The 72,089-nt window shown below is 35.2% G+C and overlaps 1 long non-coding RNA gene across 9 annotated transcripts; it reads right to left on the minus strand.

Annotated features, from left to right (window-relative positions):
* Window positions 1-17,985: 17,985 nt before the first annotated feature.
* On the minus strand, window positions 17,986-48,303 carry LOC147911813 (uncharacterized). 9 transcript variants are annotated; one of them, XR_015550589.1, is made up of 6 exons: window positions 48,162-48,303; window positions 46,461-46,560; window positions 25,577-25,640; window positions 21,151-21,227; window positions 19,335-19,393; window positions 17,986-18,562 (listed from the first exon to the last, which is right to left on the minus strand). It is a non-coding gene; the product is annotated as an uncharacterized LOC147911813 (long non-coding RNA). The 9 variants fall into 9 exon arrangements; XR_015550592.1 differs by lacking the exon at window positions 21,151-21,227 and adding an exon at window positions 40,742-40,790 and having other exon boundaries at window positions 25,596-25,640; XR_015550586.1 differs by lacking the exon at window positions 21,151-21,227 and adding an exon at window positions 40,742-40,790.
* Window positions 48,304-72,089: the final 23,786 nt, after the last annotated feature.

Genomic DNA, 72,089 nt, shown 5'->3' on the forward strand with positions numbered 1-72,089 from the left:
TTATAAGATTAGATGCTTTCCTATTTCTTAACTCTATGATTATTTTTCTTTGTGATTATTATGCAATGACCTTTTAAATTTTCATATTAATTTTACAGGACTTCCTAAAATGTTTTAAAGTTAGACACCAAATAAGTTTTACACCGATTCTTAAATAAATATGAATCAGCTGAAATATTTGGGAAGAAATAGCAGCTTCATTCTCTCTGTTTGACTATTCAGTCGTGACTTGGATTCCTTCATGAAATAATGAAGGGTAGGAGAGGAAGGGAGGAGATAACAGTAAGGAGAGATTAGTTTTGGTGGTACTTATGTTTTGCAATGCCAAAATTACCTAAATGAATTTCTATCCCCGCAATAAAGAGATACTTATTACACCAAGGAATTCAGTATATTTGCCAATTTTTGTCTGTACAGCTTTTCTAATGTCTAAGTATTCATTTAGGAAGAAGGTATTAAGTATGTATTAGTCTATTTATTGTATGTTACAAAGTTTTGATTGAAATCCTTCCTCTTGAGATAAAACTGTATGTAGAGAATTAAGCAAAGTAATTAGAAATTTTAACTTATGGAAACTATTTTAATAATTCAATATTTTTAGCTGTACTTTTGCTAGTAAATTAGAAAATTAGCTTAAAAATTGATAGACAAGGTGGCTGCCTATATCATGATATTAATGGTACATAGACACCAATTACCTTTCTGGAAGGCCATGAGTATTGTAATTCTTTCTATTAGAAATAGAATCATTTGTTATGGAATGCTCCTGTTAGAGACTGTATAGTATAGTGCAAACCCTTTTATTTTTTATTTTTTTTAGAGTTGGAAAATAGGGCCCTGACAATGAGAATTTTGTGTCCTCAATAAAAATTTTAAATTATATTTACTGCCTAGCTTACTCTTCTTACTGAAATTAACCTGCTCTCCTTAAGTAGATGCTCCCCAGATTGCTGCAAGACTTATTAACTTCCAGAGTTCTGAAAAAGTTATTTTTATTTTTGCCACTTTTTTTTGTGAAGAGAAATTTCAGAGGTCCTTATGCTACCATTTTCACTGATGTCACTCCCAACAATTTTCTTAATTGCAGAGCTTTAACCTAATAGGCAAGGGGCAGGGAACTCTCTCTGCCATGGCTAGGGAAGTGTGGAAGAAATAAAATTGGCTTCCTAGAGCATGAAATAATTCTGGGCCCAGGATCTTAATAATTTTTTATTTATTCATTTATTTTTTCCGCCAAAGCCCCAGTAGATAGTTGTATGTCAGTTGCACATCCTTCTAGTTGCTGTATGTGGGACGCAGCCTCAGCATGGCCGGAGAAGCGGTGCGTCGGTGTACGCCCGGGATCCAAACCCAGGCCGCCAGCAGCGGAGCACGCGCACTTAACCGCTAAGCCACGGGGCCAGCCCTGGGCCCAGGATCTTGTATCAATACCATTAGATGCCACCTACAGCTGGGTGAAGGGCAGGAGATTCTCTCCTGCATAAAATCCAACTCAAAAGGCAGAGTTTGGCTTCTTGCCGTGGAGATTAGAGGCAGGAAAGCTGAGAAAGCCCCCTCCTTGAGGCCCAGGCACACAGCACCTGATTGAGAATGAAGCTGAATCGGGACAACAGACATTCTCTCCTGTGGCTTCTACCATGAATTTAGCTCCTAATAACAAGCTACAGAAGTCTGTTGGTAAGGAGGGAAAAGAGTCAGAAGAGTGAGCAGCTCTGTGCATCAGGTGTGGAGACATGTTTGAAATCTTAGAGTTCATAACAGAAAAACATATCAACTGCCAAACCTGCCTCTAGCCTAAGCACAAATCAGTGGCAGCCTGGGTGCATCACAGAAAACAACAGCAGCAGCAAAACCCAAACACAGATAAGTTCCTGACTAGATTCTTTCAACCTCCTACACTAACAGCCTGAAAAAAGAAAAGACACACCCATTTCCAGGCAAAAATAACATTTACTTCAGTCCCTAATGTTCTATGCATGATATCAGGTATTAAATAAAAAATTTTGAAACACATAAAGAAGGCAAGAAAAACAATCATACTGATAAGAGAAAAATCAATTAAATAAACCAGATACAGAGAAAACATAAATATTGGAACTTTGAGACAGGAACATTAAATTAACTATAATGATCATATTAAAGGATCTAGTGGAAAAGGTAAACAATTGCATGAACAGATGGAGAATTTCAGCAGAGAGATAAAACTCTAAGAAAAATGTCAAAAGGAAATGTTAGAAATAAGAAAGACAATATCAGAGATAAAGAATGTCTTCAATGGGCTTATCAGTATGCTGAACACAGTTAAGGAAAGAATCTTTAAACTTGAAGATAGTTCAATGGAAATTACTCAAACTGAAACACAAATAAGAAAAGGAATGAACAAAAAAAATAGAACAGACCATCTAAGAGCCATGAAACAATACCAAATATTTTAACACAAAAGGAAGAGAGAAGGAACATTACAGAAACATATTGAAAGAGATAATGAGGAATAATTGCCCCCAAATAATAAATGACATCAAATCACAGATCCAAGAAGCTCAGAAAACTCCATGCAAGATAAAACAACAACAAAATCTCACATCTAAACATAGTATAGTTAAAAGTGTTGAAAAGTGAAGATAAAGAGAAAATCTTGAAGGCAGATGGAGGAAAAAAAGACATTTTGAATTAAAAAAATAAATATTATAGCAGACTTTTTGTCAGAAAATATGTATGCCAGAAAAAAATGGAGTGATCCTCAATGTGCTGAAAGAAAAAGAAGTAACTGTCAACCCAGAATTCTATACCCAGTGAAAATATCTTTCAAAAATGAAGGTAAAATAAATGAGTCTTTTAGAAATCAAAATCTGAGACAATTCACTGACTGTAGACCTGTACTACAAAAAATGCTAAATTCCGTTTTTCAGACAAAAAGAGTATGATACCAGACAGAAATGAAATGGAGAGCGGCAAAATGGTAAAAATGACAGTAAATGTAAAAGACATTTTTTTATTATTTTTAATCACTCTAAAAGATAATAGACATTCTAAAGCAAAAATAGTAGAAATAAATTGTGGGGTTATTTACAATGTAGAAAAGTAAAGTGCATACCAGTGATAGCACAAGAGAAGGGAGAGAAGAATCAGATCCTGTCCTAAGTTTCTTATACTATATATGAACTGGTATAACATTTGGAGGAGGACTGTGACATATTAAAGAAGTATACTATAAGCAATAAAGCAACCATAACAAATTAGAAAAGAGGTGTGAATAATAAGCTAATGGTGCAGATAAAAAGAATCACAAAAAGCTACTAAATTTTCCCATAAAAAGAGCAAAAAACAACAAATAATAGATAGTACATATAGCAAAGCGCCAGAAAAACAATAGATTTAAATCCAGCCATATTATTAAGTCTTAAAATAAATGGTTTTAAGTGCCCCAAAAGCTAGAGTTTCTGAGAGCAGATAAAAGGTTAGAACTAACCATATGCTGTCTATATGAAACTCACTTGGAATATGAAAACATAGATAGGCTAAAAGCAAAAGGATGGAAAATAACATACTATGCAAACATTAATCACAACAAGGCTGTAGTAGCTATATTAATATCAAAGTAGAAATCAGTACAATGAGACAAACAGGGATAATGAAGGATGTTATATAATAACCAAGGGATTGATTCCCCAGGAAGACGTTATAATCCTAAAAATGTACATTTCTAATGACAGAGCTTCAAAATACATAAAACCAATACTGATAGAACCAAAAGGACAAATAGATAAATCCACACTATAGTTGGAGAATTGAACATTCTCTTTCAATAATTGATAGAAGAATATAGAAGACTTAAAGAACCTATCAATCAACTTGACAGCATTGACATTTATGGAACACTTTACCCAACAAAAGCAGCATATGCAGTCTTTTAAAATACACTTGCAGCATTCACAAAAATAGACCATATTCTGGGCCATAATAGAGATCTCTCCATATTTAAAAGAATTGAGGCCATAAAAATATGTTCCCTGACTACAACAGAAATAAACTAGAAAGAAATCATGGAAAGTTATTTGAAAAGCCTGAAATATTTAGAAATTAAACAACACACTTTCAAGTAACTTATGAGTCAAATAGGGAGTCACAAAAATAATTAGAAATATTTTGAATTGAATGAAAATGCAACATATCAAAATTTGTGGGATGCAGCTAATGCAGTACTCAGAGGGAAACTTAGAACATTAAATGCTTATATTGGAAAGGAAAAAGTGTCTCACATAAATTCTCTGAGCTTCCAACTTAAGAAACTAAGAAAATAAGAGAAAAATAAACTAAATCAAGCAGAGTGAAGGGAATAATATAGATGACAGCAGATATCAATTACATTGAAAACAGACACAAGAGAGCAAATCAATTAAATCAAAGTCAGAGTCTTTGAAAAGGCCAATAAAATTGATATATCTCCATGCAGATCGACAAAAAAAAATCCAGAGAAGACACAAATTATAAATAGCAGAAGTAAAAGAGAACATATCTCTGTAGATCCTGCAGTCATAAAAAGGATAATACAGAGATATTATAAACAACTTTATGCCAACAAGTTTGATAACTTAGATTAAATTGATCAATTCCCTAGAAGACACTAACTACCAAAACTCACTCAAAAATAAATAAAATCTCATATATAGTTTTAAATTTATTAAATAAATTGAAATTTTAATTTAAAAATTTACAATTTTGAAAACTCCAAGCAAAGATAGTGCTCCTGGTAATGTGCTGATAGTTATGGAAGAAATAATGTCAAGTATATGCAAAGTCATCTAGAAAATATGAGAGAATTGAATACATCTGACCTCATTATTTAAGGTCACTGAAGCATGAAACCAAATCAGACAAAACCATTGGAGGAAAAGTAATCCTCCAGAACATAGACACAAAATTCCTTCACAAAATAGTCGCTAATTGGATCCAGGAAAATATATACATTACACTTGATCATAATATAATATACACATTATACAATATACATTATGTTATGACCAAGTGTAGTTTTTCTCAGAATAAAAAGGTTGCTTTAACATGAGAAAATCAATTTTATACACACTGTCAATTAACTAATGAAAAAAAGAAATATGATTATCTTAACAGATGTAGACAAGTACTTGAGAAAATTAAATATCCATTCATGATAAAAACTCTGAGGAAGGCAATAGAAGATAATTTCCTCACCCAGACTTAGGGTATCTACAGCAAATATCTTACTTAGTAGTGAAAGACTGAAGGCTCTTTTCCCAAGATCAAAAATAATGAAAGAATATTTGCTCTCACTATTCCTATTCAACATCATAATGGAGGTCCTAGCCAGTCCAAAGACACAGTAGAAATTAATAAATTCATATAGATTGTAAAGCAAGAAATAGAAGTCTTTATTTGCAGATGACAATTGTCTTTGTAGAAAATCCCCTAAAGAATCTGCAAGAACTACTAGAGCTAATAAGTGTGTGTTTAGCAAGGTGGCAGGATATAAGACAAATAAGCAAAAATACAATTTTATTTCCATATATTAGAAATAAACAATAGGAAATTGGAAAATAAAAAAGTACCATTTACAATAGCACCAAAAAATGAACTTCAACTCATATCTCCCCCAAAATTAACTTAAATGGGTCATAGACATAATGTAAAACCAAAAACTAGAAAAATTCCAGAAACAGTATGTGATAAAACATTTGTGATCTTTGGTTATACAAAGATTCCTTTGATAGAAAACAAAAAGAACAAACCATTAGAAAATGATAAATTGCACTTTATCAAAATTAAAATCTCTTGCTCTTCAAAAGTCCCTGTTGAGCAAAATAAAGACAAGCCACTGACAGAGTTGGAGAAAATATTTGCAAAACAATCATCTGATAAAGAGTGATATTCATGATACACACACACACACAAACACACACATATATGTTTTAAAAAAATTTATAATTCAATCATAAAAATCAAATAATCCTATTTAAAAATGGGAAAATTTTTCTGACATTACAACATAAGGAGTTCCCCAGACTTGATCCCCAGGTAAACTGGTGAAAATTATTAACAACCATTTAAAGTTTCTGGAAATGGTCCTAACTAAGGTCACACAGCAAATGAAGAAACATGTATTAAGAAAATAAACTATGGTACAGCCATTTTAGAAAACAGTATGGTGGTTCCTCAAAAAATTAAAAATTGAACTACCATATGATCCAGCAATCCCACTCCTGGGTGTATATCCAAAGGAATTGAAATCAGTATCTTGAAGAGATATCTGCACCTCCATGTTTATCGCAGCATTATTCATGATAGCCAAGACACAGGAACAACCTAAGTGTCCATCAACGGATAAATGGATAAAGAAAATGTAGTATATATATATATATACAATGGAATATTATTCAGTCCTGAGAAAGAAGGAAATCCTGCCATTTGTGACAACATGGATGAACCTTGAGGGCATCATGATAAGTGAGATAAGTCAGACAGAGAAGGACAAATACCATATAATCTCACTTATATGTGCAATCTAAAATAGCTGAACTCATAAAAACAAAGAGTAGAATGGTGGTTACCAGGGTCTAGGGGTGGAGGAATTGGGGAGATATCCTTTAAGGTTATAAACTTGCAACTAGTAGATAAATAAGCTCTGGAGATATAATGCAGAGTATAGTGATTATAGTCGACAATACTGTATTACAAACTTCAAAGTTGCTAAGAAACTAGATCTTAAGTGTTCTCACCACAAAAAAGAGATGGTAATTATGAGATGTGATGCAGGTGACAGCTAATGCTGTGGTGGTAATCACATTGCAATATATCAATGATGTATCAAACCAAGATGTTATACACCTTAAACTTACAAAATGTTATATGTTAATTATATCTCAATAAAAAAATAAAATTAAAGAAAAGAAAATGAACTAAAACTCAGTAAGAACAGTGAGAATCTCAATAAGAACAAGAAAATCCTGGCAAATGAACCAGGATCCACTTCCTTTCTCCCCCCTCTCAGCTCAGAGTGACAGACACTACTTGGCCTCAGAATGACAAATGCTAGCCAGCTAGACGTTTATAGCCAAGAACACATGACTCCCAAACTCACTGCCCCAGCTTAAAGTCAGAGACTATAGCATCTCTCCAGGAGCAGCAGTACTTCAAACTTTCTCATCCTGCCCTGCTGCAATTTGTGGAGGCTAAGTGTTGCTGAGGAAAAAAAAGGGAGTAGGGGCTCCCTTTTTTTCATCCAGCCCCCAATCATAGGGTCTAGGGTCTCCTTGGGTATGGTGCAATGAGAATAGTGGGGCCCTGATTGGTCACTTTTACCCTGGCTCCTTTGTAAAGCAAAGTTCCCCGCTGGGAGAGGCCAATTGAGAATATCAGAAACTATAGCTGTCCCACATCCCTGGCTGAATGCTCATCAACTAAAGCAGAAGTTTCACTAAGAGACGAGTCTGCCACTGTCCCCAACCCGAGCTCCCGGGCCATGTTTATGAGATTTTACCTATGGATTGAGATAGGCTGAAGTTTTCCCAAAAGGAACTTATTTCATTTGCCACAGAATGTGGGAGAATTCCTAGCCTAAGGATGTTCTCAAAAACAAGGGAGGTCATGGTGAGAAACAATTAAATGGGAGACAGGTAGATTCATTAGAGATATAAACTCAACTATAGGCTGGCTAGTTTACCAAAGAGAACCAGGGAAGGATACAGCTAAGAAGAGCCTTCTTATGTTCAGAACAAGTCTCAACACCGACTTTAAAAATGATACTTGCAAAGAAGCCTAAATTTAATTGAGTTAGTCTGTGGAAAAGCTAGGCAAAGCTAGTTTTCAAAATTGAAGACGAAATAAAGGCGTTGTTAGATAAATAAAACTGACAGAATTTGTTGCTGGCAGACCTGCCTTACAAGAAATACTAAAGGAAGTTCTCCAGGCTGAAAGCGCATGTTCCCAGACACTAATTCAAATCCACATGAAAAAACAAAGAAAACTGTTAAGCAAAACTATGTAAATACAAAAGACACTATAAATAGAGTGGGACTTTAGCAAGATGGCAGACTAGAAAGCGCTAGGCCCTTGCTTCACCACAGAAACACTAAATAAACAACTAGAAACTGACTAAAATACACCTATAGTAGCTCTGGTAACCAGTCAGAGAGCTATAGCAACCAAGTGAAAGCCCAATCAAGGAAAAAGCCTAAACCTGGTAAGAATCTTTTTCTTTGGTTCTTTTATTTTCTATATTTCGGTCCCAAACATTAGAATTCTTAAGAAGGGATTAAAAATTCAATGAGTTTGAAGTTTCTCAAATAAAATATGTGGCTACATATTCTGGAAACCGTGAACCACCAGTAACAACTTGGAATGGTTTTCCTTGTAAAATCAGACCGATGTAGACAAAGTCAACCTATGGCAAGTTGTGTACAGGTGGCTTATCATCAGAGCTGCCTCACCTGCATTTTCCGTACAATCCTCAGCACAACGAGAGAAATGCTTCCTCTCCCTGCATTTCAGATTGTTAGTATCCTCATTCTTTGTTTCATCCTCTTCTTGCTTTCCCATTAAACTCCACAAAATTCCTAAACTAAAACTTCAGGTATTCCAGTGTTATGAGTTGTTAGTTTAGATCGGATTAATTATTTCTTAGAAATGAAGACCTAGTATTGCAAATGAAGAAATAATGATAAAAAGGAAGGAATGAAAGAAGGAAGGAAGGAGAGAGGAAAGGAAAAAGGGAAGGTAAGAAAAATAATCACGAATGTGTGGGGATTAGCCAACATACTTTTTATGTTTAATATAGTTGTGTGTGGTAAGAAAGGGGACAGGGCTCTCACTGCTATGAACTCAGAGAAGGGGAGGCTGGCTTCATCATTGGACAGAGCCATCAATGTCTGTGACTCATATTCATCCATCCATCCATCTATTCGAATACATTTTCTTTTTTTTTTTTTTTTTTTTTTTTTTTTAATTTTTTGTTTATTGCAGTAACATTGGTTTATAACATTGTAAAAATTTCAGGTGTACATCATTGTACTTCTATTTCTGCATGGACTACATCATGTTCACCACCAAAATACTAATTACAACCCATCACCACACACATGTACCGAATTATCCCTTTCACCCTCCTCCCTCCCCCCTTCCCCTCTGGTAACCACCAATCCAATCTCTGTCCCTATGTGTTTGTTTATTGTTGTTATTATCTACTACTTAATGAAGGAAATCATACGGTATTTGACCTTCTCCCTCTGACTTATTTCACTTTGCATTATACCCTCAATGTCCATCCATGTTGTCACAAATGGCTGGATTTAAATGCGTTTCTTATGGCTGAGTAGTATTCCATTGTGTATATATACCACAGCTTCTTTATCCATTCGTCCCTTGATGGGCACTTAGGTTGCTTCAAGTCTTGGCTATTGTGAATAAGGCTGCAATGAACACAGGGTGCATGTACCTTTGCAAATTGGTGTTTTCAAGTTCTTTGGATAAATACCCAACAGTGGAATAGCTGGATCATATGGTAGTTCTATCGTTGATTTTTGAGGAATCTCCATACTGTTTTCCATAGTGGCTGCACCAGTTTGCACTCCCACCAGCAGTGTATGAGAGTTCCCTTCTCTCCACAACCTCTCCAACACATGTTGTTTCCTGTCTTGTTAATTATAGCCATTCTGACAGGCGTGAGGTGATATCTCATTGTAGTTTTGATTTGCATTTCCCTGATAGTTAGTGATTTTGAACATCTTTTCATGTGTCTGTTGGCCATCTGTATATCTTCTTTGGAGAAATGTCTGTTCAGGTCTTTTGCCCATTTTTTAATTGGGTTGGTAGTTTTTTTGTTGTTGAGATGCATGAGTTCTTTATATATTTTGGAGATTAAGCCCTTATCAGATGTATGGTTTGCAAATATCTTCTCCCAATTGTTAGGTTGTCTTTTCGTTTTGTTGATGGTTTCCTTTCCTGTGCAGAAGCTTTTTAGTTTGATGTAGTCCCATTTGTTTATTTTTTCTATTGTTTCTCTTGCCTGGTCATATGTGGTGTTTGAAAAGATGTTGCTAAGACTGATGTGGAAGAGCGTACTGCCTATGTTTTCTTCTAGAACTTTCACAGTTTCAGGTCTTACATTCAAGTCTTTAATCCATTTGGAGTTAATTTTTGTGTATGGTGGAAGGTAAGGGTCTACTTTCATTTTTGCATGTGGCTATCCAGTTTCCCCAACACCATTTGTTGAAGAGACTTTCTTTTCCCCATTGTATGTTCTTGGCTCCTTTGTCGAAGATTAGCTGTCCATAGATGTGTGGGTTTATTTCTGGGCTTTCGATTCTATTCCATTGATCTGTGTGTCTGTTTTGTTGCCAGTAGCATGCTGTTTTGGTTACTATAGCTTTGTAGTATATTTTGAAATCAGGAGTGTGATACCTCCAGCTTTGTTCTTTTTTCTCAGGATTCCTTTAGCTATTCGGGGTCTTTTGTTGTTCCATATAAATTTTAGGATTCTTTGTTCTATTTCTGTGAAAAATGTTGTTGGAACTTTGATAGGGATTGCATTGAATCTATAGATGGCTTTAGGAAGTATGGACATCTTAACTATGTTAATTCTTCCAATCCAAGAGCACGGAATATCTTTCCATTTCTTTGTGTCCTCTTCAATTTCTTTCAGCAATGTTTTATAGTTTTCGGTGTACAGATCTTTCACCTCTTTGGTTAAGTTTATTCCTAGGTATTTTATTCTTTTTGTTGCAATTGTAAATGGGATGGTATTCTTAATTTCTCTTTCTGCTACTTCGTTGTTAGTGTACAGAAATGCAACTGATTTTTGTATGTTGATTTTGTATCCTGCAACTTTACCATATTCGTTTATTACTTCTAAAAGTTTTCTGGTGGATTCTTTAGGGTTTTCTATATATAAAATCATGTCATCTGCAAATAGTGACAGTTTCACTTCTTCCTTTCCAATTTGGATCCCTTTTATTTCTTTCTCTTGCCTGATTGCTCTGGCTAGGCTTTCCAATACTATGTTAAATAGGAGTGGTGACAGTGGGCATCCTTGTCTGGTTCCTGTTCTTAGAGGGATAGCTTTCAGTTTTTCACCATTGAGGATGATATTAGCTGTGGGTTTCTCATATATGGTCTTTATTATGTTGAGGTACTTTCCTTCTATACCCATTTTATTCAGAGTTTTTATCATAAATGGATGCTGTATCTTGTCAAATGCTTTCTCTGCATCTATTGAGATGATCATGTGATTTTTATTCTTCATTTTATTAATGTGGTGTATTACGTTGATTGATTTGCGAATGTTAAACCATCCCTGCATACCTGGAATAAATCCCACTTGATCATGGTGTATAATCTTTTTAACGTATTGTTGTATGCGATTTGCTAGTATTTTGTTGAGGATTTTTGCATCGATGTTCATCAGTGATATTGGCCTGTAATTTTCTTTTTGTGTTGTCCTTGTCTGGTTTTGGTATCAGGGTAATGTCAGCTTCGTAGAATGAGTTAGGAGCTTCCCCATCCTGAATTGTTTGGAAGAGTTTGAGAAGGATAGGTATTAACTCTTCTTTGAATGTTTGGTAGAATTCACCAGGGAAGCCATCTGGTCCTGGACTTTTATTTTTGGGGAGGTTTTTGATTACTGTTTCGATCTCCTTACTGGTGATTGGTCTATTCAAATTCTCTACTTCTTCTTGATCCAGTTTTGGAAGGTTGTATGATTCTAAGAATTTATCCATTTCTTCCAGATTGTCGAATTGGTTGGCATATAGTTTTTCATAGTATTCTCTTATAATCTTTTGTATTTCTGAGGTGTCTGTTGTAACCTCTCCTCTTTCATTTCTGATTTTACTTATTTGTGCCTTCTCTCTTTTTTTCTTGGTGAGTCTAGCTAAAGGTTTGTCAATTTTGTTTATCTTTTCAAAGAACCAGCTCTTGGTTTTATTAATTTTTCTATTGTTTTTTGGTCTCTATTTCATTTATTTCTGTTCTGATTTTTATTTTTTCCCTTCTTCTACTGATTTTGGGCTTTGTTTGTTCTTCTTTTTCCAGTTCCTTTAGGTGCATTGTTAGATTGTTTATTTGAGATTTTTCTTGTTTGTTGAGATAGGCCTGTATTGCTATAAACTTCCCTCTTAGAACTGCTTTTGCTGTATCCCATAAATTCTGGCATGTCGTATTTTCATTTTCATTTGTCTCCAGGTATTTTTGATTTCTTCTTTGATTTCTTCGTTAACCCAATCGTTGTTCAGTAGCATTTTGTTTAATCTCCATGTATTTGTGGCTTTTCTGATTTTCTTCCTATAGTTGATTTCTAGTTTCATACCGTTGTGGTCAGAAAAGATGGTTGGTATTATTTCAATCTTCTTAAATTTATGGAGACTTGTTTTGTGGCCTAATATGTGATCAATCCTGGAGAATGTTCCATGTGCATTTGAAAAGAACGTGTATTCTTCGGTTTTTGGATGGAATGCTCTGTATATATCTACTAGGTCCATCTGTTCTAGTGTGTCGTTTAAGGCCAATGTTTCCTTATTGATCTTCTGTTTGGATGATCTATCCGTTGGTGTAAGTGGAGTGTTAAAGTCCCCTACTATTATTGTGTTACTGTCTATTTCTGTTTTTATGTCTGTTAATAATTGCTTTATATATTTAGGTGCACCTACATTGGGTGCGTAGATATTTACAAGTGTTATATCCTCTTGTTGGATTGTTCCCTTGATCATTATGTAATGCCCTTCTTTGTCTCGTTTTACAGTTTTTGTTTTAAAGTCTATTTTGTCTGATATGAGTACTGCTACCCCTGCTTTCTTTTCATTGCCATTTGCGTGGAGTATCTTTTTCCATCCCTTCACTTTCAGTTTGTGAGTGTCTTTAGGTCTGAAGTGTGTCTCTTGTATGCAGCATATATATGGGTCTTGTTTTTTTATCCAGTCAGCCACCCTATGCCTTTTAATTGGAGCATTTAGTCCATTGTCCTTTAAAGTGGTTTTTGATAAGTATGTCCTTCCTGCCATGTTTTATCGTTTTTTTTTTTTTTCCCTCAGTGTTTTAGTAGTCCTTCTCTGTTCCTTACTTCTTCTATACAGAATTGATGGTCACTTTAGTTTGACCTCTGTCTGAAAGCTGTACTCTTTAACTACCCTCCTCCCTCCTTTTTGTTTTTGATATCATATCCAACTTCTTTTTGTGCATTTGTATCCATTACGTTCTAATCGTGGAAATAGATAATTTTTTCCTATTTGTGGTCTTCTCTTTTCCCCTTAAATCAGTCCCTTTAACATTTCTTGTAACACTGGTTTCTTTGTGACAAACTCCTTTAATTTTTGCTTGTCTGGGAAATTTTTGATCTCTCCTTCCATTTTGATCGATAACCTTGCTGGGTAGAGTATTCTTGGCTGTAAGTTTTTTCCTTTTAGCACTTTAAATATATCGTGCCATTCTCTTCCTAGCCTGTAAGGTTTCTGCTGAGAAGTCAGCTGATAGCCTTATGGGGTTTCCTTTGTATGTAACTTGACATTCTCTTGTGGCTTTTAGGATTCTCTCTTTATCTTTAATTCTGGACATTTTGATTATGATGTGTCTTGGTGTGGGCCTCTTTGGGTTTATCTTGTTTGGGGCTCTCTGTGCCTCCTGTACCTGGATGTCTGTTTCCTTCCTTAGGTTAGGGAAGTTTTCATCTATTATTTCTTGAAATAGATTCTCTGCCCCCTTGTCTCGCTCTTCTCCTTCCGGGACACCTATAACACGGATGTTAGTGCGCTTGATGTTGTCCCAGAGGTCCCTTAGACTGTCCTCACTCTTTTTAATTCTTTTCTCTTTTACCTGTTCACCTTGGGTAATTTCTTCTAGTCTTTCTTCCAGCTCACAGATCCGTTCTTCTGTATCCTCTACTCTGCTTTTGAGTCCCTCTAATGAATTTTTCATTTCCAGTATTGTATTCTTCATTTCTGATTGGTTCTTTTTTATATCTTCCATTTCTTTGTTGACATTCTCACTGAGTTCATCTATTCTTCTCCCCAGATCAGTTAGCATCCTTAACACTCTTAGTTTGAACTCTCTGTCGGGTAGGTTGCTCATTTCTGTTTCACTTAGTTCCTTTTCTGGGGTTTTGTCCTGTTCCCTTACTTGGAATGTATTCTTTTGCCTCCTCATTTTGCCTCTTTCCCTGTGCTTGTGTCTATGTATTAGGTAGGTCAGCTACGTCTCCTGCTCTTGGATAGGTGACCTTATGTAAGTGATGGCTTAGGAGGCTTCCAGTGTGCTTCCCTCAGTTCTCAATGTTCCAGGGGTGACCCCATGTGGGCTACGTGTGTGCTTCTATTGTGGCCTGTTAGCTCTCCCTATAGGCGCCCAGGGAGGCTGAGTTATGCTCCTGGCCAGCTGTTGTAATGCTCAGCTGCTTGTAGTTGTTGTGGGCCCTTCAGTCTCTTTATCAGGTGTGAGGAGCCCCAGCACAGTTGGCTGCAAGTTCTAATACCACATCTGTGTTGCAGTATTTCTTTTAAGTGAGTAGGCCCCCAGCGTGGCAGGTTGTTAGGCTCAGGGCCTTAGAATTGCTGTAAACCTCTAGCCTATTAGGTCTCTTGTCAGCTCTCTGAGGATTGCAGCTGGGTGGGGCTGGCCTCAGGCACAGGAGCACCCAATTGTTTCAGGCTTTGGAAGGTGGGGCAAACCTCCTATGTGGGTCTTTGAGAAGCACAAGTCTTCTGCAGCTGACAAGCCCTGCCGCCCACAGGTCCACACACACAGTCAACACAGTCCTGCCCGTGTGAGCGCCCCGACCTCCCCAAGCGGACCCAGTCTCTCCACGGCGGGAGCCCCACACTCCGCCACCACCCCACACTCTCCACCCGCTCCTTGTGCACACCCTGCCCCGCTCAAGTCAGCTCAGTTGCCAGGCTGCAGAAAATCCAGTCACCAATCTATGCAGGCCCACACGTTGCCTGAGGGTTTGTTGTTAGGTGGGGCCAGTCTCTAGGGTGGGCTGCCTGCCCTGGCTGAGCTGGATTAAATCGGTGCTCTAGCGGGTGGAGCAGACCCTGGGCTAGCAGGTCTCAGGGAAAACTCCAATGGCGTCTGTGTCAGCACGCTCACACCAGGCCACAACAATGGCCGCCGCCAATGTCCCAGTCCCTGGAGAGGTCTCACCCCTCACCGAGATGCACTCAGGGCCTATTAGGTGAGTCTCTTGTCACCAAAGCAGTGTGCACCTTTCTTTCTGGTGATTTTAGGATGCTTTCTGGAACGGGTGAGTTTGTGCGCGGGCCCTTTAAGAGCCAGTTTTAGTTTCTTTGTGAACCGGGTTTTCTGGGGGTGCTACCCAATGCTTTAGTAGCAGCAAAGTCAGATATTATGCCGCTGGTCTCGATTGTGCTGGGTCCACACAATGCCCACAGCGGGGGCGCTCCCGGCTCAGGGCCCCGCGCCTCCAGGCAGGGTGCGTACCTGTGAGCTGCTCCCGGCGGCCATGAAGCTGGCGGCTTGTGAAGGCGGCGTTTTTCCTCTCCGGAAGGGAGTCTCTGCCTCTTCCACCCCAGTTAGGATTGTCCGTTGTTGCAGGAGTTCCTCTTATCCAGTTTTCAGCTCTGTCTCAGGGGTAATTTTTCCACGAGTAGTTGTAAATTGGCTGTGTCCACGGGAGGAGGTGAGTTCAGAGTCTGCCTATGCCGCCATCTTGACTCCCTCCCCTCTCGAATACATTTTCTAAGTACCTATTATAGACCAAACATTGCAGTAGGTCCTAGGAACACAAAAATGAAGACAAAATTCTTGCCTACATGAATTCTTATGTTTTTGTATTAGAAAATCTAAGAGGAGAGGCATGAAAGGGACTAGAGAAGCATGTGATTGAAATGTCAGGGAAGAATTTAAGGCTATGGACATGCTTTCTTCAAAGCTATGAGCAAAGATTAAATTTTTCTAGGGACTTTCTAGTAAAAGGTCATAATATTCAATTTTAATTAAACCTTTCCAAAGTTTACTTTATGTTGAAAGAATATCCGAGCTCTGTCTTTATAGATTTACTTTTCTGGTCAACCCAAAGTGTCATACAACAACAAAAAAAACACAGATTATACTGAAATTTGAAAGAGAGGCACAATTTTAGTGACTTGATCTTTTTGCTTAGATTGTTAGGTACCAAGTGCAGCTTCCCATTTCATTTATATTTCTTCCAAGGAAGCTGTGTCTACTTCACTTATTGGACCAAAGGGATTGTTTAGAAAGCCATGGTTAGAATGATGGACTTTCAAACATTTGAAAAATCAAATGTATTTTATTTTTTTTGTTTGTGGTGTATAATTCTTTTTTTTATTCTTTTTTTATTTTATTGAGGTCATATTTGTTTATAACATTGTGTAATTTCAGGTGTACATTACTTATTATCAGTTTCTGAATAGACTATATCGTGCTCACCACCAAGTCTAGTTTTTATCCATCCATACATATGTGCCCCTTTAACCCTTTTGCCCACCCCCCCACCCCTTTCCCCTATGGTAACCACAAATCTGTTCTGTTTATCCATGTGTTTGTTTATCTTCCACATATGAGTGAAATCATACAGTGTTTATTATTCTCTGTCTGGCTTATTTCACTTAACATAATACCCTCAATGTCCATCCGTGTTGTTGCAAATGGGATGATTTTGTCTTTTTTTATGGCCCAGTAGTATTCCAGTGTGTGTGTGTGTGTGTGTGTGTGTGTGTGTGTGTGTGTGTGTATACCACATTTTCTTTATCCATTCATCCATTGATGGGCACTTGGGTTGCTTCCATGTCTTAGCTATTGTGAATAATACTTCAATGAACATAAGGGTGCATAGATCTCTTTGCATTGTTGATTTCATGTTCTTTGGATAAATACCCAGCAGTGGGATAGCTGTATTATATGGTATTTCTATTTTTAATTTTTTGAGAATTCTCCATACTGTTTTGCATAATGGCTGCACCAGTTTGCATTCCCACCAGCTGTATAAGGGTTCCCTTTTCTCCACATCCTCTCCAACACTTATTGTTTCTCATCTTGTTAATTATAGCCATTCTGATAGGCATGAGGTGATATCTCATTGTAGTTTTGATTTGCATTTCACTAATAATTAGTGACATTGAACATCTTTTCATGTGCCTATTGGCCCTCTGTATATCTTCGTTGGAAAAATGTCTGTTCATATCTTCTGCCCATTTTTCATAATCAAATTTATTTAATTTTTTTAATTTTTTAAATTTTATTTATTTATTTATTTTTCCCCCAAAGCCCCAGTAGATAGTTGTATGTCATAGCTGCACATCCTTCTAGTTGCTGTATGTGGGACGCGGCCTCAGCATGGCCGGAGAAGCGGTGCGTCGGTGCGTGCCCGGGATCCGAACCCGGGCCTCCAGCAGCGGAGAGCACGCACTTAACCACTAAGCCACAGGGTCAGCCCTCAAATTTATTTTAAATGTGAGGACTTTGTCTTCTGATATCTTTGTTCAAGCTTTGCATATGAAAAGATTTAAGCAACTTTAGCCAATACTTGGAAATAAGACAAAAAAAAAAGGAGCAGAATGTTCTTTCAATATCATATGGAGGCAATGTTTTTTAGGCTCACCCAAAGATTATTTGAGGTTACATACTTTGACTCACTGCTTACTATTGGTTCAGGGTCCTAGAATTGGTGAAGTTACATGTTATCATGTCAATTTTTTCTGACAGATATATAAGCAATTTTTCTTCAACAGAAAACAAACTCCCAAAGTTTATTTTTATTAATTTTGAAGGACACTGACTACTTCTTTTTTTAACCTAAAGATTGTATCCTAGGCTTCTTTTATTAACTTTATAAAGGAGGAAAATGCTCTTTCAACCTTCTTAGGGTCACTGTTTGGGTCTGAAAATTAAACTGACAAAGACAGATTAGCAGGAGACAAACGCACAAATTTATGTAATATAAGTTTTACATGACATGGAAGCCTTTATAAGGAAATGAAGACCCAGAGAAACAGACCTGAGTTTTATTTTTTTTTTGAAGTAACATTGGTTTACAACATTATATAAACTTCAGATGTACATCATCATATTGCAATTTCTTTGTGGACTACATCACGTTCACCACGCAAAGACTAATTACCATCCATCACAGTACACATGTGCCCTATCACCCCTTTCGCCCTCCTTCCTTCTTCCCCTTTGGTCACCACCAATCAAATCTCAGTGTCTGGGTGTTTGTTTGTTGTTTTTATCTTCTACTTTTGAGTGAAATTATATGGTATTTGACTTGCTCCGTCTGACTTATTTCGCCTAGCGTAATGCCCTCAAGGTCCTTCCATGTTGTTGCAAATGGCAAGATTTCATCTTTTTTATAGCTGCATAGTATTCCATTGTGTATTCCAAACATTTTCTTTATTCATTCATCCATTGATGGGCACTTCGGTTGTTTCCAAGTCTTGGTTACTGTTAATAATGCTGCAATGAACACAGAGCTTTACTTGCTCTAGAATGTGGCCACTGCCAAATCTGCATGTTCATGTCTGAAGAAGGAATGAAATTTAATTTCTCTCCTGGCCTGCATGATAATCTGCAAGTAAATAGATGTATTACACAGAAACACATCAGAAAAAAAACGATTCCTCTTTGCCATGCTGATGTCGAGAAAAGTGAATTATATTTGCCTTAGGTGAATGATATTATATCGAACTTTCCTATCTTATAGGTGTTAAGTTTAGAGAGAGAGTCACAATCGAATCTAAGTTCCAACTGTTACTGAACCAAAAGTGGGTTCACCTCCTGGCAAAGTTAAAATCAGACTCTCTACCAGAAGTAGTTGTCACAAAAAGTAGAACTTATTTGCAGCAAATAGGAGGCCACGTGGAATCATTTCCAAAGTTGTGGCTGTCCCCAAAGGGAAGTAGGGGGCTTTTATTTTGGATGAGCAATGAATATTCGAAAAGGAGAGGTGGGTATTCACTTGCGCAAGCTCAGCTGGAAAACATGCTTCCACATAATACTGCAGGTTATGGTAATAAGGCCTAAGCTCCTCCCAGAGAGGAGATCTTAGCATTAAAAATGAGGCAAAAGTCATAGGCCTTGCTTTTGTGGTGAGACTTGCTCTGGTTCAGGGTGGTTGGTGATTGCACCTCTTAAACAGTTAAATCCTTCCGAACCTACCCTGGAGTTCCTTGGGGCAATTAGTGACACAACCAGCGCTATTATAAAATAGCCCTATAGGAATTGAGTGTTTCAATTTTAATAAAAACACAAGCAATCAAATGCAAAGGTAAACACATTCTACATTATCATAAAATGAAACTCACAATAATAAGAAAAAAAATGTCTTAAAATACTGATACCTTATGAATGTTCTTAGATTTTTTTTCATGCCAGCATTTGTGAGACATCAACTTTGTTTCTATTATTAAAAAAGAAAAGAAGAGAAAAAATGCTATTGTCTAAAAATATATATAATAAATTGGGCTTAGAAAATACAAATTATCTAGCTAATGTTATAATTGCCATGTTTTTGTTCAAAATAATAGGGTGATATCAAGTCTGTTATACCAGAAGCTAGCAGGTTGATATTTAATATGCACCTTGAGCTATTCTATTTTTTGAGATGAACCACTTTTTTAATTAAAAACAGTTAACTGCCTGACTGAGGGATAAAAATCTGACATCAATACAAGTAACTCCTTCCAGTTAAATTTTAGCTATTTGGCAAGAGAAGTAGACACCTATATTTATAAAACAGGAAAGAAATTCAAACTGAAAAGGAAAATCACTGTGATTTACTTAGTATTCGTTAAGTTGAGGGTAAAATTTGGTATCACAATAGATGAATATGATACTATGTCTCTTCGAACTATATTATGCAAAAGTATAGCCATTACAATTTGCATAATAAGAATAAGTATGCCATCAAAGCAAGAAGTCCTATAACTAACTGATCATGATATCCACTGTCAACCTACAAAAATACAAACCAGTTTAAGAGGCAAAGAATTTATTTGGGATCAAAGAATTGCAATTCGAGAAGCACAGGTTCAGGTAGAAACCCAAATAGTGTCCCGATCACAGCAGAGAGGCTCAGAGTTTTTATAAGAAAAAGGGAGGAAGATGAAATAAGTTGTATCAAAAAAGAGTTCACTGGTGCTAGATGAGTTAAGATTAGGTTTGTACTTCATAGATTGGAGATTCGGTCATCAGGCAAAAGGCTAGACTTGTACCTCATTGATTGGTTAGCGATTTGGTTATCAGCAAAGTTTGATTTCATCAGTCCTTACAAACAGGATATTTTTATCCTTACTGACTTCTTGGAATGTTGGTGGCTTGGTCCAGTTTGGAAGATAAAGAAAATAAGATGTGCAAGGCAATTCCTCTAAAATGGCTGCTCCAGCTCTATTTTAATATGGCTCCGCTCACGTCACCTTTCACACCCTTTTGTAGCCTACAGTGTCTGTCATTAGAATGGGACTTGATGATAGTATGCTTTTTAAGATTGTAGCATTTAATTAAAACTACCAGTAAAATGACAGGAGACAGGAAAAGAGCAGCATTTCTCATATAACTGAAATGGTTGCTGTCATTTGTTTTGTCCCATTCTCTCATTTAAAAATAATCCGTGATAGTTTAGAAAATAGCCTATTTGCCTAAAAAGATGACAGCACTGGGATTTCTCCTTAAGGTAAGTACCCCTGGATAATACTTCCTTGCTTTAAAACATTTAGATTTTACCAACAGTATACATTTGTTCCCATGTACTCCACGCTCCTAGTAAGGGAATTTTCCTATATTTCCTGATTGATTAAATTCTACCACTTCATTTTGACTTTATTGCTTTTTAGCCTGGTGAGAAACCTACACTGATTCAGTAGCAAGATAATATTGAAGTCTCTTCCCTCCTACTTAACGTTTATATATTTTGAGTATGACGCTTTGAATTTACCTTTAAAGTTAAAGTTTTCACTCTTTCCCACCTCTCTCTTTTTAAAAGGTGTTATATCTCAAGTATCTTTTTTAAAACCACTAAGGAAAAATTCATTTTGCACACTTAATAAAAATGGAAATTTCCCAGCAGGGCTGTCTTAACTTATAATGTCACCTTTCATTACTGACACAACATTGGAGGAATTCAAGTTATAATTATAATTTGTTCCTCAAACCCCACACCAAGATTTTCTGCTTGCTTGAATAAAACTATTCCATGACCATTCACCCAGCTGTAGTTGTCATTGTAGATATGGTACCTATGAATAGAAAAACATTATTCATTCATTAAATCATTCCTTTTACTTCATTATCATCCCATACATATGCCATCAGACTGGATGGGATTTTTAAAGACATTCAAAATGCTAATGATAGCTTTTTCTAACAGCACTTTGAGTATGTTAAATAGCTTGCAGTTTGCAACCCATCAAAAGGGCAAAGCAACAAAAAGTACCACAATGAAAAAAATCTTTTTCAGTTCCATTATTAAAAATACCCAGTTAGTTCTAAGGTATACTGTGGGGTATCAGAATTTGCCACCCCAAAATGTGTCTCTTGGGCTTGATTAGTTTTAAGGAAAAAAGACTCTGAAAGAAACTTTGACCTTCCCCCTAACTACCTAAAAGAATGTAAGATAGAAGGCCTGTTCCAGGAAGGAGCTAATACCATAAGTTAATTATAGTATAATATGAACTAGGTGTCATAGACAGGGAGGAACCTAACAAGGGCTTTTTAATCAAAGTCCTCTCCATCTCTCATTGTCTTTGCAAGGCATAGTCAACATTTGTTTATTAAACATTTGCTTTTCCATCTCCACGTAAATTGCCTTCCTCCCCTTTGAAGTCCCAAACCACTGCCCCCAACATCCTCTTTTGTCTTTAGCTAATGTTGGTATTTAAGGGGGTGACTTCAGCCATTTTGGTGAGTTATTCAGTTTTCTGGGTTTCTGCCATGTATACATGTCATTAAACTTTGTTGATTTTCTCCTGTTATTCTGTCTCATATCAATTTAATTCTTAGAGCAGCCAGAAGGACCTAGAGGGTAGAGGAATAGTTCTTCCTCCTCTACAGTACAAGTGTCACAAAAGCCAGGAAGAGACAACTTGTCTGGCTTAGGAAAAATATTATTCATGATAAAACTTTAACTCTCCAAAAGTAAACTTTAAAAGACTTCCAAATATATACCCAGTGTATTCCCTTTCTTAAATCTCCCAGTTCTGAATAACAAACTTTGTTCTAATGTAATCTTAAAGCATCAGAGTACAGCTGATATTTCTTGATACATAAATGCATTAAATCTCAACATAGTTTTTTCTACTTGGATTCAAGAGCCTTATCCTGAATAAGTCTGTCTGCAATTCTTTGTCCCCACCACCAAAAGAAAAAAAAAAAAACCACATTAGATTTAAAAAAGATACAATGATACTTATCTTTAGGAATAATTTTTTTTATAGTATTTTAGGATGAAAAAGAATCTGATACTTACGATTTAAAGAACTTACTTTTTCTTTGACCTGCAGTGGGTGAGTATTTGAAAACTCACATTAACATTTTGTTTCTATTTCAGGTCCTTAAAGGAATTACTTAAAACAATATAAATGCTTCTTTTTTTAGAGTCTACAATCACAAATGCCACTTTTCAATCTCATATAATGTAAAAAATAACATGAAGAAAAAAATTTCTTTTAATATTGTCCAATATATTTATTTCTATTTACTGTTCCATCCCTTTGTTTGTTCTCTCCTTTAGAATAGTTGTTCAAAATTTACTTTTGTTATTGATAGTTAGAAATTTTCTTTAAGCTTCAAAAGTTATTTAATGTTTCATATTAAATTTAAATTCTTGTCAAATTTGGAAAAACTGTATAGTTTCTGTTCTATATGAGTTATAAGATAGAGGAGAATTTTCTGCATGCTAGCTTCTGTTGTGCTTCCATTATCTATATATTTCTGGTGCTGGGGGAAATAATCTCTATCTCTGCACCTTCATGGCATGATTGTTGGTTGACAGGATAAGCAGGAGAATTCATCAAAGCCTTCTTACACTGAGACAGCTAGCAATAACTTAACTATTCACCAGAATCATTATCAAATATACAACATATCCCACTAAAACCAAACTAAACGTGTTACATCTCCTTAGCTGGATCCTAAAATTACCTGGAGCCATTCCAGTATGAGGGAAAGTGTGACAAATAGGAATTCAACAGAACAGTGGTCTTAGACAGTTGGGGTTAAATTATCATCTTTGATGCTTTCATTTACTAACTTTTGATTTTTAAAAGCTAAGAGTTGCCAATGCCTTCTCTTGATTCCAAGTTAAGTTTTGTTTGACAAAGATATACCATTTTATGGTATATATCATATATATATATATATATATATCAGGCCACTGCTCCAGATTTGGATTTTGTTTGGTTGGATGGAAGATTTGTCAGAAACTGTTTTCAAGTTTGTGCTCGTCTGCTCATCTCCATCTTACATTTTCAGTACTGATGGGTGATTACTAGAGCAATATTCCCTAATTAGGCTTTACTTGGGTGTTGCTGTTCAAATCACACATTTGTTATCACATATCAAGCTATGGTACCTCACTTTGTACAAAAATTACCTTTTAACTTTGAGATAAACTGCCCAGTGGATGGGTCATATGGGAGCAGCCTTTTCTAGGTAAAGGGAAGCAAAGTACCATCAACAGTGTAAAGATATGAGCTTCGAATAATTGTATGATTGGATGACTTAGATATCATAGGGCTTGAAAAACTTATAATTTAACTTAAAGTTTTATTTTGCTTTATAATTGCTTACCAACAGTATCTAAGAGAGAGTGCCCACAGTGTTTTTTATCAATCACAAAGCGTAAGGGTCTGCTCCTATCTCACCCATAGGAGTACCATAGCTCCCAATCAAATTTAAAAATGAGTGCAATGACAAAGATTCTCTCCTTGACCAAACTCTACTAAGACTCCTCTGAGCTCTTTTTCAACTAGACTTCAACTTTTGGACTTCTATGTTTATCAGGGCATTGTCCAATTTTAGCAAGAATCCTACTAAGTCAGTTTAACCAAAATCTTCCATCCTCCATATTTGATCACCCTTGATATCTAATTTGGTTCCTCATCCTCCACCATCCCCTGGGTGATGTCTGATCACCCTGGACTGCCTTCAGCAAGAAACCTGTTAGGTCAGTTTAGCCAGAATCCTCCCTTACCCATGATGTTTCCTCCCAGTAATTTTCCATCTACTGACCACACCCTGCTCCTTGGCTATAAATTCACACTTTTCTTTGTTGTATTTGGAGTTGAGGCCAATCTCTTTCCCCCACTGTAAGATTCCATTGCAGGGGTCCCTACACCTATCACGATAGTCCTCTCTTGAATCAAGTCTTCCTTACTGTCTTTAACAAGTGTCATGAATAATTTTGTTTTTAACACAAGTACAATAGAAGAGCAATAACATTTTGTGGGCATTTGAAAGAAAAAAGAAAAAAAAAAAAAGAACACATATATAACGAGGGTTCTAAAAAATTTTTCCCAACCAAGGAAAATACTACTTCACTAATGCTTTTTGCTTCTATAATAAAGTGTTCATTCTCTATTCTGGACTTTTCTACACACACTGAAGGGATTCCCCAAATCACTGTTCTCTTTATAATGGCATTGGATGAGATAGGAACCAGCCTAACAGAGACAGGGTTATCAGCAAGTCCCCTGGCCTAACAAGATAAGGCCCATAACCAATCAGCAAGCTAGAAGAATCAAATAGAGACCACCAAGATCCACATTCCACAGCCTCAAGACTTCGCAGGGCTTATGCACGTGCCCTAGCACCCAGGAGTTGAGTGAAGGTGACTCTAGCCCCATTACCATAGTAAAAATCCCACCCAGGGGCTGAGAGCTAGTATGCTAATGATACATGCAATGCATGTGGCATGTCAAACAACAGTGCAAGTGCAAGCAAAACCCCGCCTCTGCATGCCATGACAAGGCACTCTTCCCCAGCCTTTGCCTAATAAAAAGCCCCACAATCCCGCTCCCTAACAAGCCGGTCACCTGCCCCTTTCCTTTCCTCCCCAGCTCCCTTGTGTTTCCCTTGTGCACAAGCTAATATACTTTTACTTTTCTACTCCCATTTGTTGTCTCTCTTGATTTCTATCCTGGGGGACAATAAGAACCCAATGCTCTGGTAACATGGAGACTAATCTTTAACCCCTAAATTTCTGCCAGGTTTGAGATAGCTTGAATCAAACATTGATTCAAGAGGCTTAATGTAAAGATGTTGAATCAGAGTTTCAGAACTGAAATCCAGATTCAACATTATAGAACTAGGAATATGTTTGATTGCATTTTCTAGCATATATATGTTAGGGTATATTTTAAGCATGAGTGTCCTCCTTATGATTATTAAATTTAAGAGTAAGTAATAAGCAAATTGCTGGCAGAAATGTTTCCTGTAAAACCTTTATGACATCTAATGTTGTGTATTTCAAAAACTACATTTGTTTCAAGATGCATCATTGAGGATTCCTGGTCCTGAATTTTTCTATGATGATCTGATTAGATTAACATAAAAACACAGCAAACAGTCAATGAATCATAATACTTACATAGAGTTATAGCAATTACCTTACTTCAAATCTTGTAACTTCCAGTGTATTATCTTACATTTGGCTATTAAAACAAACAGAAATGATATTTTCTGAAAAATTCTAGAGAAGACATTGCAGTTTAAAGCATTTTAAATGATCGTTTTGGTCTATTTTTTTCTGATTACAAAAGCGATATACACTAATTATGAAAATTTAACATAAAATAATGGAGTAATATAAGGAAAAAAAAGAAAGAGATCTGTAATTTCCACCCCAAATAACCACTTAAAATAGTATTTCAACCTCTGGCCAACAGAGGTAAGTGGATGGAGCTTACACAGGGAATTTTTAAAATTAAAACTTCCTTAGTGGGACTACCTTTAAAACAACTATAGCATGCGGAAACAAAGGCTTCTTGAACAACTAAAAGTTGAAATTTGTTTTTTAGTTAGCACATTAAAATATATTCTGTTATTTGAGGAATTTCTATCTTTGATTATGCTCCTTGAGTTCTGAATATATCAATATTGAGAAATTATTTGCCATAGCATTCTCTTTAACATTAAAATTTTGCATAAGACAACACCTAGAATACACTTGTTGTAGTATGATTTTTAAGATAATGTAGGGATTTTCTAAAGGAAATTTCAAGTATATATGACAGTAGAATGTAGCAAAACATCTAGATCTTGAGAATCATGGGGATCTATTCGTAGTTGTTTTGCAGCTACCTTCACCTTTCTCTGGCTCCATTTCTTCATTATCTAAATTATAAAATTACTATCTGCCACAGCCAAATTATAAGAGTGTTATAAGTAGCAAATAGTAATAGATACCAAAGTGTTTTGAAATGACTTTAAGAAAAAACCCCCTGAACAACCATAAGTCCTTCTTTTCATTTTAATTGCAATATTGGTGATGTTACTTTAGTTACTTGGAGCAATCATTCTAATTGCCAATCTCATTATGCAAATCGAAAAAGTTACAGCAAATGTCCTTAGAGTACAATTACCCAGTAGACAAGAACTAGTACTTCTTCTCAACGTGCAAACCACCATAAGATATAGAATAAACACAAGATCTCAAGGAATTAGCAGACTTCAAGTTGAGTTTATGCTCTGCCATTTAATAATTATATCACCTTGGGCAAGTCACGTTACCAATTGGGGTCTTGATTGCCTCATCTTAAAAAGTGGGGATAACAACCCCCTTCCAAACTACCTCAAAGAAGTACTAGAAGGTGTAAATGAAGTAATATATGTGAAAGCTCATTTGATCTCTAAAGAGCAATCTCAATATAAGGTATTATAAATTCATCGCTGTAACTTGACTAGAATATGAATCAGTACTGATGTCAAAGAAAGGGAGAAGGGGCATTCTGAAGAAAGGCAGACAATAAATTCACTCAGATGAGAATATCTTAATGGAAGAATCCTTTGCTTTGGCAGTTTAGTGGAAAAAGCAGAGACTTGCCTGAAAGAACAAATTGCTGCTGGCAATTACCAAATTCACCAATAATTATTGGAGACGCATGGACACTAAGAAGCTATCTGGATTTTTTTTTTTTCCAAATTTAAGGTGGAAAATGAATTTATGTTCAGATGTTGTGGTCCCTATGTTTCTGTTCATGTAGCAAACATGTAAATAGCAACTGCCTAGTGACATTTCTACTGGATGTCTCATAGACTTCTCTTAATTTAAGGTCTGAAACAGAACTCCTCATTTCCTTTTTTTTTTTTCAGTGCAAGTTCACTGTTCATTAATACCCATACAGATAGCTTATAAACCACCCAGAAAAGTCAAGTTTTCAAGCTACATAATATCCAAAATCACTACCTAAATATAGATTAGGAGATGCTGGCTTGCTGCATAGAGGGCTAAAAGAGTGTTATAAACCATAAGCTTCATTGATTCTGAAAGTGGGGAGTATCCTGTGTATGACTTATCCCACCCCACTCCCACCCCCCACCCCCAGTACATGATACTTCTCTTTATGGCCTATTTTTGAACACTTCAATTTCCCTTTTGAACACATTCCTTTCACTGTACCCCCCATCCCTTAAATACCTCTACCTCCATCCAGTTGCTCAGGCAAAATCCTCGGACTTCTTTCTTTTCTTCTTCCTTCAATAGCATCTCTTGTTTCTTTTTCTAAAAATGAATCCTGAATATGACCTCTCTGTGTCTACCTTCTATCAAAACCCTGGCCCAAGCCACATCTTTCATCTTGACTATTATGACATCTTCCATAGAAGCCTGCCCGTTTCTACTGTGGATCTCCTTCATTCCATTCCTCACATAGCAGGCAGAATTATATACATTTTAAAATTGTTTTTAGTAAATATTCAGCAGATAAAAAATAATAAATATATGTAAATTATAAAGAATCATGCTAAGATTATCACCTATGTGCCTACTACCCAGGTTAAGAAAAAGAACATTGCCTCTGCAGTTTCTTCTCTGATCCCATACTTTTTTTATTTTTATTTATTTTTTTTATTGTAAGGTATGGGCATCTTAAATCGTTTTGCATGTTTTTGTGCCAATATATACACCTACCAGTAGTGTTTGAGTTCCCATTGATCTATAACTTTGTCAGCACTTGGTATTAACAGATTTCTTAATTTTGCCAATCTGGATAGTATGAAATATTATTTCATTATATTTATATTTAGCAATCTTCTGATTACTATTGCGATTGAGTATATTTTCATATATTTATTGGTCATTTGGGTTTCTTCCACCATAAGATGCTTGTTAAACTCTCTTGTCCATTTTTTTTCTTCTAGGTTTGTCCTTTACTTGAGTCAACAGAGTTCTATGTATATATTTTAGACATTAATCTTTTGTTGGTTATATATGTTTTAAATATCTTGTTCCATTTTTTGCCTTGCCTATTTTCTCTCTTTATGTTGTATTTTGAACAGATGTCCTTAATTTTAATGTGGTTGAATTTATTAATTTTTTACCTAATGATTTACAAATTTTGCATCATGATCTAAAAATGCTTACTTCACACATGGTCATAAAAATATTCTTCTCTATTGTTTTCAAATGTTTTGTAGTTTAGAATTATGAATATTTTATAGTTTACAACTAGTTTTAGTATATAATGCAAGGGAGAGTCCAATTCATGTTTTCCAGATGGTTAGTCAATGGTCCCAACTACTTTTTGGTGAAATCTGATTTTCTTTCCCACTGATCTTAATGACAGGGTTGTCATAAAATATTTCCAACAATGGGGTGCTCTGTTTCTAGGATCTCTGATTATTTTGGTTAACTTATATATTCCTGCACTAAGACTAAAAAGCCTTATTGTATCTTTATGACAGTAATAGTTATATTGTTGTTCTTCAGCAATATCTTGGCTATTCTTAGCTCTTTGCTCATCCACATATCTTTAGAATTAACTTGTCAATTTCAGCACCCAACACAACAACAACAACAACAAAACTTCTGGGACATAGATTGGCATTGCATTGAATCTATAGATCAATTTGTGGAGAATTGACATCTTTAAAATATTGAGTCTTCTAGTCTAAGAACAAAGGATGTCTCCCCTTTGATTTGGGCCCTTATTAATGTTTTAAAATAAAGTTTTAAAATTTTCTCCTAAGATTTTGCATATCCTTTATAAGATTTATACCTTGCTACTTTATATTTTTGATATATTTACAATATTTTAATATATATATTCTGTTTGTTGCTACTGTATAGAAATTCAACTTTTTATATATTGATTTTTTTTAAATCCAGCAGACTTGCTCAACTTTTGTTAATTTTAATAAGTTTTAGTAGATGTTTTTTGTCTTTTAAAGTGATAATCACATCATATGAGAACAATGACAGTTTAATTTCTTCCTTTCCAATTCTCATATCTTTCATTGGGAAGCGGATTTATGTATCCTATACTAGCTAAGACCTCCTGCACAGTGTTAAATAGAAGTGGTAATATTGAAGACGCCCATCTTGTTCCTGATCTCAGAAGGAAATTTTCCAGTTGTAAACTATCAGATAATGTTTGCTGTGGGTTTTTGGTAGAAACCCTTCATCAAATAAACATTTTATCGGTATTATTAGTTTCAAAGAGTTGTTGTTGTTTTTGTTGTGTGTTATTTCTCTTACAAATAGATACTTAATTTAATGACAATTTTTTCCTCATCTATTGAGCTGATCATATGATTTTTGTCCTTTAATGTGTTAAGGTGGTGAGTCATACTAAATGAGGTGATTGATAGCATTGATGACCCCAATGAATGCTCTCCCTGTATCCCTATACTTTGCCCTCTATTTTTCTTGTCCCTAACCACTCTAATTCTGGACTGGCCTTGTGATTTGCTTTGTTCAATAGATATAGCAGAAGTGACAGTATGTCAGTTCTAAGTCCAAGACTCAATAGGCTTTGTTTCCTTCCACTTGTTCTCTTGCATTATTGGGCTTTCTCACTCTTGGACCTTAGCCTCAACCATGAGAACAAGCCCAAGCTAGTCTGCTGAAGAATGAGAGACCTCATGGAACAAAAACAAATAGTCCCAGCTGAGACCTACCTAGTGGACCTATAGACTTATGAGCAAAAAATAATAAATGTTTGTTGTTTTAAGCCACTAAGTTTTGGGGTGGATTTTTACACAGCAATAGGTAAATGGTATACTAGGTTAAACCCAACTTGGTCTTAGTGTATTAACTTTTTTACTCATAGATATCACCATTTGCTGATTTTTTTTAAGGTTTCAATGTCTATGTGAATTATATCAGCTAACATTTTTTTTCCCTAATGTCTTCTTAAGGTTTTGGCATAAGGTTATACTAGACACTTGAAATGAGTTGGGGACTATATAAGTTAGGGCAAGTCAGGCTATTCTGAAGCCCTTTGCTTATCCATATACATTTAGAATTAGTTTGTCAAACTCATTGGACTAACACAGTACAAGTTTATGGCTTCTTCATGTCACATTCCATTTGGGTATTTATCCAAAAACCTTCCATGTGTTGATTCAACAAGCAAGACTTTTCCAATGACATGGCTCTGGGATCTTCAAAACATGGTTAGGAGATGAGGAAAAGAGGTGCAGAGGGTGTGGAAAAGACAAATCCACTCCTAACTGATTTGGAACAAAGATGACACATAATTTCATCTTGCATTCCATTGGTAAGAACTATTCATATAGCCCCACCTAGATCCACACTCATGGGAAAAGGTAGGTTTCTACTGCTCAGAAAGAGGAAAAGATTTTGGTGAGTAACTGGGCCATTGTCTAGGAAAGTTTTGTGTAAGATGGTAGTTAAATGTTCTATGAACATTTGAACTTGCCAATCAAAACTTATAGGATTGCAACCTTTTAATAGGAATATTTTAAGTGATTGATTCAGTATGTTTCATTTTTATAATATTATTTCAGTTCTTTATTTCTTCTTCAGTTGGCATTTCCAATCTTTGTCCTTTTCTACTTATTGTGATTACTAGTATAATATTCCTATCACCTTCTTTGTGCTTACCATTTATCTCCTCTTTCTATATCTTTCTTCTCTTTCTTCTGCCTTACTTTGGATCAATTGTTTTTTCTCTGAATCCCAATATCAGAACATTTATTTGCATAAACTGTTTTTTTTTAATTGTGGTAACGTTGGTTTATAACATTATATAAATTTCAGGTGTACATCATCATATATCTATTTCTATGTAGATTACATCATGTTCACCACCCAAAGACTGGTTATAATCCATCACCACACACATGTGCCTAATCACCCCTTTTGCCCTCCTCCCTCCTCCCTTCCCCTCTGGGAACCACCAATCCAATCTCTGTCTCTATGTGTTTGTTTGTTGCTGTTTTTATCTTTTACTTATGAGCGAGATCATATGGTATTTGACTTTCTCCCTCTGACTTATTTTGCTTAGCATAATGCCCTCAAGGTCCATTCATTTTGCACAAATGTCCACATTTCATTGTTTCTTATGGCTGAGTAGTATTCTATGTGTATATATACCACATCTTCTTTATCCATTCATCACTTGATGGGCACTTATGTTGCTTCCAAGTCTTCACTATTGTGAATAACGCTGCAATGAACATAGGGTTGCATGTATCTTTATGCATTTGCGTTTTCATGTTCCTTGGATAAATACCCAGCATTTATCCAAGTGGATATAGCTGGATTGTATGGCAGTTCTATTCTTAATTTTTTGAGGAATCTCCATGTTGTTTTCCTTAGTGGCTGCACCAGTTTGCACTCCCACCAGCAGTGTATGAGAATTCTCTTTTCTCCACTTCCTCTCCAACACTTATTATATCCTGTCTTGTTTATTATAGACATTCTGACAGGAGTGAGGTGATATCTCATCGTAGTTTTGATTTACATTTCCCTGATAGTTAATGATGTTGAATATCTTTTCATGTGCCTATTGGCCATCTGTATATCTTCTTTGGAGAAATGTCTGTTCAGACCTTTTGCCCATTTTATTAATCGGGTTGTTAGTTGTTTTGTTGTTGAGATGTATGAGTTCTTTATATATTTTGGATATTAACCCCTTATCACATAGATGGTTTGCAAATATCTTCTCCCAATTGTTAGGTTGTCTTTTCATTTTGTTCATGGTTTCCTTTGCTGTGCAGAAGCTTTTTAGCTTGATGTAGTCCCATTTGTTTTTTTTTTTCTATCGTTTCCCTTGCCTGGTCAGACATGGTACTTGAAAATATGCTGCTAAGACTGATGTCAAAGAGCGTACTGCCTATGTATTCTCCTAAAAATTTCATGGTTTCGGGTCTTACATTCAAGTCTTTAATCCATCTTGAGTTAATTTTTGTGTATGGTGTAAGATAATGGTCTACTTTCATTCTTTTGCATGTGGCTGTCCAGTTTTCCAACACCTTTTATTGAAGAGACTTTCCTTTCTCCATTGTATGTTCTTTGCTCCCTTGTCAAAGATTAGCTGTCCATAGATGTGTGGGTTTATTTCTGGGCTCTTGATTCTGCTCCATTGTTCTGTGAGTCTGTTTTTGTGCCAGTACCATGCTGTTTTGGTTACTATAGCTTTGTAGTATATTTTGAAATCAGGGAGTGTGATACCTCCAGCTTTGTTCTTTTTTCTCAGGATTCCTTTGGTTATACTGGGTCTTTTGTTGTTCCATATAAACTTTAGGATTCTTCTATTTCTGTGAAAAATGTCATTGTGTCTTTTATAGGGATTGCACTGAATCTATAGATTGCTTTAGGAAGTATGGACATCTTAACCATGTTAATTCTTCCAATCCAAGAGTATGGAATGTCTTCCATTTCTTTGTGTCTTCTTCAAATTCATTCAACAATGTTTTATGGTTTTCAGTGTATAGATCTTTTACCCCTTTGGTTAAGTTTATTCCTAGGTATTTTAGTCTTTTTGTTGCAATTGTAAATGGGATTGTAGTCTTAATTTCTCTTTCTACTACTTTGTTGTTAGTGTATAGAAGCGCAACTGATTTTTGTATGTTTATTTTGTATCCTGCAACTTTACCATATTCATTTATTATTTCTAAAAGATTTTTGGTGGATTCTTTAAGGTTTTCTATATATAAAACCATGTAATCTGCAAATAGTGACAGTTTCACTTCTTTTCCAATTTGGAATTCTTTTATTTCTTTTTCTTGCCTGATTGCTCTGGCTAGGACTTCTAATACTATGCTAAATAAGAGTGGCTAGAGTAGGCATCCTTGTCTGGTTCCTGTTCTGAGGGGGATAGCTTTCAGTTTTTCTCCATTGAGAATGATATTAGCTGTGGGTTTGTCATATATGGCCTTTACTATGTTGAGGTGCTGTCCTTCTATACCCATTTTATTCAGAGCTGTTATCATAAATGGATGCTATATCTTGTCAAATGTTTTCTTTGCTCCTATTGAGATGATCATGTGATTTTTATTCTTCATTTTGTTGATGTGGTATAGCACATTGATTGATTTGTGGATGTTGAACCATCTTTGCATCCCTGGAATAAATCCCACTTGATCATGGTGTATGATCTTTTTAATGAATTGCTGTATTCCTTTTACTAATATTTTGTTGAGGATTTTTGCATCTATGTTCATCAGTGATATTGGCCTGTACTTTTCTTTTTTTATATTGTCCTTCTCTGGTTTAGGTATCCGGGTAATGTTGGCTTTCTAGAATGAGTTATGAAGCTTCCTCTACTCTTCAATTTTTTGGAAGAGTTTGAGAAGGATAGGTATTAAGTCTTCTTTGAATGTTGGGTAGAATTCACCAGGGAAGCCGTCTGGTCCTGGACTTTTATTTTTGGGAGGTTTTTGATTGCTGTTTCGATCTCCTTACTGGTGATTGGTCTATTCAAATTCTCTACTTCTTCTTGATTCAGTTTTGGAAGGTTATATGACTCTAATAATTTATCCATTTCTCCTAGATTATCCAATTTTTTGGTGCATATCTTTTCATAGTATTCTCTTAAAATCTTTTGTATTTCTGAGGTGTCCATTGTAATTTCTCCTTTCATTTCTGATTTTACTTATTTGAGACTTCTCTCTTTTTTTTTTTGCTGAGTCTTGCTAAAAGTTTGTTAATTTTGTTTGTCTTTTCAAAGAAACAGCTCTTGGTTTCATTGATTTTTTTCTGTTGTTTTTTCAGTCTCTATTTCATTTATTTTTGCTCTGATTTTTATTATTTCCATCCTTCTACTGATGTTAGGCTTTGTCTGTTCTTCTTTTTCCAGTTCCTTTAGGTGTACTGTTAGATTGTTTATTTGAGTTTTTCTTGTTTGTTGAGGTAGGCCTGTATTGCTGTAAACGTCCCTCTTAGAACCACTTTTGCTGTATCCCACAAATTTGGGCATGTCATATCTTCATTTTCATTTGTCTCCAGGCATTTTTGATTTCTCCTTTGATTTCTCCATTGACCCAATCGTTGTTCAGTAGCATTTTGTTTAATCTCCACATATTTGTGGCTTTTCTGATTTTCTTCCTGTAGTTTATTTCTAGTTTCATACCATTCTGGACAGAAAAGATGCTTGGTTTTATTTCAATCTTCTTAAATTTATTGAAAGTTGTTTTGTGGCCTAATATGTGATCAATCCTGGAAAATGTTCCATGTGCATTTGGAAAGAATGTGTATTCTCTGGTTTTAGGATGGAATGTTCTGAATATATCTACTAAATCCATCTGGTCTAGTGTGTTGTTTAAGGCCAATGTTTCCTTATTGATCTGTTTGAATCTTCTATCCATTGGTGTAAGTGGAGTGTTAAAGTCCCCTACTATATTGTGTTACTGTCTATTTCTCCTTTTATGTCTGTTAATAATTGCTTTATATATTTAAGTACTCCTATGTCATATCACTATATATATTTTTTTAATTCCAATTTTCCCGTGTCATATTTTGGGATATATTTACTCTGTTTCTTTTCCTTTAGTGGTCTCACTAAAAATTTTAACATATATATATAACTTATCTAGCTCTAAGTTTAATTGATGTTTTTATCCTTTTCTGAAATAACAAAAGTTTTAGAATATTTTAGAGGTCGCCAATCATCATTTCACCTTATATATATGCCTTTGTTATAGTATACTGTAGTTGTATCTTGTTTTTTAACCTCACAAGACATTATTTTTATTGTTCATTGCAGATTGTTTTCTTGCAATGTCTACCATCAAGACATAGTGTTTATTTACCCTCCCTTTAATAATGGGCTAGTTTTAGGGACTTGCTTGACTACTATGTGGTAGAATTAACATTCTGTGACAGATCAGCTTAGCTTAGAAAAAGTTTTGAACTTTTCCTTTGACCTCTTGGCACACTCCTTCTCCTGCTGTTTTCTCTTGGGACACTTCCTCTCAGAATCCAGTTGCCATGCTGTGAAAAATCCATGACACGTGGAGAAGCTACATGCATTCTCTTTGAAAGACAGTCCCAGATGAGCCCAACCTTTGAGTTGTACCAGTTCTGGCAACAGAAATGTGAGTGAAGAAGACTCCAGATAATTTCAGTTCCCAAATGTTTAAAGTTACCCTAGCTATTCAATTATTTTAAGTTGAGACTCCAGCTATTTCAGAAGAGAGATAAGCCATCCCTGCAGTACCTTGTCTGAATTCTTATCCTACAATATTCATAAGCATAATTAATTGTCACTACTTTATATTATCAGAAAAGGGTGATTTCTATGCACAGCTGATAATCAGAACATCTTTTTAGATTTATTCACATAGTCAATAATTTCTCCATTATTCTATCATTTTACTTCTCCCATCTGCCATTTTTTTACCAAAGTATATTTGGCAGAATTTTCTTTAGTTAGGTTTAGTCAGTAGCAAATGTTTTCAGTTTTTATTTTCTGAAAATACCTTTATTTTACCTTTCTTTATTAAAATATGATTTTGCCAGTTACAGAATCCTAGGTTACCATGTGTCTTCTTTTAGCACACTGAATTTACTATTATACTGTAATCTGGGTTCTTTTCTACTCTAGAGAAGTAAAAATTATATCTTCCTCTATATATCTTATTATCTATTACATTTTTGTGCTTCAAATCTGGATAATCTTTTGGGATCTATCTTCCAGTTTACTAATTTTCTTCTCAGCTGAGTCAGATCTGTCATTTATCCTGTCTATTGAATCATAATTTTATTTCAATATATTTACTTATAGAGATTCTATTTTTACTTTTTCCAACCTGCTTGACTAAATTTTGTAATCTTTTGCTCAATAATCACATTTTCAAAACCTTCAAAAGATTTTTTTCAATTTCAAATATAAACACTTATAATTTGAGCCTGAGGATTTCAACATCTGAAAACACTGCAAGTCTGATTTGTTGTCAGCTGTTTCTTCTCATAATCTCTTGTTCTTATTTTTAAAATTTTTATTGTTTTGTTTTGCATGTTTTGTGATATTACTGATTTTTTCTTAGAAATATATCCATTGTCACTTCTTGGGGCATGAATGATCATGGATTCCTCCCCAGAAAATTTTTACAGTTGCTTCTGATGGGATTATCTGTATCACTGCCAGTTCTAGAGAACTTTAATTCTAGGAATGAATTGTTTTTGGACAAGCTAGGTAATGCAAATTCTTGATGAAAACTCACATATGGAAAGCTCATGTTTACAAATTCTAAGAGAAGTTATTTCTTCTTTACTCACACTTTTCGTTAAAGATAACTGAGTAAACTGGTTTATTTATTTATTTTTTCAATCTTACTTCTTTCTCTCTCCTTTAAATTGGATTATTTTTACTTATCTATTAAATTTACTCACTCTTTTATGCCTTATCTTCAACTGGCTATTAAGCTTCTCTAGTGAAATTTCATTTCAGCTATTATATTTTTAGGTTTTAGATTTTCCATTTGATTCTTTTTAATAGTTTCTATTCTTGGTTGACGTTTCCTATATGTCATACATTATGAGTATGTTTTTATTTATGTCCTTGAGTACAATAGCTGTTTTAAAATCTTTCTGATAATCTACATTTCTGGTTGTCTTGGTATTCTTTGATTACCTTTTCTTTTGAATAAGGGTCACATTTTCCTGTTTCTTCATATGCCTTAGTAATTTTTTGTTGTATCCTGTACTTTATTGTTGTATATTATAGAGACTCTAGATTCTATTTTCTTTCCTATGAAAGGTACTTGACTATTGGTTATTTTGGCTGAATCAGTCACAAAAGAATCTTATAAACTTGGGGGCACAGAGATTTTCTACACCTTTTGGTATAAGAGCTGGACCTTGGACATCGGTGAAATTACCAAACTAAATATTGACCTAAAGACCCCAACTGGCCAGTAGTTCTCCCCATTCTTGTTGATTGTGTACATCCCCTTGTATTAAGCTTCCCAAAAGTTATTTTATCATGTCACTCACTTACTTAAGAACCTACTGTGTTCCTACCGCTTCATGTTTAGTCTAAACTCTATATTTTGGCATTCATTTCTATCTACAATCTTACTATTTCTCTATCCTAGTCTGTCTTCTACTATTTCCCAATACAAATATTCAAAACAATATCAATTATATCATTCTCTTGTCTTCTGTTTTTACACATCTCGTTCTGTTCTTCAGCTCATGTCATGCCTCATGGTAAGGATTCTATAAGGATGCTTTTCTGCCTTGATTCTTTCATTCTCAATTCTATCCATCTTTCATGGACTAGCATAGATCCTAAGTACAGATACAATATGGTGTAGTACTTAATAACATTTTCTCTGTCACTTGCCAGAAGTATATAACCTTGAACAAATTACTTAGATGTGTGTGCCTCCATTTCCTTATTTGTAAATTTGGAATAATAATAGTAACTTATAATGTCTTTGAGATGATTTCATGAGTTAATATATAAGTATAGAATGGGGCTTGGTATATAGTAAGACATAATAGTTTTTTAGCTATATTTAACTCCTCCATGAAACCTTCCAAATCCATTCATTTATTCTGTCTCCCAATATTTATGGTGAGCTTATTTTGTGCCAAACTCTTCACAAAGTGTTGCCTGCAAAGCAATGAATAAGATACTGACTCTTACCTCAAGGAACTTATAGAAGAATTCATTAAGAGATAAGCACAGGATGCTCTGGAGCATGGAGCAGGGACACCAAAGTCAACCCAGAGGAAAAGTTAAGAGTGAATTGTTAAGAAAAGACTTGTTAAAAAATTGTTTAAGGGGCCGGCCCGGTGGCGTAGTGGTTAAGTTTGTGCACTCCACTTTGGTGGCCCAGAGTTCACGAGTTCAGATCCCCGGCATGGACCTATGCATTGCTTGTCAAGCCATGCTGTGGTGGCGTCCCACATACAAAATAGAGGAAGATTGGCACAGGCATTAGCTCAGGGACAATCTTCCTTACACACACAAAAAAATTGTTTAAAAAGAGAACTACAAGTAGTTCTTTGTGACTGTGGCATATAGTGGGAAGAAGAGAGAGGTAAGAGGTAAACTGGAAGAGATTGGAATGTACATAAATGATCCTAAATGATCTCATAAACTTATCATGACAAGATCTTTGACCCATTAGTTCTACTTGTCATTTGGAGCATTTTGAGAGAAATCTGTTGGCAACTTATTGTTATCCAGTTGTTATGATGGAAGAAATGCCCTTGGCACTTGTACAGCATTCATCCTTTCATTTTTTCCTCAAATATTAGCTTCCTAATATATGCTCAGCCATGTAGTAGATGAGGGATAGAGCAATAAATAAGACCTGATCCTTGCTTTCAAGGAACTCACATTTTATTGAGGTTCATGGACAAGTATTCAGGCAGTTACTATATAGAGTAAGAAAAACTGAGTTACAGGCAAGTGCAAGATGCTGAGGGAGTACAGAATGGGCACATAACCCAGTTGTATAAGTGCACTGTTTTAGATGCTGGAAAGGGCATAGTTCAGAAAGGGCTTTTTGGATGCTCCAACAATGCAGAGATCTGGTATTAGCCAGGTGAGGGGAGCAAGGAGAGTGAGGGAAATCCAAGCTCTGAGAAAAATATATGTGGCCTGGTCCATCTTCATCTTTCTCTTCTCTAGATACTGATCTTGTTTATTATCTGAGTTACTCATTTTGGGAGTAGATCATAATGCATCTTATACAGCCTTATTTTGTTTAGAATGACTATGCTAATTTTGTCTTTCTAGTGAAAATGTAAACTCCTTGTAATCAGAGATAATGCCAAGTAGTTTTTCCTATCACAATAGCAAGCAGCACTGGATAGGAAATAAATATTTACTGCATTAGTTTACTGAATTAATTGGTCAACATTCTCCCTCTTTTATTTAGTCTGCCCTAGGTTATTTTTCTAAAGGAAGCATACACTTCCCCCCACCCATCCCTATACAGAAAAACTCCCTCTAAGAAAAAAGGTGCTTTAAGCTTTTCAGTCTCTTAGATTTCTTTAATCTTTTTTACTTGCACTCTTCTAAAAGAACTGTATTACATCTACATTCTTTTCCAAATATAGAATCCTAAACTAAATGTGGTTCCATGTTCCACAGTAAGGATGTACTCAATGCCAAGTACAGACAGAAGATTACTTACATATTGCTTACTTCTGTCATTATGTCCTCATTATATTCTTAAATAATAGGTAGTGCATTCCTTACTAAGTCATTTTCTTTTAAATTTTATTTTGTCTCTTTTTAATGCTTATATGTGAAAATTCTGATTAATACCTAGCACATAGTGTACAGTATATCATGTTAGCCATTATTATTTTTCTCATCATTATAATCTTCCTCTCAAGCCATTTTCTAATATAATTTTCACTTCCATTTATTTGTATTTGTGTCACAGTGTTTGTATGACCTTATTCTGTCCTTTAATAAACTTCTTGTATTTAATGAATCAGTTTAAAATGTTATCTTGAATCTGTAACTCATTTTCTGTAATAGATCCAGAGGGCTGGAAGAGAGCTTCAACTTTTACAGAAATGGAAATAAACTCAGAAAAGTTTATTAATTTTCTCAAAGTCACACAGCTTGATAGTAGTGTCAAAAATCCTTAAGCTAAAAAAATATAGTATTAAATATTAATAGCCTGTTTTGGAGGACAGCAAAATCTTCCCAGAGTCTGTGAAATAACACCATAGCTACCTACACTAAAGACTAGCCTTAGAGAAAAATATGGAAAAGATTAAGACTCAGTAATATGGAAACATTAAAACAATGTTTTCAGTCATATAGTGACTCTTTCCTCCCTTTCTATAAATGATATCAATTTGGTAGAGAGGGAAATAAAATGTGCCTAATGCTATTTGTTCTTTGTGAGGCCATGTTGCTCATTATTCAGCATTTTGCCCCGTAGGCACTTTCAAATTGATAGTGTAATGACTTTTTCCACTATAATCCCAGGTACAGAAGTTAAGCTAATAGATCTACAATTTTCCAGGATCTTTCTCTTAGTAAAATTGGGCATTGAACTCTTTTTCAGACTTCTGGCACTTTCCGTGTTCTGGGCAACTTCCTCAAAATAGCAGCAAAGAGCTTTGCAATAACATGCACCATTGCCTTTAGGATCCTTAGTGTCCTATCATTAGGACCTTCTGATCCAAATGTCATCCAGAGTTTTCAAGTTATCTCCAACAATTTCTGTTCTTAACTTATTTTATCTCAGTGTGGTGTTGCATAGGCAGTTAGCTGACTACTTTAGACATAAGAGAAAGAAAAAATGAAGAATAAACCTAAAAGCATTTCTAAGCAATTGATCAAAATTTAATTTTTTTGAAACCCACCGTAATTTCAGATGTCTTCCTTTTCTTGTATTTTTAAAATTCTTCATTCCTGTAAGGAGTTCTTTTTTTTATTAACTGTTGAAATTATTGCTCCAGATCCCAAAGAACAATGGATGTATATTCTGTTAAGAAGTCAGTGGTCTTCAGATAGGGTATCAGCTCTGTTCCTGTTCTGCTGGTTGGCATACGTAAATTGCTATATGACTCATCTAATTGGATGAATGCATATTTGGATTACAGAATATTGGTTTAAACAAAAACAAAACAAAATATTGCTTTCCAACTATGCAGAAAATCACTTTAGCTCCAAGGATATAAATGTTTCTTTAGCAGATGGGGGAATTTCATGATTGTATATTAACAATAGGTGGGCTTTCCCAGTGTTCTTTAAATCCAATTGTATCTTAAGTGATCAATTTTTTTTTTTTAATAATTTTATTTATTTATTTATTTTTCCCCCAAAGCCCCAGTAGATAGTTGTATGTCATAGCTGCACATCCTTCTAGTTGCTGTATGTGGGACGCGGCCTCAGCATGGCCAGAGAAGCGATGTGTCGGTGCGCGCCCGGGATCCGAACCCAGGCCGCCAGCAGCGGAGCGCGCACACTTAACCGCTAAGCCACGGGGCCGGCCCCTTAAGTGATCAATTTTAATTATATCTTTTCCAACTTTCAAAATGTTTCCATTATGATCATATAGGAAATGAAAGCATTCTCCATTTTATCATCAGATCAGACTATCTATGAAACTTCAAGGCATCTAAATAACACTCATTATCCTCACCACTAGAAAATAAAATTTCAATTGTAGTTCTAACTAGGGAATATTTGGACGAGATAATTAAATGTTGTAAAGTTAGTGATGAAATTGACAGTGAGGAATAAAATGGATTTTAAGAATTTCTAGCAAAAGGATTTAGTAAATGCCACAACATAAGCTAGTACATAACTCTGCAGGATTACTTAAGCTTTTTTTCTAATAATGTAAAAAGCTTGAAGATTAAAAGATAAGTTAAAGGGAAAAAATCTGCCTGAAGATTCATAAATACTTCTTCCAGTTAGAAATCTTTGGACTAAATCTTTGCATAGTAATCAGTGACATAATGTTAAAGTTTCTATAAAAGAAGGCATACTAAATTAAATCAGGAAAAGTTTACAATAAACAAAAAATTCTATCTTAATATGCTGACCTCTGAATCAATAAATTGGTAGATAACTGTAAAGGCAAGCTCTCTGCAAATTCAGGTTGACAAACTGAGCAAACTCTTCCTTGGAGTGGCCAATGGAAAGGAAGAAATGATCTAGAATTTGAAGATGGTACAACTTGGCCTTTTAATATGGCAAGTCACAGTTTACATCTTAGTTCAGGCTGCTATAATAAAGTACCATAGTCTAGGTGGCTTATAAACAACGGAAATTTATTTCTCACAGTTCTGGGTACTGGAAGTCTGAGATCAGGGTGCCAGCATGGTTGGGTTCTGGTAAAAATCCTCTTCCAGGTTACAAACTGCTGACTTCTTGTAGTATCCTCACAGGGTGGAAAGAGAGCTAGTTAGCTCTCTGGCATCTTCTTATAAGGGCACTAATCCCCATTAATGAGGGCTCCATTGTGATGAGTTAATTACCTCCCCAAAGCTCCAAATACCATCACTTTGAGATTAGAATTTCAACATATGAATTTTGAGGGGACATAACATTTAGTCCATTGAAATCCATATTTTAGGCTTTAGTTTTATAATCACAAAGTGCATTGTAATTATTTCTGGCCATTTTGACCATGAGAATTTTGCATGATGATCCAGAGGTGAAAGTAGTTCTTATTTGTCTTTATGACATGATCCTCCTTTTCTTCTACCATTTGAAATAAAATTTATTTTTATTAATAATCTTTATCTGAGTATAAACTATTGAAAGATAAATGAAAGGCAATTCAATTAATTTTATTTTTAGTATAAACAGCTTCAGGCTTCAACATATGTTTTAATATTTCATTCAAAAACTAAAATATGCCATTACATGTATGATATTTTAATTGAAATCAATACACTTTCTCTATTACTCATGATTTCTTTCTTTCTTTCTTTCTTTTTTTTTTTGTGAGGAAGATCCGCCCTGAGCTAACATCCATGCCAATCCTCCTCTTTTTGCTGAGGAAGACTGGCCCTGGGCTAACATCCATGCCCATCTTCCTCCACTTTATATGGGACGCCGCCATAGCATGGCCTGACAAGCAATGCCTCGGTGTGCGCCCGGGATCCGAACCCGGGTCGCCAGCAGCAGAGCGTGTGCACTTAACCACTACGCCATGGGGCCGGCCCACTCATGATTTTTTGATGAAGAACACTGTACCACCTCACCCACTCAATTATTAGCCAAAAAAAATTTAAAAATTCACTTCATTTAAATTATTTTGAATGTCCTGAAAATATAAATCATAAAATTATTAAATTATATCTCTGGAATTATGAATAATATTCTCTAGATAAATAAACCAAGGGAATTGCCTCACTTTGGTAATTTTATTAGAAATCTCTTGGGTTATATAGGGTGATAGTACCAATTATAGCTCGTGAAACAGTGAAAAAGTAAACCTCAAAATATTTCACGAGTAGTCAGAAGAACAGAGTGTAATGGCATTATATATATCAGTTCTATGAACGTGTAGAAGAGCTATAATAAAATTGATTTGTAAAAGAGGATAATAACATTCATTTGTGGTCACCTCACAAAAAATGATTAATGTGAAATGTCTTAACTTCCAGGTAAATTTCCTGTGGCTCAAATTTGTGTTTAGTACTTTTTCCTAAGAACTTTTTCTTAGGAAGTGTAGTCCATGAAATGCCCAGGGTTACATAGTCAAATAAATCGGAGAGATGCTGCATACTCTATTCTCCTTCTCGGTAATTCAGTGTGCATTAGAATGTCACAGCCTTCTATAAATGTCCCAGTAAAGACATATGGTTCACCTTGAGTAAAGAAATGTTTCCTAAACTCATTTGATCCTGATGCCTTGTTTCTGTAATTCCTAACAACAGGCAACAAACTAGAGTCCCACATAAACCAGTTTGGGAAATGCTGCTGTGAAGGAAATGGTAGACTTGATGTTAACGTTGAAAGAGACATCTGAGATCATTTAGACAACAGATATATTTTACAGAGAAGGAGAAACTAAGTCTCATGAGAGATAACATATATCTGCCTGGCACATTGGCACATAGGCACATAGTGGCTACTTAAATATTGTCAGATAAACGAATGGGTGAATGAACGATAAGGGTAGGATTAGAACTCAAGCTTCGTGTTGCTCAGTCCATTGAACTTTTCAAAGGACTTACCTACCTTATTTTCTCTTAAGGACAGTGTAATCAGATCACTAGGGTCTTTTATAAAGGGAATTATTAGCTGTGTAGCCTTGGGCATATATTCTCTTTGAGAATCGGGATAATACTTCTCTTACGGGTTATTTATCAGTATTAATTGAGATGTCACACATGAGGAAGTGCTTACTACACAATGCACATCAGGTATTCAGTAAATTAATTTATTTTCATTTCTCTGATAATATTATCTACAAAATGATAGTGTCTATAATAGTATCATCCCATTTGCTAAAAATATTTTATGTATTTTTAAGATTCTAACATAGCATAAAGAGAACAAATGGTAAGTGTACAGCTTGCTGAATTTTAACAAGCTGAACAAACCTGGGTAAACAGTACTTAGGTTAATAAACAGAACCCCAAAAGACATCCCCATACCTCCTTCCATTCTCTACCCCTCAGGGCTATTTTATATAAATAAAATCATACAGTATATACTCTTCCGTGTTTGACTTTTTTTGCCTCAACATTATGTTTGTGAGATACATCCATGTTGTTGTATGTATTTATAAAGCATTGTTTGTCATTGCTGTATAGTATTATGTTATGTGAGTATACGATGGTTTATTTGTCCATTCTACTATCAATGGGCCTTGGATAGCTTCCAGAATGGGGTCATAATAAAGAGTTCTAAAGTGAACATTAATGCACATGTCCTGTGGTGAACATATACATGTATTTCTGTTGGATTCTACTTAGGGGTGGAATTTCTGGGTCATAGGGTATGTATGTGTTAGTAAATACCACTAAATAGTTTTCCAATGTTTGTAACAATTTATACTCCCACCAGGAGTGCATGAGCTTTCCAATACTTCCCAAAAGATTGAAACTAAAATTATAGCCATGGATTTAAAATAGAGTAACAAAATATAAAGTACATGAATCAGAGGGAGCAGGTATTAATGAAAGAACACTGGATTGACTGGTTTCTTGGTTCTAGTATAGGCTCTTCCATCTATTCTCTATGTGATCTTGGAAAAAACTATTATGGCACAGTTTTAACATCTGTAGATTCAGGCATTTGAAGGCCTACGGCTCCTCTCTTTAGAAAAATAAATAATTCATACACAAATATACTTTTGTATGTAATTTTGGGGGTGGACGTCATGGAGCCTATAGTGGGGGTGGTGATTGGGACTCATCATAAATCTTAGTTGAAAATATCGGAACTAGATGATACTTGAAGTCTCTTCCAGTGGTAACAACAGTAACAGAAATTTTTATGAAAGCCAACACACCAACAGTTACTTAAGGTTATATTTCAAACATATATTTGGTATAATAAAATATTTCCCAGGTAAATTGTAACTGATGGTGCCAGCAGAGATAAGTATTTCCAAATTAGTCATCATTAAAAAAAATAGTTTTAAATCATACTCAGCAAATATGGTTACAGAATCACTAAAAACCAATTGATAAAAACCCGAAACATAGATAATACTGTACTATTATTATTGAATGTCAATTTATGCCATCATTCCAATAAAATTATGAGGACATGGAAATAACTAGGTTCTCAAAAAGTTCTTGATATTATCCATTTTCTAAAAAGGATAGATTTGATATTGTTTCAAACCAAGGAAAATTTAACATTCTTTAAGTGAATTTAATTGACTGGGTATTTCTAGAGACGTCCTTTATGATATATTCAATAGAGCTGTTTCTCTGATAACAGTATTGCCTTTTGATTATTACACATTTTAATAGGAAAATATCCCCTTTATGAAATCACCTCTAAGTTTTTCAACCTAAAGTAACTGGGATGATTTGAAAAGCAATCAGAGGTCTTATCATCCAAAGTTTTACACCACAGTTCTTTATATTATTGTCAGCATTCATCACTCTTTAAGGACTTTAATTGCACATTAATAGGATGAAAACATTAAAGGCAATACATTAGCTAACCAGCACATGAGCCAGGATTCATTTGTCTGGCCACTTCATTATCATCCGCCTTAATGCTGATGGACAGTGGATCGCTAGAAGAAAGGGATGATGGATGGTAAAATACCAAATACAGAAGGGGACAGAGCTTGGGAGCATAAGACATGGAACTAAACTGGAAGCTTACTGTTGTAATGGGTTGGTTATCTATAGAGGAAACAAGTAGGATAGGGTTTAGGGAAGTATCTTGAAAAGAGATGTGATTTCCAAATTGCTGAGTGTAATAAGCTCATTTAAAACAAATACTTGAAAAGAGAACCATACCCTGCCTTTCCAGAAACAGTAAGAATAATCTGCATGATTATTTCTAGAGTTTAAAAATAGTGTATTGCAAGTATCCCCTTTACCTGTAGTGTTTAATAATAGAATAAATAACTCTAGTTAGGTGCTATCTTACCTGGGAGCCAGTGGCTGGACTATTTGAACCCTCCAATTGCCTTCTAGCAGCAGGACTTTTTAATATATTTTGCTTGGGACACAGAATAAACATTGTGCACCTGGAAATGTCAGCAAAAAACGCTTGCAATATTTTTCTACATTATTTTAATGAAAGATAACATTCTTTCATATAAAATTGCTAAGACTGCCCATGCTTGCCTTCAAAATAGAAATTCCTAAGGAAGGATCATTCAGACTCCCATCATCTTTGAAGAGTCAACTCTGGAAATCAATAGAAGCCAGAAAATGATTTCATATAAATCTGCTACAAAAAACTCACTATCCATTTATAACCAAGGGAATTTACAAAAAATTAAATTGTCATGTTTTCTCTCTTACATAGCTTTTGATGATGAAAACATTATACTGTGAAATTTTCATTCAGTATATGGTCCTTTTGCAGATCATCACGATATCCTTAGTTTGCTTGCAGTTATAATTGAACTCAGCTAGTCATTCTTTTTGTGGTACCTTTGAAGTTGGCTTTTTTTTTTTTCTGACAATAGATCTTTTACTAATTTGTTTTCCCCAACTTCTGCTGTATAAAACCTAATGTGGCAAATTTAATTTATCGGAATTTCATTCTTTACAGCAAGAATATCAAATACAAAAAAGAACCAAAAACACTTCCTCACTCCCAAGGTCATCAATAATCATAAATCATAAGAATCATAAAGCTTGACACTTGAAGAAGATCAATTGCCTCATCCTGATCTTTAAGAGTTTCACACTGAATCCTTGGTAATTATGAATGCATCATGGATTTATCTATCTACTATCCTTTTGGTCACTATTAATGTCAAATAGGATTTTATATTTTGTGGCAAAAAGCTCACCACATTTACCTTGTAATTTTCAGAGCAAATGTCCAGTGATTAAGGGGTGGGGTGGAGTAAGACATGATCCCTTCCAACTTGATTCTAGAAGTTGAATGTTAAAAGTCACCATATGCATGTGGAGATGTCACATGTTCTTTACATTTCAGGGTCTCTCTCTACAGAATCATATTATTAGTAATTACCAGTTAATATATAGGAGAGCTCTGGTCTGCCGCTTGCTTTCTCAGCAATCTCGGTGCATTCAAAATCTGGTTCTCAGTATTATGTGTCCTTGTAATCTGTGGCATTTTATGCGCCCTGATTTTCTAAAAGCATATATTCATGTTATATATGTATATAGATGGGTTTGATGCTGAGAAATGCTTTAGTTTGTTTGAAAAATCACTATTGTTTTAAAGTTTGAGTATGACTTTCTCCACAGATCAGGATCTATGATCACTACAGTAAATATCTATCACTGGCTTTGGGTGGGGTTGAGCTATATACAGTGTAAGACAGATGGAAGCTTCTCTACTAAACTGTCACTATTTTCAGCAATTAAAATTTTCCCTGAACGTGTGCCATATTTATATAATGTTATTGAAAGTTAATGGTACAAATGCAGAAGCAGTATATGTGAAAATTAACTGATTCATCCATCTGCCTATTGGATTCACATCTGAAGAGGCTGCTACACATCAGTTATTTTACCTAATAGGAAATTATTTCATTTTTACTTAACTAATCAGGCTTTTCCAGGTCCTTTAAGATAAAATTCAAGCTTTTCAACATGTTATTCAATGCCCATACACAATCTGGGACTCCTACTTCTCTAGCCTTACCTTTCGCTTTTCCTGTACATGAAACCTCTTCTTCAATTAAGCCAGGCTCCTATTGTTACCGAACCAAGTGGGCTCGCCTCCTGGTGAGCTAAATAAGAGACTACACCAGTGGAAGTTGTCTCACAAAGTCAAGTGTGTTTGCAGCAAATAGGAGACCATGCGGAATCATTTCCGAAGTCATGGCATCCCCGAACAAAGGGAAGCAAGGACCTTTTATTTTGGGTGGGGAATGAATATTCAAAAGGGAGAGGTGGGTATTCACTTGCGCAGGCTCAGTTGGAAAACATGCTTCCATATACACAGCAGGTTAAGGTAATGAGGCCTAATCTCCTCCTGGAGAGACTTTAGCATTAAAAATAAGGCAAAGGTCATGGGCGTAGCTCTTGTGGTGAGGCTTGGTCTGGTTCAGGGTGGTTGGTGATTGCATCTCCTTAACATAACAAAAGGGAAAAAAACATTTGGAAAAACAGTTAATGCTTCCAAGCCCACCCTTGAGTTCCTTGGGGCACTAGAGGCACTAGTTGGTGACAATATTGACTCCTGAAATTTAAATATATATATTTATATGTGTATTAAGCATTACTCTATGCTCAGAATATTTTACATTTGCTCGTAATGTTTGTATAACCAATCCAAATTCATTCAGTTACTCATTTATTCGATAACTGAAAACAGCAGCTATGTATATGGTTATGAATAAGATACCCAGATAAAGTCCTAATATATTTTTAACATATAATTCTTGTTTATTTTTTCTGACATGGTAGAAACAGGATTCAAGGACCCAAAATAAATAGCATGGGTTTTTTTCCTCTTTGCTAGATGGTTTCAAACTATGTCTTTTAGCAAGGAATACACATATTTTAGGGCCAGGATAATGCTTTGCCATTTTTAATCTCAGACATCTCCTTCCTAATCTTTTTACTGTAGAAGATTTCACATTAAAGAAGTTTTGAAAAAAACGGACTCCTAATGTGAGCCCTGGGGCCTCATAGGAATTCTGCTTTGGGGATGAAACTGTGGGCACTATGGGAGATCAAGATTTGGCCACCCTGAAATGTATCTCTTTACCTTGGTTGTTTTCTCTAGGGACATTTGACCTCTCCCACTAACTGCCTAATGAATTTGACATAGTAACTCCTTCCTGGAACAGATCTATCATGATGGCTGTAAAGATAATGTAGGATAAATGTTACAATAGGAAAGGCACCAACAAGCCCATCTTATTGGAAGTTCTGTCTCTCTGGCCACTCTCTGGATGGCCCTGTGAGGAGTTGCCAGACGCTCATTTACATTTATAAGGGAAATTTCCATTTGTAAAGGTATCTCCCTCTCTGTTTTGGGAAGAGGGGGGGATGGCCTCATTTCTAGAGGCTTATCAATGTGGAAGGTGAGGCCTTAAATCTGCATAATAACCTTACTCTTGTTTATTGTGCTTTAGTGGTAATCTCCTGTAACTGACTACCCCCACCCCCCAAAATCCTCCTTTGTCATTGGCTGAACATGGTATTTAAGACATGAATTTCTGCTATTGAGTTGAGAAATGCAGTGTCCCTGCTTTCTCCCATGTATACATGTTATTAAACTTGGTATTATTTTCTCCTGCTAACCTGTCTTGTTAATTATTTGGCCAGCCATAAGACCCTTAAGGAAAAGGGCAGAGGGAGATTCCTCCTCTTCCCCCAACAGTACCATGCATTCAGAAGTGGTTAAACTATGAACCAGTTAAATGACCTCAAATTAATATTCATTTTGAGATTATCATGCAATCCAAAAGAACAATGATTATTAGTTAGGTCAAGAATAGAAATTCTCAACAACCCCTGCTAATTTCTAAAATATCCAAGTAATGTCTTAGCAAAGACATGGAATCTATCAGTGGTACTACCAACTGTGGACAGTGAGGCCAAATACAAGAAGATAATTATTCCACTGAAAATATTTTTTTCTAGGCTCATAACTACCTTTAAGGGCAAGGGCTTTATATAATATGGCCTTTTTTAAAAATAAAGCTTTGAGTTGATTGTAGATTCACATGAAATTGTGAAAAATAATATACAGAGATCCCGGTGTACCTTTATCCAGTTTCCCCAATTGTAACATTTCACAAAACTATACTACAATATCTCAACCAAGATATTGCCATTGATATAAGCCGTCTATCTTATTTAGCTTTTCTCAGTTTTATTTGTACTCCTTTATGTGTATATTGCATGTGTTTAGTTGTATACAATTTTATGACATGTATTACGTCCTTAATTCACATAGTGATTGTGAGATTTATCCATGTTGTTGCAAGTTCATTCTTTTTCATTGCTATATACTATTCACATATACAAATATCCACATTTTATCCATTTTATTATTGATGAGATATTGTGCTTATTTCAAGTTTTAGTCTATTACCAAGAATATGGCCATGAATATTCTTATCTATTTCTTTTGGTACACCTGTATAAGTGTTTCTGTTGGGTATATACCTAGGAGTCAATTTGCTAGTCATAGGATATGTGTTCAGTTTTAGTAGATACTGCCAAGAGTAGTACCAATTTCCTCACTCACCAGCAGTGTATGGGATTCTTATTGCTCTCTGTATTATAACACTTGGTAATGTCAATATTGAAAATTACAGTCGTTCTGGATGCTGTGTACATTATCTCATTGTGATTTTAATTTGCATTTGCCTAAAGACTAATTAAACTAAGCATCTTTACATTTATTTATTGGACACTTGGATATTCTCTTATGAGTATTGTCTGTCCTTTTCTTACTGATTAGTGGGAATTCTTTATGCATTCCAGATATGATCCTATAGAACGTTTTAAGTCTTTTTTGTCTTAGGTTTTGAGAAACTAACTAGGATGTATCTTGTGGTTTTTTCTTCTACTTAAAAATCAACATTTAATGACTATTAATTAGTATAGTAATTTTTAAAATGTGAAAGTAAGGGTAATTTATTCAATTACTTTTGAAGCTGGCGAACAGTTAGCCATTGGTGATTAAGCAGCTAGTAACTATGGGGGATAGGAACTGACCACCTCAAAATATGTCTCTGCCTGAAAGACACTTTGGCCCTCACCCCCACTAACTAACCACAGGAGTTTGGGATGGGAGGCCTGCCCCCAGAACAGGCCATTACCATAGACATCTCCGGTATCTGGGTGGGTCCACGCTAAGCCCATTCTTAGTTCTGATTGCCCTTTACAAGAGACATTGGCATTCCTAAAGAAAATCTCCATTTGTAAAGGTGTCTTCTTCCCTGTACTAGGAAGAAGAGGGGGATGGCCTTACCTAGAAACTTATCAGAAGGGAAGGTGAGGACTTAAATCTGCATGATAAACTTACCTATTGTTAACTGTGTTGTTTAGGCAATATGTTATCTGGTTCCCACTAGGTTCCTACAAGTAACAGCCCCCTGGAGCCAGGGTCAGCATGGTAATGGATGCTTGAGCTATTTTTTTCAGGAACTGAACCCCTTGTCCACCTCAGGCGGATTGAGACTACCAACCCATCAACTTGCCCCACGCAGACATGTGTCTGATAAGCAAACTTTGATTGCAAGAGGTTGGAACTCCACCCTCAGGGCATGCTAATGCCGCCATTCTGTGAGCATGCATCCTACCAAGAGGCATGAAGCCTGACTGTGCTTGTGCTGATCATCAATTACCCCATCTCTCCTCACCTCCAATCATTTCAGACCACCTTGTCCCCTACCCCATAAATATCCCTGAGTCCCTATTTTCAGGGAAGCGGATTTGAGATTCATTCTCCTATTTCCACACTTGGATGCCTTGTGATTAATAAACCCTTTCTGCAATCTCATGTTCTCGGTGATTGGCTTTCTGCGCAGGGGGCAAAAACGGACTTGGTGCCGTAACATTTAAAAAAAATAAACATTAATATAAAACAAACTTTAAAATAAAACACAACATTTCTAGCCTTATATGTATATAATGGTCACCTGGGCATCTTTTTCAAAATATCCTGAAAAGGGAAATATCAAGTAAATTTTTCCTTTATATTGAAATCCTATTGATTTACACTCTGATCACTAAAAATTTGTGATAATCAATTTAACTAAATTGGTTTATCAGTTTCACAACATGGCAGTATGTATAACATTGTTATAAAAAATAAACTTTAGAATCATCCAATTACATACAATTTTATTTAATTCAACCTTCTTTTTATGAATCAGGTAGTATTGTTTGATTTCCTTTAGATTTTGAAAGTCATAAGTCTACCTTAAAATCTACTTTATAAACATTTATTTAAGTCAGAGGCCCAATCCTCCGTTTAGGTAAAATGAATGAAGCCCTAGGACATTTCATTTCCTACAGTGAAAATAGTTAAATAGACCTGTGAGAAAGTAACCTATGCCTTTTTGTGTATGATACTTTTTTTTAGTCAGATGATCCCTGTCGTACTTGTACTCATCTGTGTGTGCGCATGTGTTTAGCTCTATACAATTTTATCATATGTGTAGGCTTGTGTATCCACCACCACAATCAAGATACAGAATAGTTCTATCATTACAAGGACCCTTTGTGTTGCCCTTTAATAACCATTCCAACCTTCCTGAGGTATCCCACCCCCAATCCCTGACAACCACTAATCTGTTCTCTATCGCTATAATTTTGATATTTGAAGAATGTTATATAAATGGAATCCATTTCCATATGGAATCCAACGGAATCCATAATCTATAAATGGAATCACAAAATGGAATCATATATAAATGGAATCGTACGTAACTTTGTGAGATTGGCTTTTTCCTCATCATCATATCCTTGAAGTTCATTCAAGTTGTTATGTGTATCAATAGCTCATTTCTTTAATTTATGAGTAGTGTTCCATAGTAAGAATGAACCACAGTTTATCCATTCTTCCATTGAAAGATAACCGGGCTGTTTTCAGTCTTTGGCTATTACAAATAAAACTGCAATAAACATTCATGTACAGGTTTTTGTGTGAACATAAGTTTTCATTTCTTTGGGCTAAGAAAATACTGCCTAATCCAAGGCCATGAAGATTTCTATGTTGTTTTACTAATAGTTTTTTGCTTTTACCTCTTACATTTTGGTCTATGATCTATATTGAGTTAATATTTATATGCGGAATGAGGTAGATATCCAAATTCGTCCTTTTGCTTGTGGATATTTGATTGTCACGGCACTATTTTGAAGTCTATTCTTTTACCATTTGACTTTTTTTGGCACCCTTGTTAAAAATCCATTAGTTTACTTCTGGGCTCTCAATTATGTTCTTTTAATCTATATATCTATTTCTACAGCAATGTTACACTGACTTGGTTACTGTAGCTTTGTGGGAGATTTTAAAATCAGGAATTGTACACCTTCCCACTGTATTCTTTTTCCAGAATGTTTTGGCTATTCTGGGTCCTTTGAGTTTCCCTTATTAATTTTAGGATCACCTTGTCAGTTTCTACAAAGAAGCCAACTGGGACTCTGATAGGTATTTCATTGAGTCTGTAGATCAATTTGGGGAGTATTGCCATTTTAACAAAATTAAATCTTACAATCCATGAACATAGGACGTCTTTCCACTTATTTATATTTTCCTTAGCTGCTTTCAACAATATTTTGTAGTTTTCAGTGTACAAGCCATGTACTTCTTTTGTTAAACTTATTCCTAAGCATTTTTAATTATTTTATTTTATTATTATTGTTATTATTTGCTGAGGAAGATTAGCCCTGAGCTAACATCTGTGCCAATCTTCCTATACTTTATATGTGAGATGTTGCCACAGCATGGCTGATGAGTGGTGTAGGTCTGTGCCTGGGATCTGAACCTGCAAACCTGGGGCGCCAAAGTGGGGCACACCAAACTTAACCATGATGCCACAGGACCGGCCCCAGTATTTTTATTTTTTGATGCTATTTGAGTGAATTACTTTCTTAATTTCACTTTTGAAATTTCATGGCTAGTGTATAGAAATACGACTGATTTTTGATTTGGTCATGTATCCTTCAACATTGCTTAAACTGTTTTTAGCTTTGGTTAGAACCTCAATCCAATATTAGATAAGTGGCAAGAACAGACATCCCTGTTTTGTTCCTGACATTAGTGGCAAAGTTTTCAGTCTTGCATAATTAAGTATGATGCCAGCTGTAGATTTTCTGTAGATGCCCTTTATCAGGCTTAGAAAATTTCTTTCTATTTATGGTTTTTGAGACTTTTTTTAATAATGAGGGGGTTTTGAATTTCAGATGAATAATCAGTTATTAATTTCATTGACGATGCCTTGTATGTGATAAATCACTTTGCTCTTGCTGCTTTAAAGATTCTCTCTCTTTGTCTTCAGTTTGATTATGATGTGTGTATTTTTGGGCCACTTTGAGTTTATCCTACTTGGAGTTTGTTGAGCCTCTTAGATGTATGGATAAATGTTATTCATCAAACTTGGGACATTTTTGGTCATTATTTCTTCAAATATTCTTTCTGACTCTTTCTTGCTTCTTTTGGGAATCTAATTCTATATATGTTGGTATGCTTGATAGTTTGACACAGGTTTTTGAGGCTCTTTTTATATTTTTACAAAATTTTTTCTTTCTGTTTATCAGGCTAGATAATCTTTATTGACCTATCTTCAAGTTCACTGCTTATTCTGCCAGCTCAAATCTGAAGTTGAATTCCTCTAGTAAATTATTTTATTTTAGTTATTGTACTTAAAACACTAGAATTTCTATTTTTTAAATAATTATTATCGTATATGTGATAAGGATCTAGCATACAGTCATGCATTGCATAACGATGTTTCAGTCAATGACAGATTGCATATACGACAGTGGTCCCATAAGATTATAACGGAGCTGAAAAGTTCCTATCATCTAGTGAAGTCATAGCCATTGTAACATTGTAGCACAATGCAATACTCACATGTTTGTGGTGATGCTGGTGTAAGCAAACCTACTGTGCTGCCAGTCATATAAAAAAGTATAGCACATACAATTATGTATGGTACATAATACTTGATAATAATAATAAATGACTGTTACTGGTTTATGTATTTACTATACTATATTTTTCATCATTATTTTAGAGTGTACTCTCTCTACTTATTAAAAAAAGGTTACTGTAAAACAATATGCTGTGATATGCTGGCAGAAGTCTCATACATCTCGTGTTTACTGCATCTCTTGATTGTATCATTTTCTCTTGTACTTGAATTAATCTCATGTTGTTTGTTCATCATGGTCCCTAAGTGTACAAAATTTACTGCTAATCTTACCAGTAAGAGGCCACATCAAGTGATTGACCTGGAAAGAAAATTAAAATTGAGGAAGGACTACAAAGGTAGGAAATCAGTGATGATTATTGCTCAGCAGTCAGGCATGCCCCATTCCACCATAGCTACAACCTGGAAGAACAAGAACAAAGTGATGGATCTGTTAAAGGATCTGCTTCTTTGAAGGCAATGAGATTAACAAAATTTTGAGAAGAGCCTATATCAGACATTGAGAAACTTCTAAGGACCTGCATTAAAGACCAGACACGGAAGTGTATCCCTCTCAGCACCATGACAATCACAGCCAAAGCAAAGTTTGTTTGTGACTTTGAAAGAAAAGGCTGGACTCAACTACAATGTTGAATTTACTGCTAGCTCTGAGTGGTTTAAAGTATTCAAGAATTATTATTCATTACGTAATGTGAAAGTGAGTGGTGAGTGTATGAGTGCTGATGTGAAGGCAGCTGAAGAGGTTTTGGAAACTCTAGATTAGCTGATTGTGGAGGAAAATTACTCGTCAGAGCAGATATTCAATATGGATGAAACCTCCCTATTCTGGAAACAGTTGCCTGAGAGGACTTTCATCCATAAGGAGGTCAAATCAATGCCAGGTTTTGAGTCTTTTAAGGACAGGATAACAGTCTTGCATGGGGGCAATGTGTCAGGCTACAGATTGAAACCCTTTGTGATCTGGCACAGTAAGAACCCCAAGGCCTTCAAGTATATCAATAAGCACCCACTGCCAGTGTACTATGGGGGCAATGAGAAGTCATCAATGACCCAGCTCCTTTTTCAAGATGTCCTCCTATATTGCTATGCCAGTGAAATGGAGAAGTACTATTTGGAGAATATGATACCTTTCAAGGTTTTTCTTATTCTTGATAATCCTCCCAGATATTCTCCTTTTATTGATGATCTTCCTCCCAATATCAAAGCAGTGTTTCTCCCTTGAACACCACCTCTTTGATCCAACCAATGGATCAAGGAGTTATAGCAGCTTTTAAGGCCTACTACCTGAGGAAGACTTTTGTCCAGGCTATTGCTGCAACTGAGGAAGACACTGAGAAGACACTGATGCAATTCTGGAAGGATTACACATGTGACTGCATCAAGAACCTTGCTAGGGCTTGGAGTGATGTCACCAAGGAGTGTATGACTGGCATCTGGAAGAAGAAACTCAAGAGGTTTGATCACAACCTAAAAGGATTTTCCAAGGATGAGGAGGTTGCAAAAATCCAGAAGACTGTGGTTGAGAAGGCAAATAACTTTAACCTGGAAGTGGATGAGGACAATATTGAGAAGATCCTACAGGTGGTCCCTGAGGAATTGACTAATGATGAGTTGTTGGAACTGCAATAGGAATGTATAGCTGAGGAAGAGGTAAGAGTTAAGGAACCTGCAGGAGAAGAAAAAGAAGAAAAACCACCAAGAAAATTCACAGTGAAGGACTTAGCAGAAGATTTTGCAGACTTCAACATACTCCTTAAAAAGTTTGAAAACATGGACGCCAACACCAAAAAGTTTTCATTAATAAATAGGAATGTTCATGGTGCATTATCTGCTTACAAGCAAATTTATGATGAAAAAAAAAATAATAATCAAACCACCATGGACATATTTTTGAAAAGAGTGACACCTCCTCAAGAAGAGTCTCAGACAGGTCCTTCAGGAGGTATTCCAGAAAAAGGCATTGTTATCACAGGAAATGACAGCTCCACGATGTTATTGCCCCTGAAAACCATCCAGTGGGACAAGGTATGGAGGTAGAAGACAGTGATATTGATGATCTTGACCCTCTGTAGGCCTAAGATAATGTGTGTATTTGTGTCTAGTTTTTAACAAAAAAAGTTTAAAAAGTAAAAAAAAATTAATAGAAAAAAGCTTATAGAATAATGATACAAAAAAAGAAAATATTTTTGTACATCTGTACAATGTGTTTGTGTTTTAAGCTAAGTGTTATTACAAAAGAGTCAAAAAACTAAAAAAATTAAAAGTTCATAAAGGAAAAAAGTTACAGTCAATTAAGATTAATTTATTATTGAAGAAATTTGTTTTAATAAATTTAGTGTAGCCTAAGTGTACAGAAGTCTACAATAGTGTACATTAATGTCCTAGATCTTCACATCCACTCACCACTCACTCACTGACTCAGAGCAACTTCTAGTCCTGCAAGCTCCATTCATGGTAAGTACCCTATATAGGTGTACCACTTTTTATCTTTCACATCACATTTTAGTGTACCTTTTCTATGTTTAGATATGTTTAGATACACAAATCCATACCATTGTGTTACACTTGCCTACAGAATTCAGTATAGTAACATGCTGTACAGGTTTGTAGCCTAGGAGCAATAGGCTATACAATAAGCCTAGGTGTGTGATAGGCTATACCATCTAGGTCAGTGTAAGTACACTATGATGTTTGCACAACACCAAATCACCTAATGATGCATTTCTCAAAATGTATCCATGTCCTTAAGCTATGCATGACTGTACATGATATATAAAAGCCTCTGACAAATTATCAATAAAAAGACAAATAATGAATAAAAATGTAGAAAGGATTTGAATAGATATTTACACAAACATAGAAATTTCCAATAAACACTTGAACAGATGCTGTATATCATTACACATTATGGAAATGTAAATCAAAACCATAATGAGATACCACTAGCACGACTATAATATAAAAGATGGACAAAGATACTCAAATGAATTTTTTCAAAGTTACAAGAAAATAGCCTTTTCAATAAATGCTGCTAAAGCAATTGAACATCTACAGGCCAAAAAAAAAAAAATTTCAATCTAAACCTCACACTGCATATATTTAATACACATTTAAAGATCAATTCAAAATCTATTAAATGTTTATTTGTTAAAATGGAGGAATCTTCAGGATCTATAGATAGGCGGAGTTCTTAGACTTGATAATGACAAAGGGGTCAATCAATCAAAAAGATATCACAAATGTAAATATTTATGCACCCAACATTGGAGCACCTAAAGATATAAAGCAAATTCTAACAGAACAATAGATCACCCAGAGAGAAAGTCAATGAGGAAATAGCAGATTTGAACCACACGATAGGCCAAATGGACTTAACAGACATATAAGAACATTTTACCCAACAGCAGAAGAATATACACTCTTCTCAAGCACTTTCTAGGAAAAGTCATATGTTAGACCATGAAACAAGTCTCAACAAGTTCAAGAAGAAAGAAATTATATCAAATATCTTTTCCTACCACAATGGCATAAAACTAAAAATCAATAAGAGGAGGGTGGTAAAATTCACAAATACATAAAAATTAAGCAACGCATTCCTGAATAGCCAGTGGATCAAAGAAGAAATCAAAAGGGAAATAAAAAATAATCTTAAGACAAATGGAAATAGAAAACACAACATACCAAAACTTACGGGATGCAGGAAAAGCAGTTCTAAGAGAGACGTTTATAGCAATAAACACATACATCAAGAAGAGAGAAAAATCTCAAGTAAACAACATAACTTTAGACCTCAAGAGACCATAAAAAGAAGAATAAACTAAGCCCAAAGTTAGCAGAAAAAGGAAATAAAGATTAGAGCAGAAATAAATGAAATAGAGAATAGGAAAACAATAGAAAAGATTAAAAACACCAAGAGTTGGTTCTTTAAAAATATAAACAGAATTAACAAAGCTTTACCTAGACTAAGTAAGAAAAAAAGATAGAGGACCCAAATAAAAAAATTATAAGTGAAAAAGGAAACATTAAAACTGATACCACAGAAATACAAAGGATCATAAAAGACTACTATAAAAGTGTATGCCAAGAAATTGGACAACCTAGAAGTAGAGGATAAATTCCTAGAAACATGCAATCTACCAAGACTGAATCAGGAAGAAATAAAATCTGAAAGATTAATAATGAGTAAGGAGATTGAAGCAATAATAAAATTCCCAACAAAGAAAAGCTCAGGATCAGATGGTTTCACTGGTGAATTCTACCAAGCATTTAAAGAAAAATGAATGCCAGTCCTTCTCAAATTCTTCCAAAAACCTGAAGAGAAGTGAACACTCTCAAACACATTTTATGAGGCCAGCATTACCTTGATATCAAAGCCAGAGAAAGACACTACAAAAAAAGAAAATTACAGACCAATATTCCTGATGAATATAGTTGCAAACATTCTCAAACAAAATATTAGCAAAATGAATTCAACAGCACATTAAAAGGATCATATGCCATGATCAAGTGGGATTCACCCCTGGGATGCAAGGATGGTTCAGCATACAGAAATCAATAAATGTGATACACCATATTAATAGAATGAAAGATAAAAATCACATGATCGTTTCAATAGATGCGTAAAAAGCATTTGACAAAATACAACATCCTTTCATGATAAAAACTCTCAACAAGTAGGGTATAGAGGGAACATATCTCAACATAATAAAGGTCACATAAGACAAACCAACAGCTAACATCATACTCAGTGGTGAAAGGTTGAAAGCTTTTTCTCTAAGACCTGGGATAAGACAAGGGTGCCCACTCTCAACATTCTTATTCAACATAGTACTGGAAGTCCTAGCTAAAGCAATAAGAAAAGAAAAAGAAATAAAAGTCATCTGAATCATAAAGGAAGAAGTAAAATTGTCTCTTTTTGCAGATTACATTATCTTTTATATAGAAAAACCTAAAGACTGTACCAAAAAACTGTTAGAACTAATAAACGAATTCAGTTAAGTGTCAGGCTATAAAATCAATATACAGAAATCAGTAGTGTATCCATACACTAACAAAGAATTATGTGCAAAGGAAATAAAGAAAACAATCCCATTTACAAGAGCATCAAAATAATAAAATTCTTAGGAATAAATTTAATCAAGAAGGTGAAACATCTGTACACTGAAAACTATAAGACATTGATGAAAAAATTGAAGATCACAAATAAATGGAAAGATATCATACATTCACGGATTAGAAGGATTAATATTATTAAAATGTTCATACTATCCAAAGTTATTTAGAGACTCAATGAAATTTTTACCGAGTCCAATGTCATTATTTACAAAAATAGAAAAAATGACCAAAATTCATATGAAACCACAAAATACCCCAAGAGCAAAAGCAACCCTGAGAAAGAAGAACAAAGCTGGAGGCATCACACTTCCTGATTTCAAATTATATTACAAAGCTATAGTATTAAAACAATATGTTATTGGCATAAAAACAGAAATGTAGACCAATGGAACAGAATAGAGAGCCCAGAAATAAACCCGTGCATATATGGTCAACTAACATTTCCCAAGGGAGTCAAGCATACTCAATGGAGAAATGATAAAATCATGCTGGGAATACTGGATAGTCACATACAAAAAAATGAAACCGGACCCCTATCTTACACCACTGACAAAAATTAACTTGAATGGATTAAAGATTTAAATGTAAGACCTGAACCCATAAAACTCCCAGAAGAAAACATAGGGGAAAAGCTCCTTGACATTGGTTTTGGCAATAATTTTATGGATATGACACCCAAAGCACAAGCAAAAAAAGCAAAAATAAAAAAATGAGATTACATCAAACTAAAAAGTTTGTGCACAGCAAAAGAAAAAATCAACAAAATGAAAAGGCAAGGGAGAAAATATTTACATACTGCATATCTGTTAAGGGGTTAATAGCCAAAATATATAAGGAACTCATACAACTCAATAGCAAGAAACAAATAATTCAATTAAAAATGGGCAAAAGAAGACCTGAAGAGATATTTTTCCAAAGAAGATATTCAAATGGCCAACCGGTGCATGAAAGGTGCTGAACATCACTGATCATCAGGGGAATGCAAATTAAAACTATGATGAGATATCACTTCACACCTGTTAGAATGGTTATCATAAAAAAAAGAAAAAAAAAACTGCAAGAGATAAGAAGGGCTGATGAGAATGTGGAGAAAAGGGAACCTTTGTACGCTGTGTGTGGGACTGGAAATTGGTACAGCCACTATGGAAAATAGTATGGAGGTTTCTCAAAAAGTGAAAAATAGAACTACCATATGATCCAGCAATCCTACTTCTGGGTATATATCTAAAGTAAATAAAATCACAATCAAAGAGATATCTGCACTCCCATATCCATTGCAACATTATTTATAATAGTCAAAACATGGAACAACCTAAGTGTCCATCAATAGGTGAATGGATAAAGAATATATGAGATATATATATATATTATATATATGAGATATGTATAGGGATATGAGAGATATATATAATGGAACATTATTCAGCCATAAAAAAGGAGGAAATCCTGCCATTTGGGACAACATAGATGAACTTTGAGGACATTATGCTAAGTGAAATGGCAGACAGAGAAAGAAAAATACTGCATTTTACTTATGTGTGGAATCTTAAACTGAACTCATAGAAACAGAGAACTGATTGGTGGTTGTCAGGGGCAGGGGGTGGGGAGTGGTAGAAATAGGCGAAGGTGGTCAAAGGGTACAAACTTCCAGTACAAACTTCTCATAAGATAAATGAGTTCTGAGGATACAATGAACAGTATGGTGACTATAGTTAACAATACTGTATTATAAATTTAAAAGTTGTGAGGAGAGTACATTTTAAAAGTTCTCATCACACACACAAAAATTGTAACTATGTGAGGTGATGAATGTGAATCTTATTGTGGTAAACATTTTGTAATATATACATATATCAAATCATTACACTGCATACCTTAAACTTTGTTGTTAGTGCCGAGTCAATTACAACTCCTAGTGACTCTGTGTACAGCAGAGAGGAACCCTGTCTTGTCTTTTTGCACCATCCTCTCACTTTCCAGCTCTATATCAGACAGTGCTTCACTGCTATTCATCGGGTTTTCATGGCCAATTCTTTTGGAAGTGGGTGCTCAGGTCCTTCTTCCTAGTCTGTCTTAGTCTGGAAGCTCTGCTGAAACCTGTCCACCATGGGTGACCCTGCAGGTATTTGAAGTATTGGTGGCATAGCTTTCAGCATCACAGAAACACACAGCTGCGACAATATGACAACTGACAGACAGATGGTGTGGTTCCCTGATCGGGAAATGAACCCAGGCCACAAAGATGAGAGTGCCGAATCTTAACCATTATACCACCAACCTTAAACTTACACAGTGTTATATGTCAATTATATCTCAATGAAGCTGAGCAAAAGGTTGATTAAAATGTTCACTTAAGATAGGTAAATTTCATTTTATATAATATATATTTCCAAAAAGCTGGTTTAAAAAAACATATGTTGTAGCGTTATTTCCATCTCTGTGTTTGTGTGTGTGTGTGTGTGTGCGTCTGTGTGTAAATAATGTTTAACAACATAGGATTCACATTGTGTTTTACTTAATTGGAACTACATTGATGAATGCTTAGAATGATTACATATTTTTGTATTAAAAGCAATACTATATTTGAATATTCTTATACATGCATCTTTGCACACTTTTGAAATTGTCCTTTTAATGGAATTATGTATTTATGGTAAATTTCTGGAAGTAGAATTGTTCAGTCAATGAATATATAGTCATGCGCCACAATGATGTTTTGGTCAATGACAGATCGCATATATGATGGTGGTCCCACAAGATTAGTACCATATAGTCTAGGTGTGTAGTAGGCTATACCATCTAGGTTTGTGTAAATATACTCTATGATGGTCACACAATGATGAAATCGCCTAACAATGAATTTCTCAAAATGTTTCCCTATCATTAAGCGATGCATGACTGTATGTAATTTTTATGCATATTGCCGAAATGTTCTACAGCAAGATCAAACCAATTTACACTCTAATCAACAGTGAATGAGATTGTCTACTCCCTCATCCTTTCACCAATATACTGGGTGAACAATGATAACTCATTCTGGTTTAATTCATATTTACTTGATTAGTAATGAAATCAAAGAATTTATACCTTTTTTAGTCATTTGTATTCCCTCTTTTTATTTCTTTTACAGTTCTCTGTACATGCCCTTTGCACATTTTCCTGTTGAGTGTTTTTCTCTCTTGAATTTATAATAGTATAGTAGATTTTTACAGGTACAATATGTAACAGCTTTGTGATATGCAAATATGTCCCAGTTAGTCATTTGCATTTAAATCCTGTCTATTTTCTTTTTTGGGCATACAGCATATAGCTACTTGACATGTTCATATAATGTAATCTATCAGTCTTTATTAACGGTCTCTGCCATTAATGCCGTACTTAGAAAGGTCATTGCCCTCCTCTTTATAAATAAATATTTACAAATATTTTCTGGTTCTTTAAATTTTTTCAGTTTAGACCTTTGTCTTTTTATTCTATCTGTAATTTATTTGGATATGTTATATCAGGAAGGGATTGAATTTTTTTCAAATTATTAACTAGTTTTTCCAGCACTACTTACTAAATGATCCATCCTTTCCCCACTGATTTTAAGCTACCTTTAGCATATACTAAAAATGTGCATGTACTTGAGTCTGTTCCTGGCCTTTCTACTCTATTCCAGACTTTTATTCTTGCAGCAACAAGATTTTAAGTTTTTTTCCTTTTTGTAGGATGTTTTGAATGTCTGTCGTTTATTTTTATTACTCTTAAAAATATTTTTGGACTCTTTTGTCATTTTTTATTTCAAATAAACTTAATTATTTTAAATATTTATATCCTTCAGTAAAATTGTTGGGTCTTCATCCTGAGACCCCCACATTACTTAATTAGGTTTATATCTAGGTACTTTCCTTTGTGCATGTATGTTTAATGTGAAAGAGACTTCTTTTGTTTGTTTTATTTTATAACTGTTTATTCCTGATGTACAGGGAAGTTCTTTATTTTTCATATTTCATTTATATAAAGTACTTAAATAAATTAATTTTAAAGGTTCTTTGATTTTTTCTGTTTTCCTTATATGCGGTCATATTATCTGCAAATAATGGTAATTGATAGTTATACCTCTTATTTATTTATTTATTTGATCTTATTGCATTGATAAGAGTCTCCAACATATATTTTCACATAATAATCAAGGTGCTATTATATCTCATTATCTTTTATTTCTCTTGACTTAATGGGAGTGACCATAGTACTTTTTTTTTTTTTTTTTTTGTGGGGAAGATCAGCCCTGAGCTAACATCCATGCTAATCCTCCTCTTTTTGCTGAGGAAGACCGGCTCTGAGCTAACATCTATTGCCAATCCTCCTTCTTTTTTTTTTCCCCAAGGCCCCAGTAGATAGTTGTCTGTCATAGTTGCACAGCCTTCTAGTTGCTGTATGTGGGACGCCGCCTCAGCATGGCTGGAGAAGCGGTGGGTCGCGTGTGCACCCAGGATCCGAACCTGGGCCGCCAGTAGCGGAGCATGCGCACCCAACTGCCAAGCCACGGGGCCAGCCCAACCATAGTATTTTTTAACAAGTTATTGTTTGTTTTATGTTTAGAATAGACATTTTTATCATGTCAAGAATGATTCTATTTTTAATTTGTTAAAAATTTAATCTTTTTTGACTAAGAATGGATTTGGAATTTATCATATAGGTTTTTAGTATCTTTCAATATGATCCTGTGGTTTTTCTTCTGTGATATGCTAAAGTAATTAATCATATTAAATCAGACTTCCTAACATTTTTCCATTTATGATATTCTTTTCTAAGGAGTCTTGAAGAGGTTTTTCTGGTCTTTTAAATTAGTCATACATTTTAACAATTTCAAAGGATAACCCTGACTTAAAAACATATTGTGAAACAGCAGATAAGCAAATATAATTGCCATTATATTTTACAGAAATGCATAATCAGGATATTTGCTAGGAAAGGTTGATCTGTAAAAGGCAAGCAGGAAACCTGGAATATATTGCCAGTTCTTACGCCTCCTTTTCTTCATTTTTTTACCTCTAACGAAGTGCTCGTTAAAGTATTTTCACCCATTTAGATGCTGTTTTATAAGAGCTCTTAGGGATTTGTATGTGTATTTTTATGTCTGTCTATGCTCATCTACGTGCATGCTATGTATACCGTTTTTTGTCACTTAGAACATAAATTTTTTCTCCTCCTTCTGCCTATCAGTGTTGCTATCCAACTGATTCCAGGCCTCACAGAAACCTTTTAGGGTTTCCTAGGTTACATGTCTCTATTTATCTTGGTGAATGGCTGTTTGTACTTCTTTTTCCTAGTCTTGGAAAATGAGAGAATCCAAAAACCAATAGAAGCTACTGCATTGAACACAATAACCATTTCTGTGGGAACATAGGACTCTGTCTCTTACCATTGACTCAATTCCTTTTCATCTCTGTCCCACTCTAATCTGTCAATCAGATCTCCAGTTCTTAGTTCATTTATTCTTTTGTATTAAGTTAATTGAGATAAAATGATTCAGTTAGCTTCCTAAGCCTTATTCAAACACCATGATTATCTAAACTTTCAGTTTGCTCAAACAGTAAATTTCTTAAGTGTTCTTAAGAAAGTTTGCTTAAAAATTATTTAATTTTATAAGGAAAATGATTAAAACATCATGACTGTAGCATTTACTACAAAATACAGTTGTTGCTTTTTCTCACTCTAGATTTTTTTCTAAGTGTTCACTTTAATGATATTGTATGAACCCCACCTAGCAGAGTAAATGATTATATTATTAGTGTGACAAATCATTCAAAAGGAAGAAGTTTCACTATGCTATCTGTAATCATCTATGCATTTTCTTAATTCAAAATAGTGTTTTCTGTTAAGTTCTTTTTAAGAGTTCCAGTTATAAATTATTAGTCACAAAATATAATTTAGAAATAAATCCAAGTGTTAATTATACATCAATTTCATGTTTGTAAAGACAAAAACAAACTGTTTCTTTTTTTTTTTTTTCTTTGAGGAAGATCAGCCCTGAGCTAACATACGTGCTAATCCTCCTCTTGTTGCTGAGGAAGACCAGCTTTGAGCTAACATCTATTGCCAATCCTCCTCCTTTTTTTTCCCCAAAGCCCCAGTAGATAGTTGTATGTCATAGTTGCACATCTTTCTAGTTGCTGTATGTGGGATGCAGCCTCAGCATGGCTGGAGAAGCGGTGCGTCGGTGCGCGCCCAGGATCCGAACCCGGGCCGCCAGCAGTGGAGCACGTGCGCTTAACCGCTAAGCCACGGGGCCAGCCCCAAAAAAACTGTTTCTAAAGGCCAAAAAAAAAAAAAAAAGAGGAAAAATAATGCATTAAATACATATTATTAATGAGTTTTTAAGTCTATCTGCCATATACGCTATAAGACTATAATCCAATCAGGTAATTCCTCAGACTTAAAGTAAATTTTAGGCCTATATTTTTGTTCTTGCTAATTTTCTCTTATGCATTTAGAATTTCAAGTACAACAGAAATAATGTCACTGTGTAGATAGCAATTACTGTTCCTTGTTTCCCAAGACTGTGAAGTGGTACTACATTGAATCAGTATTTTTTTGATACATTCTTCTAGTGTGGATGATTTTGTTAATAAAGTAAGAAAAACATAATGTTTGTTTAATGGCACTGTGCATCAAAGTTGAAAAACACTCTTGTAAGATGGCCTGTTTAAATTTGACTTAAGTTTGAAAAAATTCAGAGCTACCTGGAAGCAGATTTATATGGTACTTTTAACAGTGGAACAGAAGCTTGTTTTGTTGTTGTTGTTAACATTAGTAATGTAAGAAAACAGTAATTTAAATTCAAACAGACAATTCTACAGCTTATTTGCTTCGACAGAGATTACTTCTGAATTTAATTACTTCATATCAAAGAATGATCATAGGAATTCATTCTGCAACATCAATATCAATTACCTTTTCTTTTTAAGGGTTAGCTGGAATACTAAATGTTAAGTCATTTATAATAGCACTTCCATTGTTTTTCCAAAGAATGGACATAGACAGAGTAATAAGAACATAAATAAGCAAAGTATTTCTCACTCATTGTTCCTAGTGATTCCTTATTTCTTTTTACAAATTTAGCCTTTTACTTAGTGTTTCTCAAATTGTTGTGTGATTCACTTGCATTAGAATCACTTAAGGTATCAGTTAAAATGAAGACTCCTGGATTCGATCCCAGAAGAAGTAAATCAGAATCTCTAAGTGTAGGCCTGGGAACATGCATTTTTCATTTCCCAGGGTGATTCTGAGACTAAAGTTTGCAAACCACTATCTTAAGGGTAAGGGTTTTGAAAATATCCTCTATACATTCTTTTTGGGAAAGCTCAACCACACCTATTTATATGCCAATGGCTCCAAAAGCTGTATCTGTAGCGAAAATCTATTCTGAGAGTCAAACCTATACATACCTCTACTTATCTCATATAACTGAGACATGTCACAAAGTGATCTCTTTATCTCTCCACCTGAGTCACAACACACACACATATACACACACACACATACACACTCCTTCCGCCTTGACCTGTGCGCCTTCTTTTAAAGTCTAATGCCAACCAATCACCACAACATTATGTCAACCGCAACCTCTTAATCACCAACTCCTGTCAATTCCATCTTTTTTATGTATATTTTTAATCCACCCATTTCACTCTTGTTGGGTAACATCAACATCTTTTTTACTGATTTCCCTACTTCTTCTTGGTGCCTCTCCAAAATTTCTCCAAGCAACAACAATAGTAATCTTTCTAAAATACAAATATGATCATGTAACTTTCCTGCTTAAAACCACACTCATTGGTCCCTTATAAGCATCAAGATAAAAGTCCACATTTAGGGCCAGCCCAGTGGTGTAGTGGTTAAGTTGACGTGCTCCACTTTGGCAGCCTGGGGTTCATGGGTTTGGATCCCAGGTGCAGACTTGCACGCTGCTCATCAAGCCATGCTGTGGCAGCATCCCACATACAAAAAAGAGGAAGATTGGCACAGATGTGAGCTCAGGGCCAATCTTTCTCACCAAAAAAAACAAATCCACATTTATTAAACTCTTATAATTACTCATCGTATTCCTCATGATATGATTAGTCTTGATCTCTAATTATTTATCTTACCACTCCTCCTTCTCCCCATTGGCATGTTTTGTTCCAGTTTTACAGAACTAATAATTTTCAGTTTTAGGAATAAGTTACATTGCCTCTTTCCTCCATAGCATGTATCAAGTCATTAGGAAATTTTCCATTTATTTATTTGTCTTCTCCTCTAGACTTAGTTTGTTCACCTCTCTATCCCCAGTGCCATGTACAGTTCCTATTATGTAGTATGAGCTCAAAACTTCTCAATTGAATAGATAAATAACGGGTAATATAGTATTTATTTATATCTATCAATAATATGCAATATAATATAGCATGTAAACACACAGGCTCTGGAAACAGAATCTCTGGGTTAAACTCTGGCTTTGCTACTTATGTGACCTCAAACAATTTACTTAAATATTTCTGTGTTTTAGGTCACTAACTTGTAAAGTTGTCATAATAACAGGATCTATCCTCTAAGACTTTCATGAAGATTAAATGAGAAAATGCACATAAAGTTGTTAGAAAAGTGCCAGGCACATAGCAGGTACTCAATAAATGTTAGCTACTATTTTTACTTCTTTCATGCTTCAAGAATTATTTCCCACCTCTAAGATATCTCATCATTTTATCCATTTCATTTTTTTTTCTCTGCTCTCAGCTATCATCTTGGAAGAGTCACATTTGTTTTAGCCTAACTGTAATGGATGTCTCTCCAAATACTCTACCATTTTAGAGATTCTTCTCTGGATCTTTCCTAGATCTGACATTGTTAGGTGTGATGACCAGAACTTTAAACAATATTATTGATGAGTTAATATACTCAAAGGAAAAATATGTTTAGTTTCTATAGAATTTCCTGATAATATGCAATACTTTCCTTGCCTTGGTAACTATATCAACACTTTGGGGTAATATCTTTAGGGAACATTATATCCGAACATCAAGATCATAATAATTTCCTGGAGGCAAAATTGATAGCTCTAAACCCACATCTCAAATCCTGTGCTTGAATAAGAGTTTTGCTGACAACAGAAGGACTTTTTGTTACTTACTTTAAAGAAAATTATTGAATGGTTCAGCCTTGGGGCAGACTTATACCAATACAGTATTATTTTTCACTTGGTCAGTTCTTAAAAAGATTTGTTAAGCCCAAGAAATAAGTTTTACAAGATGGAGGAAAAGGAAAATTTATATAAACTGGTTTCTTTAATTTTCAAAGATTTAAGCTGTTATTTTACTTTGGCTATTTGACTCTGTAGATCATTATTTCAGAGAATTCCAAAAGAATAGTTTTCTAAATAAACACTATACCTTCTAAAAAGTTTTTCAGCAATACTACAAATAAAAAGTTTTCAGGAACAGTTTAACTTTTTCCAAAACAAATCAAAGAATAAGCATTTTAAACACAAAAAAGTTGTCAGAAGTTATCTATCCCAATTCACAGATATATGGAAACTGGGGACCAGAAAATATGTGTGACTTAGCTGATATCACACAGCTGGACAAATGTCAAGATATAACTTATGTGTGCTGACTCTCGATTTATTGTTTTTGTTAAACAACTATAACTAACCAAATTAGTTCATTATAACAGGAATATATTTATAATTAGAAAACAACAATGACAGAATTAACTTGGAAGGGAGAATGCTACAACACAAGTTAAAATGACCAGAGGGGAATAATTATATCAACAGGATTTTATAATGAGGTAGAAAGGTTTATATCTTGTTAAGAGCCCCAAAGTCACAAGTAATTTTAATAGACACAAAACAAATCTCATATACTTTGAAAGTTGTACTAAAATGGATCTTTTATTGAGGAGGACAAAGATTTATATATAGGGGCAATAAATAAAATTAATTTTGGGGCCGGCCCGGTGGCTTAGCGGTTAAGTGCGCGCGCTCCGCTGCTGGCGGCCGGGGTTCAGATCCCGGGTGCGCACCGACGCACTGCTTCTCTGGCCATGCTGAGGCCGTGTCCCACATACAGCAACTAGAAGGATGTGCAGCTATGACATACAACTATCTACTGGGGCTTTGGGGGGAAAAATAAATAAATAAAATCTTTAAAAAAAAAAAAAAAAAAAAAAAAAAATTAATTTTGAAACTTTAGGAGGAGGTTTGTTCTTTAAAGGAGTCATAAAAAATAATATAAATAATAATTATCTTATAAAATGAGCAACCACAGTCTAAATGTGTATTTATCAAAGTGTGGTTTGCTGACCACATGCATTAGAATCAAAGAGAGTTTTTTTATAACAAGCAGTTTCCTAGACCCCCATCTTGGACCCCATCTTAGAACTGCAAAATCAGAATCTATGGAGTCATCGCCTGGGATTGCACATATGTCCCTCACCACTTTGATTCTCTTGCAGTGTAATGTTTGAGGATGACTAAATCAGTTTAAGAAACATTTACAAACATTCGTATTAAAAAATAGAGTGAGATGATGTCAGCATAATGGTGACAGAATATGTTCCTCCTTTTTAAACAACAAAATAAACATTTATCCACAAACAAAAGTACTTTTGTGGGTGTTGTGGTATCTAGCACCACATGCCAAGGGACCCTGGGGGAGTCTTGCCCATCTGTGCATATGATAATAGGCAAACAGACCTCAGTATAGGCTGCAGAACCAGTGAACTAGCCCAGACCCCTCTCATCGTGACTGGGAAAAACTCTAGAGATTGCTGACCTGGGAAGATACCCACACAGGAGACAGAATTTGCAGAAGTCCAGCCTTCCCAAGAGGAGATTCTAGCACACAACTGGAGCAAAAAAAAAAAAAAATACAAATTTGGTTGCAGCAGAGACAGCAGTAGAAGAACTCTCTCAGTATCCACTCCTCAAGGAAACACTGCACCTGCATGGGGCTAATCTATTCATAAGTGGTGACCTCGTGCATTGGGAAAAGATAGCAGTGAGTGAGTGCCTGGCTACCCCAGTTGTGCAGGTCATGACTGGAGAAACCTCTTTCTCTCCAACAGCACCCAGAGTACTGAGGTGAGACCTCCATGACTGGTGGGGAGGGAGGAGATTTGGAAAGATCAGATAAGAATTTCAAAGGGCATTAACAGCATTGCATTCAGCAGGAAGTCCGCCCAAGAGCCCCTGTGAGTACTACATTCAGGGATCTCCCTACTGGGTCTGTGGGCAGCTCCAATGCTCCAAGTGCTATATCCACACCTACCCCAATTCTGGCTGGCTTCTGTGTGTGATGGTGAGAGAGAGCTACAGTAGACAGAGAGCATGCTCAGAAAATAGGCACCCTCTGTGGGCAAGGGAAAAACCACAAACTTGAGCTATAGTGCCACCTTCTGGAAAAAAAAAAGAGAAGTTTCCAGTAGCCAGCCTGGTTAGTTATCAGAATCAGAGAGGACATAAAAGCTTAAGAATTCTGCCACAAGAGGGAGCAAGAAGATTGGGGCAGTTGTACCCACAAGAGATGAAGAAAACTCCAGATAATAAGAATACCATCAAACAGAATACCTCAACTGAAGGTGCCTAGGAAAGATTTAAGGAGGTGCATGTTACTTCAAATGTGAAAGCAGCAACACAAATCTACCAAGAACATGAAAAAAATCAAGGAAACACTACCACAAAAAGAAATAATTATTCTCCAATATCTGAGTTCAAAGGCATGGAATTTTGTGGTCTAGCTGAAAAGAATTCAAAACAGCTGTTCTGAATAAACTCAATGAACTAGCAAAAAACCTCAGAGACAACTCAA

The sequence above is a fragment of the Ceratotherium simum genome, chromosome X (assembly GCF_057802395.1).
Source record: "Ceratotherium simum simum isolate JZ-2026a chromosome X, ASM5780239v1, whole genome shotgun sequence".
In the NCBI taxonomy this organism is placed as follows: domain Eukaryota; kingdom Metazoa; phylum Chordata; class Mammalia; order Perissodactyla; family Rhinocerotidae; genus Ceratotherium; species Ceratotherium simum.